At 30.7% G+C, this 72,089-nt stretch overlaps 2 protein-coding genes and 1 pseudogene across 3 annotated transcripts in view; all 3 read right to left on the bottom strand.

Annotated features, from left to right (window-relative positions):
- Nucleotides 1–1,232, bottom strand: part of LOC129289175 (ethylene-responsive transcription factor ERF038-like) — a 7,435-nt gene extending 6,203 nt beyond the window's left edge. Inside the window, exon 1 of the mRNA XM_054925982.1 lies at nt 1,115–1,232. Coding sequence (XP_054781957.1) covers nt 1,115–1,232 — 118 coding nt within the window. The remainder of the gene's footprint in view (nt 1–1,114) is intronic.
- Nucleotides 1,233–15,843: 14,611 nt separating this feature from the next.
- LOC129288471 (chaperone protein dnaJ A6-like) lies at nt 15,844–20,442 on the bottom strand. 2 transcript variants are annotated; one of them, XM_054925065.1, is made up of 9 exons: nt 20,284–20,426; nt 19,564–19,649; nt 19,134–19,304; nt 18,132–18,303; nt 17,899–18,040; nt 17,022–17,155; nt 16,797–16,939; nt 16,487–16,685; nt 15,844–16,389 (listed from the first exon to the last, which is right to left on the bottom strand). In XM_054925065.1, the coding sequence occupies exons 3-9, from the start codon at nt 19,281–19,283 to the stop codon at nt 16,067–16,069; spliced, it is 1,263 nt and encodes a 420-aa protein (XP_054781040.1). In that variant the 5' UTR covers nt 19,284–19,304; nt 19,564–19,649; nt 20,284–20,426; the 3' UTR covers nt 15,844–16,066. The 2 variants fall into 2 exon arrangements, with proteins under 2 accessions (XP_054781040.1, XP_054781039.1); XM_054925064.1 differs by lacking the exon at nt 19,564–19,649 and having other exon boundaries at nt 20,284–20,442.
- Nucleotides 20,354–63,789, bottom strand: LOC129289174 (uncharacterized; annotated as a pseudogene).
- Nucleotides 63,790–72,089: the final 8,300 nt, after the last annotated feature.

Raw genomic sequence — 72,089 nt, 5'->3', positions numbered from 1 at the left:
TAATTTTCAAAATCTTATGGTCAATTGTCCTATCATCCTTTTTTTTTAAAGGATAATCAATTTGACATCATCAACCAGATATCATTCTAATTTCTCTTATTTGGAGGAAGAGAAATGGTTATTTATACAATGGTATTTTTTGCCAACCAACAGCTCATGTGATGATCCAAAAATTTCATCATCTTGAGAATATTTTTGAGTCAGATTGTACATCAAATTTAGATGTTAACAAGATTTGATGAATATCTAGTTTATCTTTAGTTAGTACCTGTTGTCTTCTTCCATCAACAAGATGGGGTATCAAGAGTAAGTAAATGAAGATCTCTAACTACTCAATTTGCTTGATTTTCATTAATTTTGGAGATTTAATCTGACATATAATTAGCTAAAAAAATAGTGTTTTTCCTTATTTCTACAGCTCTTATCTCTACGCATTCATTTTATGGATCCTTATTTACAATCCGACTATCATCTTCCACTTAAAGACTTGCACATCACATGTTATCAAGGATTTCATTTTTAGATTATTGGAGAGCAAATTTTCTTGTGTAAGGCTTTAATGTAATTTTTTCATTTACTTTTTTTACATCTATGTATTTTTCTTTAGGTAAAGGTGTATTTTTGTTTCAAAAATATTTTTCAAAAAGTACCTAATATCTTAATATTTTTATTGAAATAATTTTATCCTTAATATTATCAAAAAAGAGCATTTTTGCTCCTTTCATTAATTTTCTAACATTGACCATTCAAAAAGTTGGTGGAAAGGTAAAATACTTCATTTTAATAATGTTAAAAATAAAATTGTTTCAATAAAAACGTTAAGATATTGAGTGCTTCTCAATAAATACTTTAGGAATAAAAATATACCTTTACTCATTTTTCTTTCCCAATCCCCCCAATTCCAAATGTCTTAATATGGAATTTTAATTTTAATTTTTTATGGCTTTTTTATGTATTTCTTTGTACCTTTTTAATACAATTTCATTTGATGCAAGCAATTTCTTTTTTTTTGCTTTAATTATAAATGTATTTTTTTTATAATTTAGAATTATTTCTGAAGACTTAAAGAGCACACAGAGACAGCGAAACAATCAAAGAAGGACTGTTGTCTCACTGTATGATGCACAAGTATCGAACAGCTTGATTGCCAATTTGCGATGAATTCTCCACTGGCGATTCCCCACGTGGGCTTTGGTCCTGACGAGGAAGACGACAACCGACGCAACACGCATATTTTTTAAATATTAAATATTAAACAAACAAACAAACAAGCATGTTGCGTACATATTTTTTGGTTTGACGGAAAATATTTTTATTTTTACTTTTTTTTTCAAAGAGACATTTGCTTTTTTTTTTTTTAATATTGTACTTATATAATTATTTCATTATTAAAATTTTAGTTGGCATTGTTTAGTTACGAAGCATGATGAACAGATTTTCCTTTTCGTCCTAATTAACAAAATAAAAACTATAATTATATTAAAAAATGATAATAAAATCTCACTAAAAAATATAATTAACAATCATATACCTAGAAACGCTATAATTCTTCTAAAGTTTTTGAATACCATTTTTCTATTAATAATTTTAGATTAATTATTTAAATTTCTATTTATTTAAAATAAAAATAATGGATTTAGTTGCATTTTTTCAATTACAATTTTTGTTTAAGCAATTACAATTTTTGTTTTGTGAATTGTAAAAAAAATTAAATCAAAAATAAAAAATTTTTACATGAAATTTCTTTTATAATTGATAAATAAAATTTAAAAATAATCAATTTCAATCACACCTTTTATTTAAGTAATTATAATTTTAATTATGTAAATCACAAATATTAAACAAAAAATTATAACTTTTCATGTAATTTTTTTATATCATTGAAGTTTAAATTATGAAAATAATCAATAACAATTTCTGTTTAAGTAAACATAACTTTTATTTTATAAATTATAAGAATTGAACAATAAATTTTAATTTTAATTTTAATTTTCATGTGAGCATGTCATTTTTTATTTTAAATAAGGGGTAATTTAATCACTTAATATAAAATGAATAACGTCAGAAAGGTATTTAGGGATTTTAGAGAAATTATGAAATTTTAAAATATATGTTATCATTTATATATTTTGGTGAGGTTTTATTATCATTTTCCCTTATATTTATTATATATATATATATATATTTTTTTTTTTTTTTTCCCCAAACAAAACTTCAATCTATATTCAGTATTGCCCACAAGTCTAAATTTGAAATCTTCTATAATGGACTTTTCTTCAATGAGAGAGGCTTTGGTAAGCAACAAATTACTTCATCTCAAAGAACACGAGGTTCTTGCATGTACGGATCTAGAATCAAATTGGTGTTTTTTTTGGGGGGGGGGGGGGCAATACAAAACTACATTATAGTGGGGCACTAAAATTAATTTTATCATTTTGACAAATAAAGACAAAGTAGTTTTAATAATTTTCTGGTTAGCCCCCTAAATCCGTCTCTGGTTCTTGCACCAAGCAACAATATGGGGTCATTAGGAATTGTGGTCTCCATGTTATATGCTGATTAGTTTAGTGAGCAAGCCAGTCCAAACATGATCTATTTCTTTAATTTATATGAAGATGTAAGGTGACGGTCTACTTCTATTTGCAATGAGGTCCCTAACCTTCTTGATGATGATAACGAGAGGGTGATATTAAGAAAGTTCGTTAGGTGTTAGATTAATTTCATCAAAGAAGTCACAGAAAACATTGATCTTGAAGGTGTTTTTTCTTGTCTCAACATATAGCTTAAGGTGCCTTTAAAAATGTTGACAAGTTCAATAGTAGTGCTTAGTTGAAAGCTAAGATATTTGGTGAAACCATTTCTTCACATTCTTGTACATCTCTCTCTGTTTTTTTTTTAATTTATAAAAGGTCAGATATGTACAATAAAATTATAAAAAAAGAAAAGAAAAGTTAGATAATAACAATATTTAGGGGGAAAAGAAGTAGTGTATATATTTGATGAATACATACAAAGAACTATACTAAAAAATAGACTTCTTGCTGAAAGGGCAAAGAAGATGTGTAATATTACGAGTCCAAGCTTCCGATGAAATACTCAAAACTTCATCCTTTAACTTAATTCTGAACTAGAAAAAGTGAATTCACCCAAGATCATCCAAATTTCAATTTCAACCTTTGTAATATTATTGATAAATCCAATGACGCAAGCTACTAATCCATGTAATAGGAAATCCTTGAAGATTAGGCACTACAAGTTAACTTTATTCAATTTAATTCTCATTATTATGATGATTTCTCTATTCTTCTTGAACTTTTGGCATTTTATCTTCCATGAATGTGTTAGAGTGCTAGATTTGATCAAAATCCCCATAACATTTTGATATACTATTCTCAATCTTAAAAAAGAGCTCTTAACTTTCCTAAAATTCAAGGTTTTTAAAATTTTTGAAAAGTAGAGTCCTGCAACCCATTTTTATGAAAGCAAACTGACCCTTAAATTCTTGTATGCCTTGATTGGGGGCAATTTTGATTCCTCCATACAGAACTATATTGTTTTTATACCAAATTAGATTAATTAAAGTGAAAATACTTTTAAGGAAGTAAAACTCCTTGTCCTTGATCAAGGCATCTATAATACTCCTAAGCCATGAGATGAAACCTCATTCAGTTAAGGAAGAATAAGAGATCGTAAAAGTAGCAAATTAGAAGTGAGACCTCTACAAGATGCAACTTAATTAAGATTAAAAAAACTGTCCATTTCTAATATAATATATCCTAGTTGAGATATTCCATCAAGACTACAATATAAGACATTCTCTAAAAGTCACGCTTAGTCCAAAATATAAGTTATTGGGTAACTTTTATAATTTTTTTCAATTATACCCCTGCTTTATTTATTATTCTTTTTTAAAAAATGATGCATTAAAATTTTAATTATTATTATCAAGCTACTTATATAAAATATTTAGCAAATTTTTTTAAGAAATTAATGTTTCGACTAACATTTTTTGAGAATTGAAAATTAATTATTAATACCTTATATTTTAGTCCGAAGAGAGTAATAATAATCTAGAATGCATATCTCTTTATTTTCTTCGGAGCTTCTTAGAATTCAACCCAATTGTCATTAATATTTATATATTTTGTAAAAATGATGGGATGAACTTTAAAATTTAAAATATAATAATAAATAGATTGTAACTAATTATACTTTATATTAAATATAACAGTAGTCATACTGTTTATAGTGTGTAAATAGAATGATTTCTTTTTTAAGTTTTATATCAGACACAGAATAATAGATTTGATAATCACTCAGTAGATGAACGTGGATATTATAACTGTCAATTAGGATCATTTAACTAATGATTAAAATAACTATGAAAAGAGATAACGATTAAACAAAGTTATAGATTGAAAGAAGGATTTGGGTATAAGACAGAAACATGGGTGACGTATATGTAAAAGGAAGGAGCACATGGTTCTGTGATAAAGAAAGGCTCAACAGTGTAATAATATATGTGTATTTGTGTATATTTTGTTGAAATATTTATTTATACAAATAGTAATAATGTACTAATGTACCCAACTTTGTTTCTTGTCCACATTTCATTGGTACCTTTAACTACAGGATACAAGGACTAGCACTACTGATGCAGGCCATGGGGACCAAACTAGTCAATTTAGGGGTAATAACTTTTGTGCCAATCAACAATGGTTTAGTTGGTAAATATTAAAACGTGCCATATATATCTTATGGTTGTAAATATAAATGGTAGAATAATCAATTTAATTTCTTTTAATTTCTTGTCTTTTCTCTCTTTATTATTATTATTAATGGTATAATTAATTTATATTTACAACAATATGATATGGCATATTTTTATGGATAAATTGGTCCATTGACCCAAAAAAATCTTAAACCCAAAAAATATGGATCGAATATTTAAAAATTTTAAAGTGTGGCAAATTCATATTGATATATAAGGAGTTTATCATTAAAAATTTAAAAATTTATAAGAGGTACATCATTAATATGCAATAATATATCATCGATAAATACAATAAACCGGTTATAATACAAAATATAATAAATGTTAAGTTATTTGCTTGATTTAATCCTATAACATAAGCTATATCTACAAAAGCTTTTATTTTTATTAAATAGATAATAGATGACGGGGTAGACCAAACCCATGCAAGAATTTCTCCTCACAAGAGAATGAATTCAAATCTCATTATTAATATGACAATCTCATTGGTGTGTTGTAATTTGTAGGTTACTACAAGTGAGTTTTTTAAACTTTTTTAGGGTTAATGTCCAAGGATTTTATTAAGGGTTAAAAGGCAATTTGAATTCTAAACTATAGGTTTAGGGGTAATTTAAATTTTAAACTCGTCTTTGATACATTTTGTAAGGTCTCCTTTACTTAATCATGTTTCCTTCCAAAATTAAGGTAATCAGGGGATTAACTCACAAAGAATTACCAAAATTATAAAGTTTCATAAAAGAGATTTCTCAAATTGTTTATAATGGAATCCCAAATTCAACATTTCAAATCTCAATCAATATTCTTAAATTGTTCAAATCAGAGTTTGAAAGTAGTGCGAAAGTTTGGAAAACAAATGAGACCCAAAACAATGAGTTTTAAAACTCAAAAATAGATTTTATGTAGAAAACAACACGTGCATTGTGGCTTGTGACATGTGCGCTGTGGCTTATCCTTCTTTGTGCCATGTATTATAGCGTAAAGCGCCATGAGCCACGACGCATTGCATAAATTTGACAGCATCAGTGCTGTCATTTGACAACACAGGGAGCAAATTTTTGATGCATCCTGAAACTCTATCTGATGTTCGATTGAGGTGGTTTCGGTGTCCACACGAAGCATTCTCCCAACTCTAGCTAATAGTACTAGTTTCATACTCAAATTTTCTTTCTATAATAAGTTAGACACCAAAATCTATTTTGACTAATTTTCACAAAAATCTCACAACTTTGGTGTCCTAACTCAACCACAAGTGTCAAAAGCGTACACCGACCATCCGACCACATTCAATGGACTCTAGTGGACACATGCAATGCACTATACACAATCAAAAATACATATATCTTAAAATCACCACTTAACCCCAAATTTCACCAAAACACAAGGGGGAGAAAACTTATACACAAAATCATCATTTTCATTTCAACTCTTTCAAAATATACATGTTCGTACTTGTATAAGTATTTTGGCCCTACCTATAGGTTTACAACTAAGACTTACTAACTCAGGGTACGAAACACGCAAGTTGCATACTATAATAATGCAAGTACTACAAAAACAATAACATGTGATCTTAGTTGGCAATTATACAACATTAATACATAAGTAAAGTAAAGAGGCATGAAAGTAGGATTTCGTCACAACCCTATGCCTTAAAATGTTCTTTCCTGACTCGAATCGGATGAGCTAGGCCCTGAAATATTAAGAATTGAGGGATGAGTATAACCATTTAGTAATTAAGTTTCACCTAATCTATACATTTGTATATCAATTGTAAATAGATGTAAATAGGAAAAACAAGCACAACGTAAACACAACATGAAGGAATTGGCCATGGTTCACAAAACTAATAACTATATGACCAGGTCCTTAACACATATAACTGTTATTTTGCAATACACAACATGGGGTCACAATAATAACAACAATGTGCCCCTAACACATACCGATCACAATACTAACAACCATATGGTTAGATTTATGTGCATGATCAAACGCTACCTTATAACCCTCCTATTACCTTTGACATGGAATTGATGGCTATCCTGTGGCTACATTCTTCATGAACTAACCCAGCCTATCACTTGTGAGGGGCTACTAGACTAAGGTGAACTTACTCACTTATATAATTCGGTTTCCCCCTAATATTAATAACTATGGGATGTCATACCCCTAATCTAGCTTTTTCATGAATCGGTAGAGATTAGTTAAGTTCAAGTCTTTCATAGAATAAGTGAGACAATCCCAAATCAACTATGGGATAAGGGCTACCTCTTGATTCCAATGGTTGGTGCCAAGGCAAGTTCTCAATTTCAATGGCCACTGCTAGTATCATGTGGATTTAAATCAATCTACTCCTCTCCCTAGGCGAACTCCCGTCAATGATTATGCTATGCACATTTCACATAATATGCATTTTAAAAAATCAATGCATGGCACATAAACTCACATACTCATACTCAATCACTCTACATATAATGATTTTTTATTTTCACAACAATATGCCACAAGTAAATTTATAAATCACAAGTGGGTGGCATAATCAATGTTTTCCTTTTTAAAACCATTTCACAAGTTAAACACATTGCCGATATGCATCATTTATTTAAATCATCAACCACATTTTGCAAACACAATTAACATTCAACTATAAAAATTAAGTTTTCTCCGGTTACCTCAAACTTTTGAGAGATCAAAGGTTCACCCCTCACACAAAACACTTCTAAAGCTTCTCCCAAGCTTGAATGGTGCTAAAATTAAACATCACTACATTCATAACACAAGAATACTATCATGATCTTAATCTTGAGGATTTACCAACACATATCTCCACACACTCTATTCTATCACCCATAAATTACTACCCATTCATACTTAATGGGTTCACTAGGTTCCATTGATGCACATTATTATTTATAACTCTTCAAACCACTATTAATGGACATAAATCTCTCCCAACCACCTCATTAATGATAATTTTTGGATATTTATTACTTTCATAAACCAACTACTTCCACAACCATTAATGCGATATTTCAATACCTTAAATAACTTTCATTATACTTATTTTAATTAATGAAGATGGACCCATACTCTTAGGGACCAAAAATAAATTCTCCAACTTAAACCCTATTATAAATCTCTATAATTAAGGGAGAGAAATGAAGAAGAAGGTATGATAAACTTACCTTGGGTGCTTGGGAGCTTCAATCTATCTACAAAAGTCCAAATGTGTATGCCCTAGTAGAGCCTTAATGTTCTCTTTGTGTTTCTCTCATCTTCCTCTCTGAATTTTACACAAAATGTGAATTGATTTATCAAAATTTTTAGCCGTGTGCCATAGCACATAGTACAAAGAGGTTGTTACATTCAAAACTACCTTTGTGTACCGCGACGCATTGACCATATGTCATGACATACAGCATAGAGGACTAACCTTCACTTTTTCTTTCTCTTTCCTTGCCTAGGTGGCCTGCCATCCATTTAGACCCACTTTTAGGGATAAAATTATAATAGGTTATATCAGTTAGGTCCCTCTAACCATACACCTCATTAATTAGATAATCACACTCATTAGGTTAACTAATCATGATTAGATTTTTCCAGATGTTGCACATTTTAAATCTTAAATAATTAAACTTGAAACAATTTGACCAAACTCTTAAAATGGTACAAACATCCATTACTTTAAGTATGGGCCTAGATAGGTGGAATTGGATTTTTCTCTCTATTATCTATATTTTTGTCTCTTTACATTCCTAGGTGGCATAACCTTTCTCCTCCTCTCTCTATGAGACCATTTTCCATAAATTCCTCCCTTACCCTTGTAAAGAAATTCTTGCCCCACAACAATCTCATGGACAAATCCTTTGACAATGATCTCGATTCATACTCATCTGAACACTTTTGAATGTGCGAGTTTAAGGTTTGCTAGTGTTGTTGTCACTAAAGAAGAAGCTTATACTTTTCTAGTGTAAGCCAAACAGTATTGCTTTGATCATGATCAATTGACCTGGTTCTTTAAACTCATTGCCCAGGTCAATGATGCTTGACCTGTCCCAAGCATTCAAGAGGCTGGACAAGGATGATTCGGTGCGAGTAATCATATTGATTGGCTTAGGGTTAGCATTCTATTTAGGTGTAGACTTGATTGCGGCAGAAGATGTATTTAAGGGTGATGTTAGAGGGTCTGTTGTGACTAATGGATTTGAGATTACATTGGCTTGTGACATTTTGATTGCTTTAAAAAGAGCCAAGTTCATAAATATACATGTGAGGTTCGTTATAGGTGATTTGGATTCATATGTGTTTGGGATGATTTTAATTTAATTTGTTGTGGAGTCCAGTTAATGGTTAAAAATCATATATATATATATATATATATATCCACTTCTAGCCAACCTCACGAATTTCACGATTTGCCGTTGGCTATCAACAAGAAGCGCGGGTTAAAAATAGATAGCAAGGGAAGAAGCAAGACAAAGGCAAAAATGGTATTAGAATAAAGAAGCATGTGCCATTATATTAATTTTAAGCAAATGGATGTTAATTTTGAATTAATGGTGGAGATGAGATTGCTCCAAATTTAATAAAAAAAATATAACTTTGAGTCCTTACACTTTGCTCAAGTTTTACTATTGGTCCTTGTATTTTTTTTTGTTGTGGTTTAGGTCCCCCACATTTTTATTTTATGGTTCCTACATTTTGTTTATAAAGGGACTTAAAACACTAAAAACCAAAGGTATAGGGACGTAAAATACTGAAAAAAAGTTTAGGGATCAATAGCAAAATACGAGCAAAGTGTAAGAATCTAAAGTTATATTTTCTCAAATTTAATTATTGAGAGTTCAAACTGTACCAAATATGTGTTTAGGGTTAAAATCACCCCTTGACCAATAGTTTAACATCTAAATTGCCATTTAACCCTTTTATTAACGGAGTTAGGACCAACTTAACGGTGGGGGCTGGGATGTCCTTAGTTAATTTGAGTGTTCAAGGTCCAAAATATACCATTTATAAGTACAGGGTTTAAATTGCTCTTAGACTTATAGTTTAGAGTTCAAATTGTATATCAACCTAATTTTTTTGTTTCACACATATAAAATTAGTATATGCAAACATACATATATAAATTATACTTGATCCTATTTATAAGAAATAATTTATAGTTAAACTTTAATTATACTCTAATTTTTATAAATTGGTCCGAAGATGGTTGTAATATATGGTCCAAAATCCAAATTGCAGTTTTTCAAAGGATAACTACAGCTACATTATAGCAAATGTCTTACAATTTAATAATTCTAATTACATTCTCAACATCAGGTCTTTCTCTTTATTTCTGAGGTTGTTAGGCATTTAGATGATGATGATGAATGCTTATGTAATATGTTTATTCACTTGGTTGGAGGATTTAGCATTTAGGAAATTATGTGTAATTTTCTAAAGGGAAATGATATATACTAGACGTGATCCTTCGTGGCATTCCAATTAGTTTTCAAGGTAACATCCTAGATGGGGTTCAACATGGTATCCAAGTTGGCATTCCTAGGATATCACTTAGTTTCCAAAAGTTATAAAATTGTTAGTTAAAGAATTCAAAAATTAAAACTAATCTCTCAAGAACAATAAATGAGTTGTTCGTCATTTTTGTCAAAGCTTACACTTTTATTATCGCAAATTATACTATACTCTCTTCGTCTCAAATTATAAGATACTTTTAGAGAAGATTCAATATCTCAAAATATGAGACACTTTAATAAAAATAAAGTTTCATTAATGGTACTTTTTTAGTATTATCCTCCCATATATTCTCTCCCTTCAATATTCTTTCATCAATAGAGTATTAAATGAAGAATATTTTTAAAAGTTTATATATTTGTCTAGAAAAAGTAAGGATATAAAGTTTATTTAATAATTTTATTGATATATAAAATTTTGTCTAAAAATGTCTTATAATTTGGGATGAAAAAAGTGTAATTTTTTATCTTCGCAACTAACCTCATTGAAAGCCTCTTTATTATGAAGACATACTAATGAGAAATTCTTACATAAATTAACTACACCATATTATTTGTAGTCTATCTAATAAGAATGTCTCAAATCATCTAAATAAAATCTTATATGATATTATTTTAATTAATTTTATTCTTATAACAAAATGCATATTTAATTTTTTGCTTTTTCTATCTCTACTATCATTAATGTCAAAATTAATTTATATTTAATATCATCTGAATGTCATATTTTTATTGAATAAATTACAAATAACGTGACATATCCAGTCTGCCTATAAGAATTTTTCCATACTAAGTGGTAACTTTAGGAAGTGCATTTTTTTTTTTAAAAAGTTACATTAATAAGTTACTTTGAGCATTTTTTTTTTGTTAGAGTCCAGGAGAATCTGTTAACAAAAAGTAAAAAAAAAATTTATTAACTCTCTAAAAATTAAATAAGTTTTTTTATTTTGGCCATATTAAATACATCCTCAAAAAAAATTCCTCACTCTCTTACATCAACATTGAATAAGAGTAAAAAAATGAAAATTATAATAAATAATCAATGCGGTGCCTTCTACAAAATTAAAAACCACAAATCCGTCATCCAGAATTTTCTTAAAAATAGAATCAGCGAGAACATAAGGGCGACTTTATTTCCTCATTCTTTCATAATTTTTTTTTTGAAAGTCTCCAAATATGAAGGCAAAAATAAGGAATTAACATTAAAAAATAGTTTTTGACATTAAAAATTCTTAATCTTCAAATCCTTAACTCTAGATGATCTATCGCAATTGACACATTCTAAGAAAGAAAAATACACATTGACTTGATTTATTAAGAGTGTATCATATTCTTAGTAAGATGAAGAAAATAATATCAAAGAAATCATATTTATAAATTAAGACTATGGGTATAAGACTAAGACTAAGACTTATATGTGTGTATATATATATATATATGGGCAAGCATGATGTTGTGATCCCCATATATTGAAGAACACCTTCATGAGTTGTTATTGTTTTTATCAAATTTAAATTATTGACTTTCGTCTTGACTTTGGACAATGAATAATTATATTTATATGTAATTTAGATAAGTATTTTAATAATATAAGTATATATTTATTAATTAAGACTATGGGTATAAGACTTGTGTGTGTGTGTGGACAAGCATGATGTTGTGATTCCCATCCATTGACGAACACCTTCATGACTTGTTATTGTTTTTTTTTAATCAAATTTAAACTATTGATTTTCGTCTTGACTTGGACAATGAATAATATATAATTAATATTTATATGGAATTTATATAAGTATTTGATAATATAAGTGAGTGTGTGTGTAACATCATTATGAATAGCTAAGTCAATGGTTTAATTAAATTTTGTGCTCAAATATGAATTGTTTGAGTCTCTCACTAAAAGCATTGACATTTGTTGCAACTGAATAAAATAATAAAATATTTTGAGGTCTAATTCCTTTAAAGTTGATCATGGAGTGCACATTTTATTCCATACCGTCTAGATCATATTTGAATCGTTTGTATTTTGAAAACAAAATAATGTTTAAATAAAAATAAAAAATAATAGTTCAAGCCCATAAGCCAAGATATTATTTATAAATTATAAATGAAAAATGAATTTTTTTATATAATAAAGTTTAGTGAGCTGAATAAAGGGCTCTCATCAGGATTATATCATGCCTTTAAATCCAAAAAACGTTTAAAAAGGTATTTACAAATTACCTATCAATAAAATTTTTATATTAGTGACAAAATTTAATTTTATAACCTTTTAAGTTATAGATAAAATTTTTATTAATTAGATCAATTTTTATTTTTCCAGGGCTTGCAAGTAGGAAGCTCAGCTACTTTTTTCCCCCCATTATGCCCAATTTTTCGGAGCTCAGCCCGATAAAAAATGCGAGAAAAATTGGTCGGTCTGTATTACCATCACTGTGCAAGGGCTTGAATTTTAAATTTTGAATTGCATTAATTAGGCTTGGTGAGTTGGCGTCGAAACTTTTTTTTCAAAGTACAGCATATTATCATTAGCATCATATGAGAGGCTTAAAAAGACAGAGAGAAATTGTAATGATAATTTAAAAATAATAAAATAATATGATTTTTTTAATTATATATATATATATATATATAAGAAAACAACAATCAAAAGAGAGGTTAATGCTAATGTTTTTATAAAAAGGCGATAAAAACAAAAGCAACTGCTTCCTCTAGTCCCTTGAATATGACATTTTTAACTACCTAATGGAAATCAAGGAGAGGTGATAAGTTATTTATTTTATCTAAAAATATAATAAACTTTTAATTTTACAAAATATTTTTTTTAAATTTTCATTAATTCACTTTCATAGTTAACTAGGAAAACATAATTAATATCGCATCAAGTGTTTTATATGAAGAATCAATTTTTTTTTTAAAAGATGTCTTCAATTTTTTTTTTAAAAGATGTCTTATAATAAAGATTGAAAGAAATACTTAATAAAAAGTACATAGAGTAGAAATCATATTAAATGAAAAAAAAAAAAGTAAAAAGGATTGATAAGAAAATCTTTTTAGTTTCTTAAGCTCATATTTGATTTTGTAGAACATCTTATTTCTCAATTTTTTATACTAGAAAGTTTAAATGAGCTAAGTGTTGATTGCTTATTATGGCCAGAATATATTTTTAGGCTAAAAAAATACTTATAATTCATCCACCAACAATGTCATCACATCGATAGAGGAATTTGATCTCTATATCTTGTAAGTTATAGACCATATCTTTATTAACTTAATCAATATTTATAAATATCTTATTTCTCATTTTAAATAGAATCATGAGTAGGTTTTACTTTCTAGGAACATTAATGTTAAATCACCAAGCAATATATATACATAATAGTTGCTAAATTATATATGATAACACACCATGAAGTATCTTAGCGCGTGTTTTGAATAAAAGGTAATCTAATGGAGGATATTATGTTCCTCTGATTCAATTAATTGCCTATAATATCTAAAGGAGGAATAGTGGATATGCTTTGGACAAACCAATTAGCACAATCTGGTAACCTCTCAATAGATATGAACCAAGACAATATTTCAATCCCTAGCTAGATAGAAAGCCCAAGATTTTCTTTTTGGTCTTGTCCAATTCCATTTGGACCATTTGGTATCACAAGCCCAAGATTTTCTTATGATATTAAAAATTTTTCCCATTAAAGTGGGGCAAGCACATGATACCAATGGTCCAAAAAAAAAAAGGCAGCAAAGATTTGATCAATTTTGGTTCATCAAAGATTGTCCCCATAACATTGTGCCCATTTATCGTATTAATCGCCAAAGTTGAGTGAATAACAATCTTAACATCAGAGATAAAAAAAAAAAATTGAGTCCCTCCAAAATCCCACATCTTGTTTTTTTTTTTTTAATGTATTGCTTGATATATTAAAAAATCTAAGAATATTATCACTAACTATCCAAATTAATCTGAACCAATATGAACCCCACTGTGTGGGATCATTATTGCCTCCAAAATAAGCTAATTCAACTCCTTTAACAAGATGAACCAAGCATACCATGGTCACGCATATCTTGTTTTAATTTGTATAGTATCACATGTGAGGAGCTTTCCCTATACCTCTTTATATATAGTTGTTTAAAATTCTCTCAAGTCTTGCGCAGCTCATTTAGGAATGGGGAAATATTGCTCGGACTTTGTCACACGCGCACACAAATGTACATAAACCATTTTCCATTTTTAAAAATAAAATTTTAAATGTTTAACTACATATACATATACATAATATATATATATATATATCTATACACATATCAAGACTTATGGGCTTGTCCTGAGTCTAAATAAAGAAGGCCTGGTTTCACAATGTGGATCTCAAAAGAGAAACAAAGCTTACAAAGAAAATGAAATGTACATGAAGAAAAACACTTCAAGAAATTGAACAGCCACTAACCTCAAGATCAAATAAACAGGAGCTCACTGAGAGACACGTGTCCCACCCAGGGTAAAGACATATACAAAATAGTGAAGCTAAAAAATATATCCTAGCTATATCTTAACCCGTAAACCAGTCTTAACTCATAAGATATCAGTAATTTATTAATTATAAATCATGCAATTTTAAGGTTACAATATAATAATCTTTTGAAAAAATTAATTATTTAATCTTTATAATTTTAACATAATTATAACTTAATTTATAAAATTTTTAACTCGATTGTAAATCAATTCTTAAATTTTACATTTTATAATTTAATTCTTAAAGTTTCAATCTCTTAAATATTAATCTCTATATCTTCAAAAAAAAATTATAAAGATTAAAAATATTTTAAAATTTATCATTAATATTTTTAAATTATTAAATCCTTTTAATCTTTATAAACATTACACATATTAAAACTTTTTAAAATATTTTTAATCTTTATAATTTTATTTTTTAAAATATAAAAATTAATATTTAAAGAAGTTAAAATGTTAAAGACTAAATTATAAGAGACAGCTCAAAAACTGATTTATAACTAAATCAAGACTTTAAAAACTAAATTATAACATGTCAAAGCGAGTTGTGATTGGATAAAAACTGCAAGGTCTAGATGATTAATTTTCTTTAATCTTTTCGACATTACAAAATGCTAGTCACATTGCAAACCATCAAAACGATGAATTATGGCTTTTAATTGTTTTCAAAGTAGAAGCAAAACATGCTCAACGATATTTTTGTTAGAGTAACAACCACCCCAATAAATCATATTAACATTTAAAGAAGAACCAGCACTTAAAAAAAAAAAAAAACCAACAGAAAATCTTTAGAGATTTTAATTATAAAAATTACTGACTGTAAAATTTCTAGACTTTAGATTCTTAGGTGTCAGTTTCACAATTAAGATGAGGTGGAAAAAACTAACAGAAACTCACCAAAATGGAAGCATCAGAGTAAACCATCGCATGAAACACTGACCTCAGTGAATTTTCACTAGTTCTTTGCCTGGAAGTTGGAAGCTCAATCCAAAGCAAACTCGAGCAGCAAGGATATGGGATCTCCAAAGCACCACTTGCAACACAAAGAATTTATAACCTTTTTCTGATATGCTAAACATTACAATCAAAATTTAGATAAACTGGGAAACGCTTGAAGAACAATAAACCAAATATCATCAGTTCAACACCAACAGATCCCTAAGATACGAAAGACAAAGGTGATATCTGCAACATGCAAACAGGATATAACGCATAATATTCTAACTGGATAAGGGTAAACATTAACATAAATTCCTATTACTGCTGAGCACACTGCACTCGGGGCATTGATGGCTCATCATCATCTTCGTCGTATGCCTCCTGATATTGTTGCTTCTTTCGATTCATCTCTTCCTCAATGTTAACATCATGCAGAGTGGTTTCCTCACAATCATCCAGTTCCGTATCTGTCAACTGCTTGCTTGGCTTCCGAGGTAACACAGTTTCCAATAATTTGCATTGGTCAGGGGTGAGGAACCCTGAGTCTGGGAAATCAACGTTAAATTGGATGTATAGACGGCCCCTCATGAACGGCCTGTTATGATGCGGCATGCCCTCGTCATTTATCGCTTTATATTGACCTGCCAAGAAAAGTCAACATTGACCAGGAAGGAATATATTTCATGAATGATATTACAGAAAAGTGTATTCATAAGATTGATTGATTACTATTAGTACCTGGCTTGATGACTTCCCCGGGGTTTGATTTGATTAGGAGTTGCCTCCCATCCATATGGGTAATGACAAACTGGAAACCACAAAGTGCTTCAGTTAAACTGAGGTTATGCTCAACATAGAGGTCATCATGCTTCCTCTTGAACTTGGGGTGCTCCTTTACTTGTACGATGAAAACAATGTCTCCTGCGATTGTGTCAGGCTGTAGCAGGAAAACATACGCAATTAAAAATGATGTCTGCATGCTCAGGCCAACTAAATCTAAATCTACAAAATACATTGCCATGCCCAAATAATTGCAAATCCTACTTACAGCTTCATCAGCTTGCCCTTCAAACACAATCTTCTGGCCTTGTTGCATCCCTTTCTCAACATGCACCTCTAGCACTTTCTTTTCCTGGGTGACTTTGTTTCCCTTGCACGGAGGGCATTTATCCCTCTCACTAATAACCTCACCTACGACAATGAAGATGAGTTGAAGGAGCTGAAATACCAGAAAGCAACTTAAGAAAAAGGTGAGATTTTAAGTTTCAATTACCAGTTCCTCTGCAATCAGGACAGACATGTTGCATTTGTTGAATCATACCCAGTCCAATCTGTCTTCTTGTAACCTTCATACCTGTGCCTTGACATCCATAGCATCTCCCTGCTGTTCCACTTTTAGTACCTTTCCTAATTCATAAAAAGTGAAAAGTTAAAGCCTAAATGATGGCTACCAGCCAAAAACTAAAACATAAAATTAAAAGACAGTTAATCAACTATTTGAAGGTTTTTTTTTTTTTTGTAAAAAAAGCCCCTAGAGTTATACCACTTCCTAGTTCAATTAATATGCAACCATGTGACACCACAAGCACCAAGTGACAGGCGCCTTGACTCGGTGTTATATCAACAGCAACGTTTCAACCCAAATCCTTAGTATACTACTGGTGTCTCACATACTTTCAGGCTCCCCATATGGGGCTTGCAAATATAACAGTATATATTTAATGAAGAATATCACTAGAAACAAATGACTCACATAGACATCATTGATTAGACAGAAGACTCTTTAACATGTATAAAATGAAAGATTGAAACTATCGTCAAAGTAGATAATTATCACCCATTTGTATAACTGCATTAATTATTAGCATCATTGTAGGGAGTAATTTAAGCATAACAATTTCATTCACAGGTAAAACAAGAAAAAAATCATTCGCAATCAACTAAAATATATATTTGATATGCACCTTCATTATATGTTGATATGGGAATGTGACACATAATTTATACATGCACATTTGTGCATTACCAATATTGTCCCTGTCAAATTGGGGACGTCATTGAACCATAGCAGGACAAGGAATACAAACATAGAATAAATTAAATTTCAACAAGAATTTGAGATGCGAAATATCCTCAAGGCAAGTCCTTACCCTTTACATTTTGCGCAAAGTACATTTCTAGAAAGAGATAATTTCTTTGTGGTGCCATTGTATAGATCCTCCAAAGAAACCTTCAAAGTATGCACCACCTCTTCACCATGTTTCTGCCTTCTTCCACGTGAACTACTGCTGCCTAAAAGGTCATTGTAATAGTGAGCTTATCAATGTTGATACATCTGTTAAAAGAAAATGAAATAGCCTGAGCATTAAAGTAAAATTCTCACCGCCAAAGGTTGAGCCCCCAAAGAATGACTCAAATATATCAAATGGATTGTGAAAAGGACCACCTCCTCCTCCTCCCATTCCATCCTTAAGGGCACCTTCACCATACTGGTCATACACTTCTCTCTTTTCAGGATCACTGAGCACCTCATATGCTTGAGCTAACTCCTTGAACTGATACAACATGCAGATGTTTAGCATCAATCCAGGATGGGCAACAACAAATTTTACCGAATGAAGAAACTTAAAAATAAGATATAGCTGACCCCATGGTTTGAATGATAAACCCTTTAAATATCGTGATTAACATAGCGTAACTTGCATCAATAGATCTTAGCAGGTATCCAGGGAAATCCTTATAAAGGACACTGATTACACGTTTGGTTTTTCCCTCAAACAGACTTAACAATAAATTCAGAGAGCATTAACATGATAAACACAGGCCTTGTTTCGTCAATAAGGTGATAAAGGATGCAGAATAATGATCCATAAACCGTTAAGTCAAATTCAAGAGCAACAAAATTACAAACAAAATGGGACTGAGCATTAATTATTTTGTAACATTTGTATCCCAAAGTCTATTAAGATTAGTTAGAGAAGTGTAATTAACTGTTCCTTATATTGCTACCTCATTTGTGCTGAACCAAAGTTCTAACTCTTTTTGTGGAGGGAACAAGTTTTTTAAATTGAAGGTAAAGCACATTGCTTTATGTGCGTGTGTGTGTGTAACAAAACAAAAGAAATTGCAGATCTGCAAAGCCTGCAATGACAAGAATCATGGTAATTTTAACAAAGCAACAACAACTAAAACCATGGAGTCCAGTTTAAGACACTAATAGTAATTTTTTAAAATCAAGTATTTAGTCAAGTTGACTTTGAATCTGTTAAAAGAACCTCAAGAATAAACCAAAGTTGATACTGAGAATGAAAAAGAAATTGGCAAGGGAGTTACTAACGTTATAGCAGTATAGAGAAAATGCAGTGAAAAAGACCATAACACTCACCTTTTCAGGATCTCCACCTTTATCTGGATGATTCTTGATTGCAGCCCTTTTATAGGCCTTTTTGAGTTCATCCTGACTAGCATTTTTTGAAACACCAAGAATTTCATAATATTTGGTGTTATCACTCCTTGCTGGTGCACGCCCAAACATGACTTTTACACTTTTCTAACACTAAGCCAACATTCCCAGAAAAGGATGAGTGAGAGGGGTTAGTGAAATAAAAAACTTCAACAACTGAAATCTATAGCACGTTTTTTTTTTTTTTCAAAAAAATCTATTTCCCATCAACAATATCTACAGGAATATTGACTGTGCCATAAGGCTGACAAATATATAGCCGCATGCCATAAATTAAATTATCTTTGGTGCAGCGTGCTCTTATGTACAGGTTACAATACACTGCATAAGGTGCTCCATACTACTTTCATACAGCAAACCCCACCTCCCGGGGAAAAAATTAGAGAGATTGACCGCTGCACTATACAATGTTAGTGATGAGGTACGCTTACACCTGACCTACACCATAATCAACCTAAAGGAATCAATAATTCAATATCAATATATATATTAAGCAACAAAATTTCAAACTGGCGGTGCATATACGAGCACACAAATGCACAGGGCACTCTAGTTTTATTTAAAATCCTGATAATCCTTCCCTCAAAATAGAGCTAATGATGATTTGTCTTTTGAATTCCCTCACCAATTAACCAAGCTAAAACGGGAACGCAAAAATTGCAACAACAAAAAAAAAATATCTTAAGTGAACTGGAGACTCATGCTGGAAAACTACGACGCAGCCATAAAAAGGGGAAAAAAAGCGATCAAGATTGATCAAAAACCTAAGTCCGTAATTTGTTGAAACTAGCACCCAAAACTCCTAATTTGCAGTGTCGATTGTAAGAAATAGAAAACTATGCACTGAGAAACTGTACATAAAGATCACAGCACGGCACCTGAAACAGGTCAACAACTCTTGATTGAACATATGAACAGATCCAAAATCACACAAAGAAAAATGTTCCAACCATCATAATAAAAATCCAAACGATCGGATATTCAACAACAGCAAAAAAAAAGCCAAAAAAAAAAGATAAAAGGAAGGCAAAGGAATGAAACCGAAGAGAAGAAAGCAGCGAAAAGAGAATACCTAAAAGTAGTTGTTCTTTGTTGCAAGCGAGAAACACTCGGAGAGAGGGATAGGTAGAGCGAAGGAGAGGTCAAGGAACTTCTCTCAGAACGCAGAGCGAGAGAGAAAGGATAACCCTTTGGTGCGGGGAAGAGGAAGAACCAGTTGGAGAATAGGTTGGTTTTGTAGCGATGGAATTGCTTTTTCCACTCCACGTAGTCCTCCAATCACCAGTCAGCACCTGGAACTGAAGTGGAAATACTATTCCTGTACAGAAAGTATTCCTCCCCCCTAGCCAGCCGCGTGAAGAAAGCAATTTTTATTTAAATTAAAATCCAGGTATTACCAATAACATATAGAGATAATATAAATGAGAAGAAAGGAGAGGAGGAGGAAAATGGAAGTAATGAGCATGAGGATGATTACTCTTATATTCTCTTGTCATACATCTAAAAATATAAATGAGATATCATATATATATATATATATATATTTCTAGGAAAACATTTATTATTTAAAGGTCTCAACTTGATTGTAAAATATTATATCATGAAAAGGACATCAATTTTATGTAAAAAATGAGGTTCAAGAATCTCATGAATTATAAATTTTGAATAATGTGGATAATATGAGGAAAGAACATTCATATATTTTGTAGAGATAGACTAAAGATTAGAGATTTTATTTTAAAAAAATACATAAATTTTAGATAGATTAGAGATTTTATTTAAAAAAATTTATATTTTGTGGAGATTTTATAAAAAGAAGATATTATTTTATGTTTATCTATAATAACAAAAAGTGATTATCATTTATTTATTTTTAAATTTTGTTATATCTTCATGGATCTTTATTTATGAAAAATAATTTATTATTTGGTTATTTTTAATAATTTTAAGATTTTCTTGTATCTCTATATTTTGATGGCAATCTCCATTATTTATCATATCAGATTATTTTTAAAAGTTATTCAAGCTAGTTTTTTAAAATAATAAAAAATTTGTCTTTTTTTTTTATTCTAATTAGTTTCAAAAGTTTAAAGAAACATAATAAAATTTTGCAAAATATATATTTTACAAAAATTAACTGATTTTTTTATTAAAAAACTTAAACAAATGAGTCCTGAATATTAATTAATATTTAAATTAAAGTATATTTTTAATCATTTAACTTTACATAAAATTTCATTTCAATTCTTTAATTTTATAAAGTGTCTTTTAAATCTTTTAATTCTAATATTGATAGATTTTTTTACAGAAAATTTTTATATTAAACTTTTAAATAATAATAAAATATTTTTAAATGTTAATATATTAAGTTTAATTTTTTTAAAATTACAATGGTTGTCATAAAAAATAAATATTTAAAAATAATTGTATTAGAGTTAAATGATTAAAAAAATATATTATAAAATTAAGTAATTAAATTAAAATTTTATATAAAATTAAATTAAAATTACGTTAACCTAATATTTTTATTATACATTGACTTATAAATAATGTAAAATTATACAATTAACAATTTACATTTATATTTTTTATAAAAAGTGTAGCTGTCATTTCTTTTAAGTTTAACGCTATAATATAATATATTTTTTTCAACTTTTTCCCGATGCACTAGACAGATTCTTAATTGACAAATAGTTAATTTTTCCGCTACATTTTCTTAAGGTATTTTTAAATTTTACTTGTGTGTCTTTACTATATATATTTTTATTCAAGATTTTATTATTAGGCTATGCAACTTTGTTTTATTTATTCAATATCTTTATTTCTGTATAAATTTAATTTAAATATGATTCAAATGTTCAGAAAATAAGTATAATATATTCATTAAAGTTTAACAGTATTATTTTATACTGCTCATTCTACGTAAAAAATTAAAAATTATCTCATATTTATACAGAATATTATTTTTTTTTGGCAACATTACGTGAGAGAGCATAATCAAAATAAAACAAAAATCATTTTAAAAAGCTGCTTTGTATAGCTTCTAAAATTAATCTAATGAAAAATATAAGAGAAAATCCTATACCAATGCAGAAATATACATAGATAACATAAAATTTTAAAATAACTAAATAATAAATTATTTTTATAATAAAATCCAAAAATAAATGAATAATAATTAGTGTTTATTATTACAACAAAACGTAAAATAATATATTTTTTTTATAAAATCTCTCAACTATATAAAAATAACTAATTCTTTAATTTTAAATAAATTGGTTGAATCTTCATATTCTTTTATGCATTATTTGAAGAAATATTCACTACTATAAAAAAGAAAATAAATGACGGTTATTTTAGTTCATAAATGATGGTTAATTCGGCTAACATTGAAAGTCTACTAATCAAATGAAGGTTAAAATAAAATTTTTATAGAAAGACAAGCGAAATAAGAATATAAATGACGGGTAAGTATTACCCATCATTTAAATTGAACTTTAAATGACGGGTAACTTATTTACACATCATTTAAAGTATGGTAACAATTCACACTATACTTTAAATGACGGGTAAATAAGATACCCATATTTAAAGTAAGTATAAATAATGGGTAAGTTCTGCCATTTATATTAGTATAAATGATGGTTATTTAAATAACCATCATTTATTATATAGTTTTTTTATACGTGAGATGTTTTTATACCAGCCTCCTGCAAAAAAAAAAATTAAACTAACAGTAGCCAACTATTCCAAATTTAAATATCAATGAAATATATTGTATTCAATTTAAAATTAATCAATAAACAAATATAATTGCATAAAGTAAACTATTTTTAAAAATCAACTATCTATTAAAAAAAACTTCCTAGCTACTTCTTCAAGGTAGTTCTATTGATTTTTTTTGTATGAGGTCCACACTTAGAATATGTATTGATACCATTATTCAATTACCTCATTTATTTCTACATCTCCAAATTCGTTAACATAAGAATCATCATAGTACTGCAATATATAAATGATTCACCATATATTAATTTAATTTTAATACATTAAATATTTTTATAATTTAAAAGTTAATATTTTTGGCATACCATCTCGGGAATTATGCTCTCGTTATGGATAATGATGTCCTTCATGAACCTCATGATATAATAACCACAATCCAAGCTTCTTTTTTTTTTTTTGTCTTGGACACTAAAAATTAAAGAATTGATGAATATGTATTAATGTATTAAATTTTAATTTAATAAATAATTTCAATTACCTTAATTATATTCCAAGTGTAGGCCGCATCAAAATTTGTAAAGGACTTTAGAATTGATTGTTTTGTGTTAGTGTAGTATAACATAATCGCCATAATGAAACAGTAAAAAATATGTTTGTATGGAATTAAATAATTAAATAAATATGTAAAATACTTTATGCACTTACGTATTAATCAACTCCAATAAAACTTGTTTCCTCCCTAGTTCCCCTCCAAGAGAATCGAGATAATATATCTTTGAAGTGTTGCCAAATGGTTCGGTGGTGATCAACATCCAATGGTCCCTAATAGTATTAACAAGTGTTGCAAAATTATAATTAATTTATTAAATTTAAAATAAAAAATTATTAAGATAATTAAGAATTTCATTACCCTTGACAATATAATATTATGAATAATGTTTCCTTTCGAGCCCTTGCTTTGAAATTTTCACTTAATGCCTTTGCTTGTTCTAAAATTTTGTTGCTTTTAATTAAGGTATGTGCACTCACTTCATAAGGAGTAACGAAGATGAACTTTGTTTGTAGATCGAAAGGGACAACAAGTTTATCATACAAGCACCTATTATAAATATAAGAAATGGATTAGTTTATATTTAAAATATTAACTATTCATATATGAAAAAAAATTACTGTATGTAGAAGTTGAGAACAGTGAGATTGGTCATATCATGTTAAAGCACTTCATTAACAACATCAAGAGAAAGCATATCATATCAGTCTTCACTATATATACCAGCCTCGAACGGGATTTGCAGGACTGAAGGATTAGATCTATGAACTGTTGCATATGCCTGGAGCAAATTTTTGTGTTGGCTTGGTAATTGAGGCTCTTATTTAGGCATAGCTTTACAGGAGACTGCCTTTTTAGAAAAGAGCCTAGATCGGGGTATCATCTTTTTTTTTAATTGTGCATCTTTGCTAGTTTTTTTTGGACTTGACATCCTAACTTGACTAGCTTGCCATCCAACAAAATTATCCATCACCTCTTCAATAATCCCTGCATCCTCGGTGGGAATAGGTAGCGGATAGTTTAAATCCTTCAGCACATTAATAGCAACACATACATAGGACGCAGGGAGTGGCATATTATGTAACATGTCTCTCGACAAATTAAACACTTAACCGATAGCAACCACATGATGATTCGGGCTATTTGCCAACAACTCATAGAGGTTCTCACCCTATATTAATAAGTAATATACTAAATTAAAGTTATGGGAAATAAAAATAGTGAAACATAAGTGAAATAAATTAATAATGTTTTACCTCAAGGAGATTTTTAATAGGCTGTATGACACTGTAACTACCTTTCCCACTAGGACTAATATAAAACTCTACCTCCCGCCTCTCCTTGTCCTTTAGCAAAGCTTCAATCATGTCTCGTTGCCTAAATAGGTCCTCTTTTAGGGTGGCAATCTCAGCCCTTGCACCCACATTCTCTGTTGACCTTGCTTTCTTCTGTGACCCAAATATTTATTTTTTCGAGACACCAAAGCCATATCCCTTAACTCGACCAGGATGTTCAAGATTACTCAACGCCTTGCCCAAGACATCATCACAAAGCGTGCCACTTTTCTTGATCTCGACCTGTGCAATATATAGTAAGAAAGTTAAATTAGTTGATTGAGTATAAAAAAAGTGTTAAGTTAAGTTAATGTACTTACACACTTGTTAGCAAGCTCTAAACACGTTCATCAACAATATTTCCTTCTTTATTGGTTCGGCCTTCTATGAAGAGTCTATGACGTGAAACTGAGCTTGCCCCTGAACCCTCTCGCTCGATCTATGAATTTAAGTAAATTTGAATGTGAGTATAGTACATATATTTATGAAATAAGCTAAAATTATATAGTATAAATATTAACTTACCATTTGTTGCTCAATTCATGCATTAACTTACCATTTGTTGCTCAATTCCTGCATATAAGGGTATAGATCTTTCTCATGCAACTCTTTATTTTTGTGGCTTAACTTCTGTGCAAAACACATAGAATCATATCAATAAAATTAAATATATTGACAATAATAAAAAATTAATTCATCTCATTATTTTTACTTGAAATTGTCCCTTGAAACATTGAGCAATAAATTCATCCCACTGTTCTTGTGAAACTAATGGCCTTATCAAGTTGGGGACCTCAACACTAATGTTTCCTCCTAATTTTTTAATGTATTTCACTACCACGAAATACCGAAATGTCCGCATTGCCTTTCTAGCTTGTTGGATGACAAATTTCATTCGGCTAGCATCAATTGCAAATGCTGACTGTAAACAAAGACAATTAATTAGATTTTCGATCAAGTAATTTTAATTAACTACAACAATGTGAGTAAAGTATTTTACCTTTACTTGCTCCCAAATATAATTTTTGTAGCTGGACTAATATCGTTCCAGTGTCTAATTGTAATCGGCACATATGCTTTTACCACAACTCCTTTATAGCTGATGAATTTATTTCTGTTAGTCTTGATAGGTTGACCTTTGAAATTCTATTCAACTTCATATTTCTGTCCAGCAGCCCTTCTTCTATTCACCTCGGTCATCAATGTCAATCCTCTTGTTATTTGATTTGCTTCTTGCTAAATTTGTTGGTCATTCATCTCAACGCTAAGATCAATACTATTAGGTCCACTGAGATTAGTACTCCTTTGAGAAGCCATTTACTTACAAAAGTAGAAAAACAAAATAAATAATAAATAATAATATAAAAAAATAAAGCACATAATAAGAAATTTACAGGTTTAATGTAACTCACACATTACGAAACAAATATAGCACATAAAAAACAAGTAACCTACAGGTTTAAATTATTCTTTTTTTTTCTTGTACGTTCCTTATCTTTGCTCTCCTTCTTTGTTCGAATGCCTCTACTTCTTTTCTTTGAAATTCAAATACCTTCATTGTGATCATTTCTCATATAAAAGGCTTCATCCTCAATGAAGTAACTTTCAAATGATATCCTCATAAAGGGATCATCTTCAATTGTAGAATCATTCACATCTTCATTTATTTTACTACTCAATAAAATGATAGACCAATTTACTTTAGCCGGATTATGAACAAAGAAAACTTGGTGAGCCTATGAAGCCAAAATAAAAGGCTCATCTTTATAACCTTCTCTATTAAGATCCACCATTAAGAACCCCAAGTCATCAACTTTAAGACCATTTTTTTGATCAACCCACTTACAACCAAAAATTGAAACTTGAAATTTGATGTAGTTTTGGTCACTAAAATGAACTCCAATTATAATGAAAAGTGGTATACTAGTACATTTCAATATGTAGTTTTGAATGATAAAACTACTTTGATCAAAAAATGCATGAAATTTAAATTAAAAATTATTGAAATAAATCAGTCAAAATTTGTAGAAAAATACAATCATCATAAATATCTCATTTTGATCATTAATTTTTATTTTAATAATAATCCTAAGGCTAAGCATATCATCAACTATCATTCTCAAGTCAATAAAACATCAAACATTAATAATTTTTGACACCCCGCAATATTAAAATGGGCAACAAATGAGAAGAAATTTAAACAACAAAAATAAACTAATAAAAAAATCCATAATATTAAATAAATCAATCTCATAATCTAGAAATCTAAGCATATTGGAAGAAAATGAAGAAAAACTATAGAAATCACAAACCCATGTACCTTGGAGAAGAGAGAATGAAACACAAAGAAGAAGCAAATGAGAGAGGCAATGAACGGCGTAGGAGGAGCACTTTCACGTTAGAGAGGGACTAAGGTGGTCGATGGTAACAATGGAGGCAGATTGAGAGATTTCTACCGATTTCATGTAGAAGGGGAGAAGAGAGAAAACAGAGACAACGAACGGGTAGGAATGAAAGTATGAGTCTGAAAATTGAATAAAAATGAGAATAAATGATAGGTATTCTAATACCCGTCATTTATTCATGAATATATGACGGGTGTTTTAAACACCCTGTCATATATGATTGAGGCTTTAAATGACGATTGTTTTAAAATTTTTTATTTAAGAAACTGAGACGTTGGCCTTCAATATATGTCAAGTGTTTAAAAAACCCGTCATATATGAAACACTCGTCATTTAAGGTTTTAAAATTTTTTATTTTTTTAATTTAAGAAACTAAAACGGCGGGCACTAATATATGATGGTTGTTTATATAACTATCATATATTGTTTAAACTTTAAATGATGGGTAGTTCAAATACCCCATTTAAAGTTCAATTTTATTTTTTATTTTTTTCCTTCCAGTAAATGAAACATTGGGCTGAATTAAATGACAGGTTTTTTAATACCCATCATTTAAAGTCTGACAATGTATGACGGGTGTTTGAATACCCGTCATTTATTTTCTTACCATCACCTGTCTCTCTCATATATGATGTATTTTTATTTGACCGTCATTTTTTATGACGTCTTATATTTACGTTTTTGTAGTAGTGATTGTTCATATTTTTGGATCGTTTGAAGAAATTTAGGAATTTTTTTGGACCTAATTAGATGATCTTAGAGTCAAATTCCCTCTTCTAAAGAAATCCTCCATTGTCCCTTGATAGTAGTGATCTGAATAAAAAAAATTATAAAAATTATAAAATTTTTTAATGAATGTGATTATCAGCATAGACATTCTAGATTTAATATAGATGATTTAAATATAATATTAAAATTTTTTGTAAATTGATTATCTAGATATATTATTCATAGTGTAAATTTTAATAAATTTAGACCATCCATGTAAAATTTGGACTATCCAAACTGGTGATCAAATTAAAAAAATTTTAAATTGACTATTAAGATATATTTTGGACAATGCAAATTTAATATTATTTTTACTTTTTTATAAATTTTTAATATTAAATTTGATAATCAATATTAAATTTGTATTATCCAAATCATATTTATTAATTTTTTAATAAATTTTTATTTTTATTTTAATAAATATAAAGTAAAAAAAATTAAAATATTAAATTTGAAATTCATATTTTCACTAACCTCAAGGGTGGATTCCCTTATAGGAGGGAAACCCTCATAGTAGGGAATCCAACTTTGATGATTTCACGCGTCAATTCTAGCCAAAAGAAAAGAAAAGATGTGATACATGTAGGCCAAAGACAAACATGAGATCTATGGGTGAAAGTTGTTTTTGGTAAAGTTTATGAGAATCTTTTTTTATTGTTCAAAGGTAATCTTCTATGAGAGATAATTTTATTTGAGATATGGTCAGATACAAAATATGTGCACCTCTCTCGGTTAGAACTTGAACCCTAATTGTCATATTGTGAAAAACTAGCTTTTTTTTACTAAACCTAACTTTTAATAATCATTCATGAGAATTGTTATAAGTAACAATAATGCTATGGAAGCTCAACATAGCCCATGATTGGACCCAAAATTAAGTGACAACCATAGATGAGGCCTAGATTAATTTAAAAGAAATTGTTTCAAATAGAATTTGGGAGTGCGAAATCAAAACAAAAAATCAAGTTGCAACAAAAAATAAAAACTCGTGAGGGTAAGAACTTCAACCTTATGAGGATAAGAATTTCAAAACCTTAGTTAACCCTGATACATTGAACCTGTGTGGGTCACTTTTGGACCTTGTTGTTTTGAGTGTTTATAACCAAGTTCCCTTATAGAACACAAACTTGTGTTGGCATTAAACCATGGACTTGTGAGTTCGAGTATTTCAAAAGTTCCTTCTCTTCTAGGGCTCTAAAACATGTGTGTTCCACACTAGAGCTTGCATGTTTGAGCATCAAAGAAACAAAGGTGTTTTGGAACTCTTAAACTTGTAAAGGAAAACTCTTAAACTTGCAAGGAAACTCATAGCTCGAAACTCATGAGTATGAGATGCAACAATCAAAGAAAAATCCAAGGCATTTAGCTAAAATTCACATGGCTAAGAGAGTACCTTTCAAGGAAGAGGTTAAGAATATGAAATGCACAAAGATATTTTCTAAGGAAAGTGAATAAAATTCCTCTGAAATTTATAAATAATAATTTAGTCTCTCAAAATGCTATAATTTCCTTTAAGTCCTTTTGGATTTTGTTGTCACTAATGAATTTATATAAATTATCAAATTGCCCTTGTTGAAAATAAATGATTTACAAGTTTTGTTTAAATATTCATAACTTTCCTTCTTATATTCATAGCTATGCAACAAGAAATAAGAAATTTAACATGTGAAGTTGTAATTTGCTATTGCACTATTGCCAATATAAGAAGGAAAGTTGTGAATATTTAAACAAAACTTGTGAATCATTTATTTTTTAACAAGAGTAATTTAATAATTTATATAAATTCATTAATAATAAAAAAGTTCCTAGAGACTTTAGGAAAATTATAGCATTTTGAGGGACCAATTTATTATTTATATATTTAAGAGAGATTTTATTGTCACTTTTCCTATTTTCTAAGTTCAAAATCCATGTGTGTATACTTTAGCCTAATATTTTTATTAGACATTTATTTATAATATAAAATTATACAATTAAAAATTTACATTTACATTTACATTTTATAAAAAAGAGTAATTGTCACTGTTTTTTAAGTTTAATATTATAATATAATTTTTGTATTTTTTTCAATTTTTCCTGATACACTAAACAGATTCTTAATTAATAAATAGTATATTTTTCTGCTAAATTTTCTTAAGGTATGTATTAGATTTTACGTGTGTGTTTCTACAATATACATTTTTATTCAAGATTTTATTATTAGGCTATGAAACTTTATTTAATTTATTCAATATTTATATTTCTGTATAAATTTAATTTAAATATGATTCAAATATTCAGAAAATAAGTATAATATATTCATTAAAGGTTAACAGTATTAATTTTATCCTGTACATTCTACGTAAAAATTAAAAATTATCTCATATTTATACACAATATTAATTTTTTTGTCAACATTATGTGAGAGAGAATAATCAAAATTAAAAAAAAATTAATTATTTTAAGAAGCTACTTTGTATAGCTTTTAAAATGAATCTAATGCAAAATATAAGAGAAAATCCCCTACAAATACAGAAATATACATAGATAATACTGTAAAATTTTAAAATAACTAAATAATAAATTATTTTTATAATAAAATATAAAAATAACTGAATAAAAATTAGTGTTTATTATTACAGCCAAACATAAAATAATATAGGTTTTTTATATAATATCTCAACTACAAAAAAATCTCTTATTTTTTAATTTTAAATAAATTGGTTGAATCTTCATATTCTTTTATTCATCATTTGAAGAAATATTATTCATATTTATGGATCATTTGAAGAAATTTAGGACATTTTCTTAGACCTAATTAGATGATCTTATAGTTAGATCCCCTCTTCTAAGGAAATTCTCCATTGTCCCTTTGCTGAGGGTTGGTCATGATTTGAATAAAAAGGTTATAAAAATTATAAAAAGTGTTAATAAATGTGATCATCCATATAGATATTTTAGATTTAATATAGATGATGTAAATTTAATATTAAAAATTTTTATAAATTGACTATCTAGACATATTATTCACAATGCAAATTTTAATAAGTTTGGACCATCCATGTTAAATTTGGACTCTCCAAACGGGTGATCAAGTATATTAAAAATTTTGTAAATTTTTAAATTGACTATTGTAACATCATGAATTTCAATCCCAGGAACTAGTTGCTAATCAAGGATAAATTAGTAATTAGGGGATTGATTGTAGTTTGGATGTTGAGTTGATGTTTTGTGTTGTTTGGTCATTGCAATGATAGGATTGAAGGGTAGGGAGACAATTCGAGACAGAACGCACGAGCGTAAATGAGAGTTTCCTCACTATGCCATGCGTTGTGATGGAAGCTGCGTGTGCCACGACTTACTGACTAGGAATCACTTAAAGCTAATGTGATCAACTCATGAAATTAGAAAGGAGAAGGCTTGAAACGTATCTAGAGGGGTGGAGGAGTTCATCTCTGTTAGGGCAAGCATTATCTAGAGCTCGAGAGTCTGCTTCGATTATATCGCACAATCCCAAGCTTTAATTCTATCCCTTTTTCATTAAATTTCATCAGTTGAGAAATTGAACCATGAGATTCTGAGGTGTTGTAATCTAAAAGAAGTGTTAAAAATGGGATGTCTAATACAGAACTAAGATTTTGTGACTAGTATGGAGTTGAATGGTTAAGCTTTGAGCAATTAAGCTCAAAAAGACCTAAAGGTGAAAATGGGTGAATGAATGTGTTAGGGAGTTGTTATGGTTGTTTGACTAGCCTATAGGGCTAATGGCTATGAATAATAGATAAGTGAATTAAAAAGGGTTCAATTGAACTATTTTATGCGTTAAGAGATTCAATTTAGCTGAATCAATGCATGTGAAATGTATTAATAGTTGACTGAGGGGGTACTATGTTATGTAGGTTGAGCACCTGTGAAGTTTCTCATGAGAATCTGTGCCCCTGGGAGCTTAGTTTAGTTAGTAACCCTTAGTAGCAAGGGTTAAAGGTAACTGGAGTAACCCTTTTACTTGTTTGTTTGTGAAATTATTTGTAAGTATTTTAATATAACTGTGCATTGTATTGTGAACCAATAGGGTAATAACATTATGAAAGTATATTCATGCAGGTATATGAGTTGTTGATTGAAATGAATTTGAAATGGCACGTGCATTGACATGTATCGCATTCGTGAGATATACCTTGGATCATAGTAGGGGGAGACGCAGCCCTATCGTGAGGAGGTCCAAGAAGTCCTAATGATCCAAAGCATAAAGTTGGGACCCATTAGGACGGACCTAGGAGAAGAAATCATGACGATCTAAAGTGTAGAGTTTAACTTTGCCATAACAGACCTATGGTACTGAATGATCCACGAGATTACCCTAGACTAAGGTAGCGGGTGTGGTCCTACTTTGTATAAAACTAAGAAATCCTGATCGTCCAAAGTGTAAAGCTGGGCTTTACTATGATTGACTTAGGAGACCACCCATATGAAAATGACCTAGTCTGAGCAGTGGTATAGTAGGCCTTATTCCTTGTGACTGGAGGGCCTGGTCAGGTGTAGAGTTTACTCTACTGGGGGGAACTAGGATTGCATTACATGTGCATAATGAGATTGATGAGAATGAATTCCTGTATATACATATGTTACTGTTTTATGACTATACATACTACTTTATTGCTTGGTTATGATTTTGATTACTAACCAGTAATTGGGGTTACCTCTGAGTTATTGGGACGTCTGTCTTACTCCATTAGTTTTAAATGCATGTGAAGAGAGTTTGAGAAGGCTGGGAAAGGAAGCGAGGAAAGAGTAGCCTCGATAAGTAGTGGTATAACTACCTCTGAGTTGAAATGAATGTCTAAAGTTAATTATTGAGTTAAATTGGCAACTAGGATGCTTGTGTGTGTGTGTGTGTGTGTGAACTTGAGAAAGTAAGTTGTGTATATTGTGCTGCATTGTGCTGAGGGTGCCCTTGATAAGGGTACATGGGTAGGCTGAAATGCAAATGAGCAAGTATATGTGTTGTAACTTGTTCCACTAGTGTATATATGTATTGATTGTGTATTGATTGTGAATTGTGTTGATCGTATGAGAATTTGACATAAATGGTGAGAACTTAACACAAATGGTGAGGCAGGGCCTTATTTGGAAGAGTCGAGTACATTTGTAATTTCTAACCATATGGTGAGGCGAAGCCTCATATGTAAGAGTTGGAGGATGGAAAGTGAAACAAGTCTAGTTGTATTTGTGATTTTATGTTGTATATGTATTTTCCTCATATAAGATCACAAGTGTGTAATGTGGCTTTAAGAGGCTAAAATGGACTATTGATATGATATTTGATATGTATGATGTCAATCAGTTGCATGTAATCCTTTTGGACTTAGTTCAAGGCCTGAAGTAGTCTAATAAGATAAGGAATGAGAATTAAGCACTTAGAGTGTAAGTTTTTAAAAGAAAAAGTAACTTTTTCCACCTAGATGCCTAATTCTAGATTAGATCATCAGATCGAGTCCAAATTTATTCTATTAGTTAGTATACGTTATAAGCTTTGTGTAGGTGCTTAAATCACTCTAATTGGATGTCAAATGTGAAAATGGTGTATGTCGAAAGTTCATCATTTTTGTTGTCAAAATGACAGCAAAATTTCGAACAAGTGCACTATAATGCATGATGTGCCTGTCACATCACATGACGTAGTATGAAATAGGGCAGGTGGTTCTGTGTCACATGTCGTGGCGTATGTGTTACACGTCACGATGCATGGCCCATTTTCAAGTTAAGAAATTATGATATTTTGAGTTGTATGATTATGTTCATACTTTCGTTAGCTCTCTTATTTGGATGTATATTTTTGAGAAGTTGGGATCCTGTGATTTTGAAAACAAATAAAGGACTATTACTCTAATTTTGTATTGTTGATTGTGTGGTATGGAATGGTAAAGCACGGGTTGAGACGGGACTTTATAGTCCGAACTCTGGGACTTTACAACTATCAAGATGTATTTTAGACAATACAGATTTAATATTATTTTTTTATTTTTTTATAAATTTTTAATATTAAAATTTGATCATCAATATTAAATTTGTATTATCTAAACTATTGATCAGATTTATTAATATTTTTACAATTTTTGAAATTTTTTATTTTTACTTTGATAAATATAATTTAAAAAATAAATATTAAATTTGAACTATTCAGATTTTCACATTCCTTAATGAAGGATTCTCTCATAAGAGGGAATCTGAATTCAATGATTTCATGTGTCTATTTTAGCCAAAAGAAAAGAAAAGAAAAGATGTGATACATGTGGGCCTAAAATCTTTTTATAAGATTTCAGAGTAATGGAAAGTCTTTCTAAATCACAAATTCTCAAAGGAGTATAATAGAATACAATAAAACTTTTAAACTAGTAAAATAGAGAGCTTTTGATAGCAAATAACAATGCAGTTAGTAAAACAGTGAAAGCAAGTAGTTAAAATCTTACTCACTCACTTAAATGAGGTTCTATATATAGTATGAAGATGATTATAGCAGTTAGAGACTTCAACTAATCATTTAGAGCCACTGCATTGCATGTATAAGAATAGAAATTGAGCAAAAACACTTTTTCTTCAAAATGCAATAAATGCTTGTTAGAGCTAAAAAAATCATGTGGAGTAGGATGTCCCTCTTGAGGATAAGTAGCTTAGAAACATTGCAAGAAAAGCTTAGACTAGAATACGTGTGGGGGCAATCCAAACTCCACAAGGATAAGTTAAGTAGAAGACCAAATTTATTTAGAACTCCAAAAATCATTTAGGTACAATTTGGACCATGTGAGGAATAGGTTTAAGAAATAAAAGACCTTTTGAACACATTGAAAAATGTGTGGATAACATATAAACCTCATAGTATGGCAAAGATAAATTTTTGAACACTTAGAATGGACAACGTAGAACTCACATTGGATAAACTAGCTATCATGAGGATGAGTGGCTTCAAAAGCTTAAATTGCAACAAGAACTGAAAACCCGTAAGGGTAAGAAATTCAACCTCGTGAGGATAAGGATCTCATAACCTTGGTTAACCTTGATATATTGAAACTTGTGTAGGTCAACTTTGCACCTTGCACGTTCTGAGTGTTCATAACCAAGTTCCCTTTTAGAACTTAGAAACTTGTGTTCGTACTAAACCATGCACTTGTGAATTCTAGTACTTTAGAAGTTCCTTCTCTTTTGGGGCTTTAAAACACGTGTGTTCCATACTAGAGCTCATGTGTTTGAGCATTAAAGGACTAAAGGTGTTATTAAACTCTAAAACTCATAAGGGAACTTATAGTTTGAAACTTATGAGTAAGAGATGCAATACTCACACAAATCTAAGGCATTTAGCTAAAACTTGCATGGGCAAGAGAGTCCCTTATAAGGAAGAAGTTAAGAACATGAAATGTACAAATATATTTTCTAAGTTCAAAATCCATAAGTATGTGTGTGAGAGAGCCTAAGACTTGTTTCTTAAAAGGCTTTACTTACCATCTATACAAATGCAATATCTCATATTTCAAGTTTTTTTTAACAATTTATCTAATAGAAACATGAAGAATAAGCCTATTAGACTAAGCTTCTCTTGATCTTGATCCTTTACTCTCTTGAGTTGCTTTTGTCATGAATAATTACATAATCTATATAGGATAAAACCTTACTTGAGTTTTGGTATCAGTAAAACAAAGAATCTAACATTCTCCCCTTTTTAATGATGAAAAACCTAAGATCTTTGTTAGTATTATAAAAGTATAGTTTATTTCCTATTAAATAGTTACTCCCCCTTGAGGATAACTTGAATAAATACTAGAGCATAAATTTAAGAGTTCAGGTGCATTTTTACCCCTAACCTATTCTCCAAAAAGCACTAAGTGTCATAAACTATTTGTTGTAACATTTTCTCACCTAACCTAATCAAGACATAGTATATTTGTCCTTGACATTAAATACCCCAATGTTGTCTATTAAAAATGCTGATAGGGACTTAAGTTTGACAAAATTAAGCTAGTCACCCAAAAGGGAAGGGAATTGGGTGTTCTATAAAATATTTAAAAAAAATTTTCCCCACAAAAAAACCAGAGTTTGATTGAAAATGAAGTTTGACACAAAGAGCTTTTAAAGCAAAAGAAGCTTAGAGAAGAAGTTTGACATAAGAGATTTATACTAGTTTGATCCAATCAGTTGGCTTATGTCTAGTCCTCATGATTACACTTGAGAATTTTTACTATAAACATAAGTTTCAAAGGGTCCTTGCAACCTTAATACAAACACAAGACTTCACAAGTCTTAATTTCACTTAACAACCACTTATAACACCTACAAGCTAACAAACACATAGAGAAAAACCTTCTCTAAGATTTCAAAGTAATGAAAAACCCTCCTAAATCACTAACTCTCAAAAGAGTTTAATAGAATACATTGAAAGCTTATAAATCAGTAAAACAGAGAGCTTTTGATAGCAAATAATCAATGCAGTTTGTAAAACAATTAATGCAAGTAGTTAATCTCTTACCCACTCACTTAAATGAGGTTTTATATAGAGTTTGAGGATGATTATAGTTGTTAGAGACCTCACCTAATCATTTGAAGTCATTGCATTCTGTGTATAAGAATAGAAACTGAGCATGAGAACTTTTTTTGCAAAAACTACAATGGATTAGGATGTCTCTCAAGAGGATTAGTAGCTTAGAAACTGTAATGGCCTTAAATTGTAAATTAGTTTTATAGTAAGTAGAGAGTAGTAAACTATTGAAACTTATACTAGTAATTTTCTTGAAGGTCTAGAGTTTGAATTCTACTAAGAAAAAGTTTAGTTTTATTTTGTTTTAAATTATAGGAAAATTGTGGGCCCTTTCTTGTAATTTTCCTTGTGCTCTTTATTGTAACTTTTCCAATTTTTCCTAGATCAAATTTTTGTCTTCCTCTTTCTCGTCATATCTCATGCTTTAGGCATTAGTTGATACAGCAAGAGAGTTCATCTAAAACCTTCACCATCACCTTTCAACCTATGATCTCTTCTCCATTCATACTAGTCGCCGTCGTTGGAGTAGAGGTAGGTTGGTGCTATTTTGCTAAACTTACAATTTCTTCTTCCTTCTTTTCTTAAAACTATTGAGATCTTCTCCCTCCTCTGTCCATATAACCATGCAAATGTTCAGGATTTCTTTCCCCTTCTCCTTTATCCTTGGCTGTTCGCCACTAGTGACCATATAAGTGTCAAAATCTTCCTCCTCCAATAGCATGGCATCGTGTATGTAATAGGTTTCCTCTCTTCTGTTCTATTGTAGTTTCATTGCCTTCTTCCTGCTTGTGTGTCATGACTAATTTGATTAAAGTTGAGAGGAGAAATTTGAATTCTGAAAATTTTGAGTAAGTGAATAGCATTCCAACTAATTGTTCAATGAAAGTTTCCTTTACAAAAATATTATATTTTAATGCAAATCAATGTAATAGCAATGATGTGATTATTGGATAAATTATTGATTAAACTTATTTATTTTGTCAAATTATCTTTATTAGTTTTGAAATGTTAGTTAATTAATAAATACAAGTTTGGACTTTAAAGATGAGATTTCATTCTATCAAATATTGAAATAATACAGAAATGATTCATATGAGTTCAACATTAAAAATAAAAATTTTATTTAATAATGATTATTTTCTCGCATGTTTAAAATTGGGTTTGAAAATAACTTTATACAAAACACTAATTGCCAACGGCAATTCTGTTAGCCCTTGGTGCCTTAGTTAATGACTAGCTAGTTTGAATTTTATGAATCATGTTCTCACGTTTGTTGTTCGTGGGTCTAATACCCATGTTTGATTCATGACTCCAAGTCATGTTTAGTTAGTATTACTCTCGTAGATTGTATATTCATGTTTGTTTCATAGCTTAGGCTGCTTTTAGTTATTTATCCTTGTGGACTGTGCGTTCAAATTTGTTTTTGTGGCATAAGCTGCATTTGGTTATTTACCCTTTTAGACTGTATGTCCATGTTTGTCACTTGTTCTGATAAGTTTATATAATTATGGGTTTTTAATTATTTGATGAATATGTTTTTCATTGGTTTTGATTACTGTCATATTTGTAATTATTTAATGCAGTTATTTGCTTTATTAAAAATAAATGATAATGAAGTTTGATATGATACTTTAATGAATGAAGATTTTATTTAATGTTACATAGAACCTTTTTATGCTAAAGTTTATTAAATATCTATTTGCAAAAATTATCATATTTATCACACATAATTATTTTAAACTTTCCTTTCATACATATTTAATTATTTATTGTTGGGATGCTATTCATTAGAAATTTATTTTGGTCTTAGATTTATTAGTTGACGCTAATCCTACTGTTGACCTCTAAATGGCATATAACTATTTTGGGTGAAATTTTGCTTAGCATTATCTCCTTTTAATGTAAATATTTGAATTCATATATTTTATTTTGGAAGTAAAGTTACGTGTTCTATATAGCCTATAGCTAGATTTCTATTTTGACATATGTTCTTTACTGGCTGGAAGGAGTTGAGCTCCTAATTAATATTATATTTTGTGTAAAATAGTGTGTTGTAGAATTTTCGAGAGTTCATATTTATAAGGGAGGTTCTGCCGAAATTTCTACAAAAATATTGAAACTTTTATTATAATAATTTTTATTAAGTATGTCATAATTTAAAAATGAAAAGATTTCTTAATTTAGGATTTAAGGGATATGTGATAGGGTTCATATCTCGTGCCGGTCACCCTCTATTTTTAGGTTGTGGCAAAAACATTTCAAGAAAGGCTTAGACTATAACACATGTGGGAAAAATCCAAACATCATGAGGATGAGTCAAGTAGAAACACAAGCTTCTCTATAAATCTAAAATTTATGTGGTATAATTTAGACCATGTGAGGAATAAGTTCAAGAGAAAAAAGACCTCTTGAACACATTGAAAAATGCATAGGTAATATATAGACTTTTAAAAGCAAAGAAATTGGAGTTCTATGGTTCAAGATATGGATTTTTAAATTTAAGGCACAAAATATATCCAGTAAACAGAGAAAGTTTAGAACAATAATAAACTGTATCAATTGGAAAAACTAAAGTCCTATTTCTTATTTTTCTCTCATAAAGGACTTGGAGAGATTTTAAGAGAATTTTATAGCATCCTCATGCAAATTTTCTAGATTTAGTTATGATTTTTTAAGGTTTAGTAAAAATTATGGGCTAATCAAATGAGTAGTAACTTAATGATTCATTTGCGAATTTTAATTCATGGGCTTCAACATTTATTTTGCCTAAACCTCATAAAGTGTTAAAAGTAAGTATGTAACATTTTGATATCACTATCAAAATTCTTTTGAAGTCATTTATATGATAAAATTACATTTTAAACCCTTTTTCATTTCAAATGGCATAGCTTATTCATTTTTTCAAAGTTGCTCTATTTCTCTTGCAAAATCTGTGCTATAACCTGAAAAATTCATAACTTAAGGCCCAAATAGCTTGATTTAGGACTTGTTGCAAAGTGTTGTGTGTCTAGTTTTCTCATAAAAATTTTCATGACCAATGAACTTGGTTTACTATATATTGTATAATGAAACAATAACATTACTTTGTAAAGAGCCTAATCTAGACGGCTCTATTCATGCATATTAAAATCATGATTTTGGTATTAGGGCTAGGTTCAGTCAAAGCCCAAACACGAATAGAGATGGAGGAAATGTGATTCTAGAAAGTTATGAGTATAAGATTGTTGCTCTAAATTATGTAGTCATGTTAGGCTTAGGAATAATTGATCATGAGTTAGATGCCTAACTATACATTTTCAGTAAAAATGTTTAAATGTTTGAGTTGAATGATTTATGTATACTAAGTATTATGTTTAGAAACTATAATAATAGACATGTGACCATATGAATAGGAAATGGTCCAAGGTATCATTGGTTAAAAAGAATAGAAGTTAGTAAACTCTAATGAATTTCTTGCAAAAGAAAATAAAGATAAATAGATAAAGATGTTAAAGAGACCAATATACCGATAAATGGTATAATATAGAATGATTATGTTTTCCCATATATTTAGATACTCAATAAAGTTTGGGGTTATATAAAGTACCTGTGATGTATTGAAGTACATGAATAAAGTACTTGGTCAAGTAATGAATTTTAAGATGTGATTCCTTGATATAATGCTTCAGTGGTAAAATATTAGTTGAAACTTATTGTGAGCAGTAAGAGTCTTTTGGGAAACCAAGAAGTAGTTGACGTCTCGACTTAGTAAGAGAAAGTCTTGGCCATAGAATTTTCCTAAGAGAGTGGGAATTGGTCTTTTGAAAGAAAAACAAAGTACATCTCATGCAAGGCAAAGTGGAATTAACCTTACTTCAACAAAAGCATAAACTAAAAGGTGGTTAAGGACAATGTAGGATTAGATATCCTTTGAGTCTGACAGGATATTAAAGAAGGTTTAAAGGGAAATTCTCTTATATTGCAAGTAAAATGATTTTAGGACTTGTTTACAACTCCAAATTAGTGATCACACATCACCACATGTATGGTCATATCATAAATTATGGAGGTTTGTCTTAAAGTAAGAAGTTGACCTAATAGTTGGCTCCTATAATGGTTCGGCGTATACTTTTCCTTCAACTTCATCTTCATCTCAACCTATATAGTTATTGACGGTTGACCTTAGTGATCTAGGCTTCTTTGAATATTCCACCATTATTTTGTGTAGATCCAATAGATTTCATTTTAGTGAAACGTATTCATTGCATGTCATTCATATCATACCACTTAAAGTAATCCTCTATATTGGCTAACTAAGCTAAAAAAGTAGTTGGATTTAGTGTACCATCAAATTCAAGAGCATCTACCTTGACTTTATTAGTAATGTCTTCTATATGACCACATCTAGGGACATCTTGATGACCATACCTAGGGATTAACTATCATTCCTAAAATGATCTCCTATGACTTCATCTTCATTCCAAAAATCATTTATACCTTTGAATTGGTGTGTATTAAGTTTACATGGGGATGTCTTATGGTTGCTACTACTAAAATTTATAGAGAAATGGCAAGTACCGACGTAAGGTACTCTCTATTGATAAGGTGTAAAGATAGGTTAGTTTGATATCTTACTACTGTTAGGGTTTAGTAGAAATCCTTTTTTATGGTTTAAATGTAGGTCCTCTTTATCTTTGCTTGTGTTGCAGTGGCTTAAAAAGTGAATTGCATCTAGGGTTTCTCCAACTATAGCTCTAAGTTCATCAATCTTAGCATCATTCTTAAAAGTTGACTCTCTAATAAAATAGTCCACATACTCTTTAATAGCCTTTTTAAAGTTATGAAAGTTAGTAAGGTGCTTACATTGTTTTGGGTCATTGTGGATTTTAAGGTTGTAAGTTCTTATTCAAATAGGTCTTGTTTATCAAGAATGTCTCGAATGGTTATGTAAAGTCAATAGGGGTTATATTAATGTTCAAGATTTAGGATGAGTCTAATATACTATTAGATATAAGGTCTTCAAATTGTTTCCATCAAAAGGTGAAGACCCTATTTAACAAATTTAGTAAAGTCTTTAGTGAAGTAACAACTTTAATGAAGTCTTCATGGTGACCTTTGGGGGCCTGGAAACCCCTTAAGGAAACCGATAGAAACTTTGACTAACTAAGGGTAAAATTTGACCCAAGTGTAGGGCCAAACTTATGTGAGGCAGTTGTCTTAGGTTTATATATATAAATAATATTGAATAATAAAGCAACAAATTAAAATTAATAATAATGGATATAATTCAAAACAGCTCAATAGTAAAGGAAATAGAACTCAAAATTTTATGAAAAGTTACTTTTTTCACTCTGATTTTTTTGGCCTTTTGTTTTTACATTCTTCTTCTTTTTTTCTTTGACTTTTTATTATTTTTCCCTCTTTTTTTTCCCTCTTTTGTATGAGTGTAGATCAAAAGAAGAATTAAATGAGTGAAGGAAGGTAAGGAAAATATAAAACATAATTAAATAAGAAAATGAAGGGGACAAAACAAGATAATAGCAAAAAGAAGGAAATATGGTAGAATGGCTTGAGACAAAGGAAAATGGAAATAATCAATAATAATGGAAAAAGAAATTAGGAAACAAAACAAATAGTAACAGAACCAAAATAATACCTTTGTAATATGCAAAAGACCCAGAAATTAAAGTTTAAAATCGAAGAACCTTATCGAGTAACTTAAAAGGAGTCTTAAGTTATAAATATATCTCCTAAAGAATTTTCATATGATGATTCTTGGTACTAGTAAGGTATTTTAGAGTAAGTTTGATTATAGAAACGGGATAGGAACCTTGGCTTTGATGCTAATTGATGCAAAGTAGGGAAGGAGAAAGGGAAGAGAATATAGAAAAGAGATAAAGGGATCAGTAGATAGAATAGAGAAAAGAGAAAAACCTAATAAAGAGGCAATATAATGATTATTTTTATTTAATCAAATGTGCACACAAATCAAATAAGTTGAGGTGCTATTTATAGGCCTCAACCTAACTCTATAAATAAATGCATGAAAATCCTAGAAATTCTAAAATTAAATAAAAAGATAATAATAAATGAAAAGATAATAATAAATGCTAAAAGATAACAATAATTCAAATTAAAACAAAATTGTGTAATTAATATGAGAGTAAAATATTTTCGATCTTCAAATTTGTAATATCTTTGTAATATCTTTACTTATTTTTTTTAAATTTTCTTTACATCAATCAACCCAAAAAAAATATGATTGGGCTATCCAATTTTGCTTGTTATAGGCCATTAACTCAAAACTTGCGACGTTGCATTGGCAAGCCTACTCCTAGGTGTCAACCCATTTTGCCTAATATGCTAATAGTGGGTTGAACCAGGTTTATCATTTTCTTTTTTTGGTAATCAACTAGATTTGTCACTTTATTGTTTCATTTAAGTTTAAGCCTAGTCATATTTTATCTTACAATACTTAAATTTTTACAACTTTTGTAAATTGAATTTGTTAGTATTTCATTGAGCACAGTACACATACAACTTTTTAATCATGGGTCCCACATTCACACTTTTTATTATATAAATTTTTAGGGAAAAATAAATTATGTGATTCTTATAATTTTAATTCCATTAAAACTATAGGGTTGAGTATAGAGTTAAAGTTCAGGATCTAAATTTTAATTGAGTTAAAATTATAGAAACTTATTTATATTGGGTTAAAATTTAGATATTGAATTATAATTGAATAAAAACTACATAAATCAAATGATTAATTTTTTTTAAAAGAACTATTTATAAAATCTTGGGTTAATACAATTATTGATTCCTATATTTTTATTGGTTTTGCTTTTGGTCCCTCTGGTTTTTATTATTCAAAAAATACATATAGTTTAATGAATATATTGAGAATATATTGATATTGAAGCTTATTGATTGATTTTGATAATTGATAATGCATTCCTTATTATTCCCAAAATATAATCAAAGTTTGTGCCCAGTCCTATTTTTCTTCCCAAATCTTTATAAGGAGTCTTCCCAAGATAGAAAAAAAATTCCTTGAATCAATTCAAAAGATAAAAAGTTTTTCTTTTTAATAAAAAAATAGAAATAAAAAAAATTCCTTGAATCAATTCAAAAGATAAAAAGTTTTTCTTTTTAATAAAAAATAGAAATAATTACAAAATATAATAATATTTTTTTATTGCTCACATGTATCCTCTTATTATAAGCTTGGTGAAAAAAAGAAATTCTCTTATTGTTGACAATCCTATTTGAGTCACGATTGAGTACTAAATATAAGTATCTTTTTTAAAGGAGAATTGAACCTTGGTTTAATATATTGTGAAGGATTAGCTCATTTTGATAAAACCAATACTGTTAGTTAATATAAATATCACTATTCAATCATGATGTGACAATTAATACTGAATTTGAATGTATTGGCAAAAAAGTACCCCAAAATTCTACAAAAAAAAAAGAAGAATAAAATAATAAGGAAACTTAAATTTAAAACAAATAAACAAGAGCAACTTGCATGACTATGAGTTACCACAAATATTACTGCACATGTCAATATGAAACTTAGTAATTCAAACTAAAGAATCAACTCTTATAAGGAAGCTTGAAACTTAAACTAAACATATGAAATTTGAATCAAGGTAAACTTGATAAATTTACAATCTAGAAGGTGGTTAAAGGAAATGGTTATGAATGAGACTAGTACGTCCAATACAATACCATAGTTACCTGAGAGACCTCATTTTGAGGTTGTATGTTAGGATGGATATGATATAAATGGTTATTCCTTCTACACAAAAGTCTAAGATGATAAAAGTACCATGCAAAATAATGGGATAATGGTAGAAGTATAAGCGATGCATTTTCTAGTTTAAAAGATAATAATCTACTATTAGCTTCTATAGACTATTATAGAGTGATTGAAGAGATATGAGACATAAACTATACCAAATTCAAAGTATCTATTTTCAAATATAAGTGGGTTCACTTTAATGCTATTGAAATAGATAAGAAATTTGGATTTATTTTAGTTAATCTCAATATCATTGGTTCCAAAGATGACCCTTCATTTTAGCAAGTCAAGTAAAACAAGTGTTTTTTGTCATTACTCTGGTAAATAAATAGCACTCCATTATACTGTAAGTTAAAAGACAGATTATTGATGTGGAGGATGATGGCTCAAGTTTTAATCTTGATGAAACATTATCTTTTACTACAATTCCACTTTGATCAACTGAAGTAGATTTGGTTGATGATAAATGTATAGTTAAAGATGATCACTGTGAAGGAATTTGAGAAAATGAATAAAGTATAACCTCAATTAATAAAACAATCATTTTGTTTTATTTTAATAGTTCATTTATTTATTTATTTTTATATATTTAATTTAAGTACAAATTACTTGCCTGTATCATTTTGTTTTCTTAATAGGAACATGGAGGGTTCTAATGGGAATGTTGGTGACACATCTAATGCATCTAAAAAGAGAAGGGGTAGAGGTAGTACAAAGTTAAAAGAGTTAGCTTTACGTCAAGATACAGGGTAAATTTAGATTTTCATGATGATTAAAGACTAGTTGGTCTAGAAAGGGATGAGTTTATAAGTTGTATAAGCCTTATGGCCCAATTCAGAGTTGGCATCTTGTACATTAAAGGAAAGGAAGTACCACAAGCTATAAAGAACATAATTTGGAAGGACATTTTAGTGTATAAATTTTTATTTTTATCCTATTGTTTTACTTATATTAGATGTTATTAACTTACTTTATAAATATTATACCTTGTAGCTCACTTATGATGTCCCTCCGACCCTTAAGATGAAGAAATATTAGCTTCAATAAGTATGTGATTGATGGAAATATTTCAAGTCAACACTTAGAAGGGAATATATTCAAGGAGAAAAGAAGAATGAGGATCCATGTTTGGAATATAGTTTTATTGATCAAGAAACTTGGACACAATTTTTGAGGTCATGGGAAGATCCTGAATTTCAAGTAAATTTTGATAAAATCAATCACTAACTTAGTTTATTTTTTTAAAATTTATATTTAACTTTGTATTGATTTAATCATAGAAATTAAGTGTACTAAACAAAAAGAGATAGTTTAAGAATATATATCAACATTACTTTGCCGAAAGGGTATTAGAAGTTGGACAAGAAGCTTATGAAAGTTGATTTGGAGGAATTGAAGGAAGCTACATGATTAAACCCTAGCATTGTTGTTAATCCCCCCTCCTCCAACTTGTTAAAGACAATGGAATGAGGCAAGGATCAAGAAAGGCCAATATATTATTGAAAATTGTGCCCCAAGGCCAATTATTATACTGTAAACATTGTTATTTAATAAATTTCTCTTTTGTTATTATTAATTACATGTTCATTATGATAATTGTATCCTTAGATAAACTATAATTATTGTCTTAAATGTCCCTAGTCAGTTATCTATGAGGGATCTCATAGATGAAGCAAGACTAGTATGACTTTAATTAATTATAGATATAAATTGAAGTTGTATGCAATTGAAATGGTACAAGGTGCTAGACTGACCCGTTATGAGAAAGCTATATGATACAAGTCATAAGCTTATCTCATATATAACCATGTCACTAAACCCTTTGACATGAGATCATCATGGATTCTTACGTGATCATCACTAAACTTTAACCTAATCAAAAGTCACCTTTGACCAGGTACTCATAAAGGCTATGATTAAGTTTAGTGATATTCATGTAGAGAAACACAAGTGGTCAAGATAGAACTTGTCCCTTTCATTAATTGAGAAATACTACTTGGTCTCTCGATAAGTAAGACTAAGAAAATGTATGACCATATTACAATAGAAAGAGTTTTTTTATTACAATAGTTAGTCCACTCAGAGATTGAGAAAGTAATGGTTAGGTAAAGTAGAATGACAATTTTATATCTCACACTTGATCGAAATATCAAGTGACAAAAGTGATGTGATACGATTATATGATAAGTTACATCGGATCATTGATCCTTATATGAATTAGGTAGTCATAATGTCTTGTTAGAGGCTACTTATGACTTGTGGGCGAGTAATATTATTGGTCTACCGCTTACTTCATATGAGCCTCTAGGTAGCATACAAAAACAGCCCAACTAGAGTTATAATGTCCAAATTCATTGAATCTGGAATGTATCTAGATTCAATAAATATAATTCTTTATCTATGGTAAATGAATTATATATATATATACATGCGTGTGTGTGTATTTGAATATTTATATGATAAATATTTATAAATATATATATTTATGTATATGTATATGAAATATAATATATATATATATATATTCGAAATACATATATTTGTGTGTGTGTGTGTATGATATATAAATATATACTATATTATATTATATTATATTATAATATCGTGTTAGTTTTAAATTTAGTTTTATATGATAAATTAAATTTAATAACTAACATGATATAAGAGGATATCATATCAATTCCATAATTTAAATTTATGAGATAAATTCAAATAAGATACAATATCATATATTTAATTTAAGAGATAAATTAAATTTTATTTTATGGGTTCTTTGTTTAGATTAAAATAAATAGTTTGAATTGAACTGATAGACATATTCAATATTAAAATAAATTTATTTTAATATGAATTAATTAATAATTAGTTGATAAGATATAATATTTGAAATAATTCTGATTATTTTTGAAAATTCATAAGGGGAGACAAAAACTTTATATAGTAAGAGAGGGATAGACTTCCTAAGAGAGATAGACTCTTGATGACAAAATATTTTTTTAGAGCTATGAACATACCCTAGAGAAAAGAAAAGGAACATATGACCGAGGCCACAAGATTAGATCTTCTAAGGCTTCTGCATAGATGAATGGACAGACGAATGTTATGTAATGTCTGCCTTGACATTACCAGGACAACACTCTTACACGCCATTGTGATAACGAAGATTAGATAAAATTCTAAGTAAAAGTTGTCACAACCCAAAGGTTTAAAAGATAATTAGTTTAAAATAATGGGATCCTAATAAAACCCTTTTAAAAATATTATTTGAGTTCAAACTAAAGTTCAAAATCAATCAAATATGATAATAGAATTATGAAAATCAAACAACACTTAAAAACAAGTTGAAACAATATGGAAAATTTTCAGAAACTGGCTCATCTACCATGGTACAGCCCATACCCACCATGGTAGATGACATAAAGGTTCAAGTGTTTGCTGAAGCTTTTTGAGTCCTCTAGCTAATGGCACCAGTCTCATACTCAAATAATCATCTATTAAAAAGATGGACACCTGAATCCAAAATGGTTCATTTTCACCTTAAAACACTTTCAAAGGTGTCCAAAATACATTACCAAATGTCATTAGCTATGAAATCACTTTAACCACCTCAAATGGACTACACACAACATGAAAAGTTAATCATATCACTCAAATGAGCATTCATACTCAAAATGACTACCAAACTTTCAATTTACCACAACACAAAGGGGTGGATAAAACTTAACACAAATATTGTTTTGGTTATTTTGACATATGAATCATTATAATTATATCACTTATACTAGTATCTTGGTCGAGCACACTCATTCAATCACAATCACTATAGACTTAGGCCAAGATGCACACACATTCCACAAACCCTCATACAAGTGATAACCAAAACAAATGAAATGCTCCTAAGTTGGCATTATAATATAGCATAATATTTATAAACCTAAAAAGAGGAAATGGAAGGGCCACACAACAATGCTTTTTACTTTTTAGTCACCCCTTCCTTCCCCTTACCCCTATCAAAGCCCTTACCTGGAAAATATAACTACGAGGTAAGATAAACATCTTAGTAACATAATAATTCACTATAATTAATTAACATGTACAACCATATAGGAGTAAAGCTATTAAGCATTAAAACCCACTTTTAACATATTATAACATAACATTTTCTATAGTAGCAAATATTCAATAATTACTTTCCATATATATAAGTCTTTTATCATTAGCATGATTATTCTACCATCTGAGTTATCATATTAACCCAATTGAAACCATAAGCTCTTAAACCAAATACAGATTCACAATGGTTCAAGCTCACCTTTTATGGTAGGATCACCAGGCCAAAGGTGTCCTATCCTATGTTTGGATTGTGGTCTCCCCCTATCTCACACAAATTAGGGTGTCGTTACTCCAATACCGTATCACTAATGCTAAGGAGTGTCACTCTTTAACACTGTACCTTGCATGGATAATAATGAGACTTTCTCTAATGCCATACCTCATTAGGCACTAAGGAGATACATGTCATATGGACTTCCACTATTCCTTCCTACGGGTGAACTCCTACCCACTAACATGATAATGCTTATACTATTCATACATTTCACACACTTGTGAAAAATTACTATCTTTTTCACATAAGGACTCAAAAATCTTTATTAGTTCAAAAGTAGTTTCTAATGCATAAGGAAAATTATCTTTCACAACATGCTAAGCTTTTGAAACACATATAAACAAATATACTTATCTACTCATAAATAGTTAAGCAATATAATCAATTAGTATAAATTATTTTGTTACCTCAATCCTTTGTCACACAAAAGGGTTACCGTGGCTTAATGTTAGCTCCACACATTCCTATTCACACAATAACACAAGAACAACTCTTAATCTATACAACTAAGTGACAACTATCAATCATCACTTTGGATGAACCTCAAATTCACTAGGTTTTAAGTATCTATAACACTCAAATTCCTTATCTAACAACATCAACCATTTTCAAATACTCTAACCATCCTATTAAACATCCCAACATACCAAAATTACTAACAAATTATTCACATTGTCTAAAAACTCTCAAATTATGCCTAGGTTTAGTCTAAATCCTCAACAAAAATTTTAAATCACCATAAAACTCATAAACCTAGGGTTAAAGGTTTATTTAACTCTCTAAGACCTTAAATAAGCTAATGGATTCGGTCTGAACCCAATGAAGTCGAGATTAAAGCCCCCATTGCCTTAAAAGTTAGAATTTTTGCATAAAATAGAGAGGGGAGGGAAAAGGAAGCTTACCCAATAATGATCCAAGCTCATATGCTTCAATGTGGTTTAAGGATCATGCCTTAGTAATACATGAGCTCCCTTCATTACTTCCTTTTGATATCTCTCTTTCTTTCTCTAATTTCGAGTTTGATTTTGCAATCTGATAAGTATAGATCTTGCACATGCACTATGGCGCATTGACATGTCTGCCATAGCATATGGAACAAAGAGTCTCTTATTAATTTAAACCTTCCTCCACGCCATGGCCTACTCCAACTTCAAACCTAGCCTTCTTCTAAGACTGTTTAAGGATCCAAAAACTATATTAGTCTCCTTAAAACATCACTAATCCATAATTTATCTAATTTGATCAAAATACCTTTAGAAACACTAATAATTCCTAGTTTGAAAACTTAAGATGTTACACGTTAGTTATTGAGAGCGCTAGCATGCTGTTCATGTGAATATCGATAGAGGAAGCCGATTTAGGTTGTCAGCTTTTGAGGTCCAAATGCTTGAGGGAATCTTGAGAAGTTTGACATACAAAAGGTACTTCTTTTGTCTACCTTGACTTAAATGAATTCAATCGATCTGTGATTATTATTGGGGTTTTTGGATTTTGATTTTAATTTTTCTATTATGCCCCTAATCTAACATATATCACTCTAAAGACTGTTGAAGTTGCTGCAAGGATTGTAATTAATTATACTAAAAAATTTAAATTAAATTTTAGATTTTGCCCTTTTCATTAATTGTATATTGTAGGATTTACATGAGGAACAAACTTCCCAAGTTCCATTTCAATCTAGTAGAAGAATGGACATATTGGTGATAATAATTGGAAAACTAAATTATCCTAGTTATATTAAAGGGGTGGGAAAAGGAGTCAGTTTCAAGTAGCACTTTAGACTAACACCATGAAACTCAAGAGTTGTATATAGAGTTAAGCTTGATGAGGTTTTAGAAAAGCTTAAAGAGGAAGTTCCTCAAAAGTACAAATAGGATCGTGTGTTTTTCCATGAGTAACTTCTTGAAGAGTTTAGATCCATGGTCTCTAATATGGGAACTGCAAAAGGAACTGAATAAGGAACTAAGCAGCAAGAACCTTAGGTTTTTAACTATTTTTATTTAGTTAAATGTTTAGTCTTATCTTTTTTCCTTCATTATGTTTAACTTTTTCATTTCTTTCTCTAAACTTCTCTCGTGCTTCAAAGTATAAAAGATAGCCATAATCCGTTGGAGATAGCAGCATATGCCTCTAGTCCCTTAATGGATGGTGAAACTCCTTGCTTTTTTATTTAGATAAACCCAAGAAGTAGGTCATTAGTATAGCTCATGTATACATGCTCGAGGAAATAATTAATCATATGAATATTCCATACGACCAAGTCAAGGTGACATTTGAAGTTATTCTTGAGCCGAATATGACTATGCCATTTCCCATTGATGAGGTTGTAAAATTAAGCAAAGTATAACATCCTCAATTTTTAGGTTAGAAATTTGAGTATTTGAAAAGGGTAGTTTTAGTTAAAATAAGAGATTTATGAAATTACTAATGTTTGAGGGACACTAATAAAATTATTAGACCTTTGATTACCCTTAGAAGTGAGCTAAGATAGTGCATTGATTAATCAAGCTTGAGCGGGAGATCAAAACAGCAGATGGTACTTGCTGTGCCATGTGTCGTGTCACATCGCCAAATTCTAGCTTAAACCAAACATTAAATGATGAAATGCACCTGATTTCAAAAGGACAAAAGAAATAATTGAGAGAGAGGCGATGGAGGAAGGCTTGAGGGCTGTTAGGGCATGCTTCTAATGTCACTTTAGGAGTATATTGAGCTTAGAATCCACATTGGTAAGCTTCCTATTCTTATCCCTTCTCTTTTTAGTAGATTTGGATGTGATTGAGGCTTGATTCATGTTTCCTTAGGTATTGACTGAATCTATTAGCTTAGTTAAGGTCTTAAGGAGTTAAATCAAGATTCTAAACCTAAGTTTATGAATTTTTTAATGATTTTAAATTTTTGGTTAGGGTTTGGATAAACCCTAAGTAAAATTTAAGAGTTTTGGAACAATGTGGGTAAATGATTTGAGTTATTAATATGTGTGTCGAGTGCAATAAATGGAGTATGTTAGAGGTATTGATGGCATTAAAATAAGATTTTAGATATAATGAGTACCAAAGATTTAGTAATTTGGGGGTTTAATTTGAGTGATAATTGATGATTATTGTTAAAACCTGTAGTTTATATATTGTTCAAGTGTCGTTGCATGTGTGGACCTTGTAGAGCACATTTTCAGATTACGGTAACCTTTTTTGTGACAAAAGCATTAAGGGAAGGGAATAATTTACTTTATTTGATTAAGTGCTTAATCGTTTATGAGTAAATGTGTAATTTTACATATCTATGTTTATAAGTATTGCATATTGTGAAATGAGGATTTTATGCATAGAAAAAGACTTTTAAAAACAAGAAATTTATGAAAGTATTGTTGTATGTGTAATTGATTGTTTGTGTGCAAATATGTGAATTTCATAAAAGAGTGAGCATGATCATGATAGGGGGTAGGAGTTTACCTATAAGAAGGAGTAGTAGAAGTCCACATGGCATTTATCTTCCTAGTACCTTGTAAGGGATGGCATTAGAAATTTTATCTTTAGTGCCCATGTGGGATATGGTGTTGGAGATTTACACTCCTTAACATTAGTGTTATATGGTATTAGAGTAATGATGCCTCAAATCATGTGTGATAGGGGGAAACTATAATATAAAAGTGAGATAGAATACCTTTGGCCGAGTGATTCTACCACTGAAGGTAAGCTTGAGCCATTGTGCATGTATGCTTGGTCCACTAGACCCTTTAGTTTCATTTGGGGTGATATGAAGGCTCGGATAGCAGAATGATCATGCTAGAATGAAAATGACCTATGATTGTGGAAATGTTTATGTTTGAATATACTAAACGGATGTTTTTATATATGACCTTTACTTGTTTATAGTTGTGCATGTTAATTGATATTGTGAATTATTCTGTTATTGATATGTTTATCTCACCTCGTGGTTACATTTCTCAAGTGAGGGCTGCACTACGAGCAAAAGGAAGGAATGGACTATTAAGGATTGAAGAGCTTTGTTTATATAGCTCTTCCCTTTTATGTTTTGGTATTATAACGAAAAGCTTATGAATTCTATGCTAACTTAGGATCACTCATTATTTTGTATTCACTTGCATGAGAATTTGGTGTATGGGCATCTATCTCAACCTAGAATGATTTATTTGTATTGAAAATTATTGTGAGAGGTCAAGATATTAGTGCAGGTGACATCTTTGTGTTGTTTATACGTTGGATTGGCCAAAATGATAATTGTGGCAAATTATAGACACCCCTTGAGTTCATTATGGAATTAGGGTTTTCGTAGTCAATTTGTGCTTTGATTGTTGTTAGTGTGCTTTAATTAGTCTATTAGGTGAATTATGGTCTATTTGAGTTAGTTCAAGTGTCTCCAAGAATATTAGCATTAGGTTGTGCATTTTGGAAACCTTTATGTGTGTTTTGATTTAAAAAGGAATCAATTTAGGTTTAGATGTTTGATTTTCAAATGGTTAAGTGTTTAGGTGTGAAACCAGTGTTAGTAGCTAGAGGATCTGAAGAGTGATGCTTGGACACTTGAATCGCTTGAATTAGACATCAAATGGTGAAATGGTATACTTCAAAAGTTAATCTCAAAGTGCTATCATGATGATTGTCAGCTATCATGAAAGCAAGGGTACGCCAAAATGCAAGGCAAGTATGCCGTGGTGAGGGGAACGAGGTTTCTTTGTGTTATTTGCCATGATGGGTAACACCTGAGCTGCAGTAGATAGGCTTTTCTAGAAATTTTTCAAATTGTACCTTGTTGCAACTAAGTAATGATTTTGGTTTCTATGCTTCCACTACCTTATTTAATTTGTTTTAAACCATAGTTTAAGCTCAAACATTCTTTTGAAAAGGATTTTCTTCGGATCCCAATCTTTTAAACTACTTTTTTTAAACCATTGTGTTGTGATAAACTTATTTAAAAAATTTTATTATTATTGGTTATTACAATAGTGTGTTTAGATTGTTGTTCTGATAGTGTCAAGGCAAACATTATACCAAGCCTTAGGTTACTTAATTCTATAGCCTAAAAGACTTGTTGACATGGAGAGTTTTAACAGTAAAGAAAATGCCTATTATTCTTTATTTTTTTTCAATTAACTTATATAAATTTTATTCATTTGATATGTCATTAGGATCCTGAGGACTATCCTTATCTGCCACAATTATATAAATTTTTCAAAGCAATGACAAAGCCAATCAAGTTGACAATGCCTAAAGGAATTATAGGTGTAGATGGGTCATATCCTTTTGCAATTGATAAGAAAGACATCCTGGAATTCCTATTGATGAGGGAGCTAGATATATCCTAGGCCATGTTATCAATCTTGTAATTTTATTATTGATATTTTGTCCCATTTTCATTCATTTTAATTTGTATGCATTAACTTTTATCTCCTTTTACTAATAGGTTTCTTAGTAATCTTTGCACTGGACTCATTAATTTGGATTTTGTGTCCAGCTTTTTTGCATTGACTCAATGATATCCATGACAAAATGAGACATGTAGGCAAACTATTTAAAAAAAAATTATGATGTTATTTGGCCTTAGCACTTGAAGGGCAAGTTGTTTATATTTATGTATATATATTCAGTTTGGTAATATCTTTCTTATTTTCATATATTGATTATATTTCTTATATGTTGTAGTTACTATTAGTCCCTTTATGTTGTCTGCTTATATTTGCACGAGATTTATTGTTTTTGTTCTATGGGCAATCAACTGATTGCTAAAATTAAATATATATTTAACACATAAGATAATATTATTTTTATAAATGTTAGTTTTTAGATATTTAAATTATTTTAATATCTTTTTTTCTTTAAACTTCATTATAGTTCATTAAAGATATATCAAATAATACGGGAAATAGCCGCCCATTAAAAAATGAAACAAAAAAGGAAGAATTGTCGAGAAATACCTCACCAGTGATTTATTTGTTAATAAAGACTTGGGACAATTTCTGAAACTTAGCCCTTATTTGGCATTAAATCCCACGCGTGTTGTAACATCCCGAATTTATTCCTAATTTAGTTCATGGTAATCAAGTCTACTTAAGTGAAATCTATGAAGATAATGGTTAAAGAGGATTAAGGGACCTTTTGGGCTTATATGTAGCATTAGGAAGGGATGCAGGACTGAATTCGGGCTATATAGGTTGAGAAAGAGAGGTGGAGCTTCTCTATGTCATTTACCACGGTATAGGTCACAGAGTTTTGTGGTTGAGGCCCTTTATGCCATATGCTACGACACATGCAGTGCACGATGAAAATTATGCCAAAAAGGGGAGCATCGGTTCATCAAATTAGAATAGGAAGTGTGAAAAAAAAATGAAGGAGCTTACCTTTACTATGCTAGGGCTTTGATTTTAAGAAGGTGGGAGGCATTTTGAAGCTAGCAAACCCTAAGAGTAAGTCTTGTAACCTCTTCTTCTCCCTCCCCAATTTATTTTCTTAAGTTTATGGTTAGGGTTTGTTCAAGATGGATGATTTTCAGTCCATATAGGTTATGGATCTGAACCCATTGACTTACATGGAGTTAATAAGAGTTTGAGATATTTAAACAAATGATTAAGGGTTTTACATATTTTTGGTAGGTGAACTTCATTAATATTAGAAAATAGGGCATTAAATTAGAGTTATGAGTGTTGTTGAAGCATTAATAACCCTATGTGAAATTCATGATTGTTAGCGAGGAGCTAAAGAAGGTTAATATACCTAATAGCTGAGCCTAAATATAAGAAATAAATGCTTTGGGCATTTTATGAATGAAAAATAAGAGTTAGAAATGTGTATGTGTAATTTTGATGAGTTTGGACTTGATTAATTATACATTAATTGTTCAGGCATCATGTTTAGCTTGAAGAGCAAGCTTAAAAGCAAAAGTCATTAAAGCATAGACTTTTCACCTCAAAGGTTTGAGGTAAGCGAGGAAAACCTATTTTGGATAGTTATTTGTTAATTGAGTTATAATGTGAAAATGGATTAATTTACATGTATAATTGAAATTGTGATTTTAAATACATGACATAAATCATATGATAGTTATTAATCTTACTTTGACTAAATGTGGAGTTGAAATTGAAAAGTTTGTAAACTATAAATACATGTGGAATGAGAAGTATTTGATATGTGATGTGATGATTTTGTGTTGTAAAAGGAATTGGTGCTTGAGTAAATTGGAGATTGTATGTGATAAGTGATAATTTTTTGTGTTCACATGTGTTAATTGATTAAATAGTTTAAAAACAATAAGCTTGCTATAGTGAATTATGTAACACCACAATAAGGTTCACCTGACATTACCCAAATTTCCACACAAATCTCACAAAATCAATAACAAAGGTCCCTCAAAACTCATTTATGTTAAACCAATAATTATTCAACAAGGTAAATAAATATTTAAGAGTTTGGGATCCCAAAACTCTCTTTTAAAACCATTGAAAATCGCTTAAATATTAAATATAATGCACATTAGAAGCCAATAAGTTGAGTAATTGTCACTTAGTATAAGAAACAAAGCAACACAGATATAATGCATAATGGAAGCTAATAAGTTGAATATAAATGCATTGCGGCATGTGGTACAAAGCCATGGACTCCCTCTTTATGTCATGCACCGTAGTACTTTGAACATTTTTTGCTATTATGATAGTTCACATATGTGAACTTTTGATGTACACTATTTTCACATCCTACATTCGATAAGTATGATTCAAGAGTCCACACAAAGCTTATCACCTAATGAAAAAAGTTTGGACATGATCCATCTGTTCAATCTAAATTTAGTACTCTAGGTGCAAAAAGTCACTTTTAATAAAAATTTAAGCAACCCATATGTTCAAACTTCACACATTGTCACATAATATCACATTGGGCCTTGAACCAAGTCTAAAAAGGCCAATTACACCTAATTGAGCAATAATATCATCATACTTACACATACACTCACATATCACCATTAAACTGCCCTTTTCACACAATAGGGCCTATGTTTTCTAACTTCATAAATCTATATAATTCTTGGCCAAACTCCACATATTCATTACTTTTAGATACACATATTCACCTATAACATAATCTTAGCCCACAATTTCCATTTCATCATTTATCACATTATATCGCACATACTGGGCTAAGATTCACAAAAACATCACACATTATATCAAGACATGTATATGCATTCTATGACAACTTAATCCTTTTAAGTTTACACCAGTCCTAAGTCTTTCCCTTTGCCTTACTTAGATCAAAACCTATAAAAATATTATCCATAGGGTAAGATAACAATCTTAGTAATAGAATAACTCACTACCATTAATTATCATGCATAACATCAATAAGTAAAGCTTATATACACATAGTTGTATCCATATAAACATATGAACTTTTCATAAATGCCATTTTCAAACAAAATCATCTCCACTAGTATGAATAGCTACCATCCGATCCTCCATATCATCTTGACTGAAACCCTAGACTCTATTAGGCCAATTGTACTCTCATTAACTCGAGTACACCTTTAGTAGTAGAATCACCTGATTAAAGGTGTTTGCCCTACTTTTGGACTATGGTTTTCCCTTATTACACATGAATGGGGCATCATTGCTTTAACACTATATTGCATAGATGCGAAGGAGTATAAATCTCCAATGCTATACCTCATATGGGCACTAAGGAGATAATTTTCAAAACTGTACCCCATTACTAAGGAGATGAAATTCTCTAACACTAAACCTCGTCAGCCAATAAGGAGAATAAATTCCATATAGAGTTTTACTACTTCTTTCTATGGGCAAACTTCTAGCCCTATCTTAATCATTCAACTCTTCTATCACTTCTACAAGTTTCGATACACTTTATCCCGACATTCACCCCCTTTTTCTCACCAATTTAGGTTAATTTAAGTTATATCCTCAAAGCTTAATCATTAATCCCAAACTAGTCACAAAACCTTAGTTTGATTCCTACTAATCTTTTTATTACTGAAGGGTAAGAAATAAAACCCTTAAAACTTCTTGATTCAATTTCATTATCACTTAAACTAAGAGAAATTAGGGTAAAATCAAAGCTAAAAGCGGTATGAAACTTACTCGATGAGTGACTAGTTGAAAGTGTCTCCCAAGCTCCTAAAATCTCTTGCCTTAGTAGAGACTTAACCTTCTTTTCCTCTCTTTCTCGTGTTTTCCTCTCCTTTCTTATTGATTTATGAGCTAGTCTATGTACTTGTTGGCTAACTTTTTGTGCCATACTTTGTGATGTATGTTGTATATGTTGCAGTGTGTGGCATAGTGAGGAAAATTCTCACTATGCTCACATGCTTTGCTCCACAATGCCATTCTTCCACTCAATGCTATTCTTTCAACATCTCAAAAAGTTAAAACATCAATTTATCAACCAAAATCCTAATCACACACTAATTTACTATTTTATCCCTAATTAGTAATTAGTTTCAAAATTAAGAATTCAAGATGTTGTAAATTACAAGCATATGTAAATGTGTGTGTAAACATAAGATATGGCATGATCATTTAGCTAGAGTTTGCTTAGGAAGAGGAGTAGATAAATTAATATAGTACTTATGGCCATCTTTTAGTACCTGAAGGCTAGCCTTGTCCTACTATTTATTGAGGGATTGTCCTATAGTTTGTCGAGGGACTATACCATAGTTTGTTGAAGGACTCGAACCTAACTATCTCCATATGTTTGTCAAGGAGACTAGCTTAGGTTATATGACATCTTAGTAATTCAGAAATGGGAGAAACCATGGTCCTAGAGTAAGTGACTTTGGTCGAGTCACTCCTTACAATTGGTTACCTTAGGTAGTCCAGTCATATAAATGAAATCCTAATTGATGTTATAGCCCATAATTTTAGTTAAAGAAAATGAGGGTATAAGAGGGAATTGATCATGCATATTTTTATTCAACATATCACATGGTTGTTAACTACAACAAGTCATGATGTTTGATTGTGTCATTATTACATGGTTGTTTATATTGTGGCAATGTGTCTTGTGTTGTAAATTTGTGGAAAATGAAATTAAAAATAAGATAATGGTATAGTTGATAGGGGACACGGAAGCAGAATCATGCTAGTTTAGGGATATAACCCTGAAACAACAAAAACACAAGAACAAAAAGAAAGGGATGAAATTTATGACGGAAATAAAAAAAGGTATGAAGTAAACAATAGGATAATAATCAAGGTGAAGATCCTCTAGAGCACCTGCCTCTAGAAACCTCAACCTTCAAAGACACCACAAGAGTTGATCACGCTCTTAATCACATCTGTTTCTCACACGGGATGCCACCACAAAGCACTAAGGCTCACAAGAGTTATAAACTCTAAAATGAATAATTTCATTCAACTTTTGTGTTGTTTACAATAGGAAGCATGCCTAATTTATATAGGCTCATAGAAAAGAATATTTCCTAAAATTAAAACCCAAATTTCCTAATACTAAAAGGAGAAATAATATAAAATAATGATAAAATATTCAGCCACATAATTTAGGAGATGTGATCCTAAAATTATGGGATTACAAAATTTAGAAATTAATACTATAATTAATTTTAACCTTTGACTAGATTCAAAATAGAAAATCAAATTAAAGGACCATTAAAATAGGAAATAATTTAGGAGACAATCAAGGGATCATAAAGGATTTAAAATCACGCCACCCTTGACTTCTTCACTAGGGTTTCATGCCTCCTTGCTTGCAAGAGGCTCAACTTGTAGTCTTCCTTGCATTGGGCTAATGTCTGCATCTCTTGGGCTTGACTCTTCATGAGTTTGGATCTTAAATACATTATACACGTATAGATGCTCTCCTTTGGGCTTGAGAGGAGTACCCCAATGCTCTCCAAGCTCTTGAACTTCTTGCACAAGACTGAACAAGTCTTGCTTTATGGCTTTAGTTCGGGCTCTTGTCATTGGACCTCCAATATGTTGTAATGGGTCTTTAGGTACATTAGATTGGAAGTATTGGGCTCCTTCTATGTCACCATGCTCATGATTACCATCCTTAAGCTTCGTTGCCATTAATGCTAGTCACCCGTGCCATAGGGTCGATCATTCCTTCCCAGTTGGAAAGTATTCGTCCTCGAATCTGCAGAATCATATAAAGATAAATCAAAAATATTAAATGTGGCACTAATATTGCCATAAGAGCTAGGCAAATCAATCTTGTAAGCATTATCATTAATTCTTTCTAAAACTTAGAAAGGTCCATCTCCTCGAGCTTGAAGTTTGGACTTCCTTTGATTAGGAAATCTCTCTTTCTTTAAATGTAACCAAACCCAATCTCCAGGCTCAAAGATCACATGTCTCCTGCCTTTATTAGCTTGTTTGGCATATTGCTCATTCTTTCGCTCTATGTTTGCTTTAACCTTAGCATGTAAGTCCTGCACAAACTTAGCTTTTTTCTTGCCATCAGTGTTAGCATGCTCAGAGAAAGGCAAAGGTAAAATATCAATAGGAGATAATGGATTGAAACCATAAACAATTTCAAATGGAGAATAAGAAGTAGAAGAATGAATAGCCCTGTTGTAAGCAAATTCAATATAAGGTAAACAATTCACCTAATTCTTTAAATTCTTCTGAATTATTGCTCTTAATAGTGTAGTCATAGTTTTGTTAACTACTTCAGTTTGATCATCAGTTTGTGGATGGGCAGTAGTGGAAAAAAGTAACTTAGTCCCTAATTTATGCCATAGGGTACGCCAGAAATGACTAAGAAACTTCACATCTCTGTCACTCACAATAATCTTAGGTAAATCATGCAAATGAACAATCTCTTTAAAGAATAAGTCAGCAATGTTAACAGTATCACTAGTCTTAGCACAAGCAATAAAGTGTGCCATCTTAGAGAACCTATCAACAACAACAAATATGGAATCTTTTTCTGCAGAAGATTTAGGCAATCCAATTACAAAATCCATAGAGATATGTTCCCAAGGGTGAGAGGGGACGGGTATAGGAGAGTAAAGTCCATGAGGTCGGACCTTAGATTTTGCTTGTCTACATTTAATGCATTTATCACAAACAGATATGACATCTTTTCGTATGTAAGGCTAAAAGAAATGATCAGACAAAATAGCCAAAGTTTTCTCTACACCAAAGTGTCCCATCAGACCACCACTATGTGCTTCCTTAGTAAGCAACTCACGCATAGAACAAATAGGAATGCATAATTTATTTTTCTTAAAAAGAAATCCATTAAATCTAAAGAAATTACTAGATCCATGATTTTCACAAGATTTCTAAATATTTTCAAAATCAGGATTAGTTTTATAAAGATCTTTTAGACTCTCAAAACCAAGTAATTGAGCATGCAAATAGGAAAGTAATGTATACCTTCGAGATAAGGCATCAGCAACGATATTTTCTTTACCTTGCTTATGCTTAATCACATAAGGAAAGGTTTTAATTAATTCCATCCAGTGAGCATGTCTCTTGTTTAACTTACCTTGAGACTTGAGAAACTTTAAACTTTCATGATCAGAATGAATGATGAATTCCTTAGGCCACAAATAATGTCGCCATGTTTCTAAGGCCCTCTTTAGAGTATAAAGCTCTTTGTCATAGGTGAAATAATTCAAAATTGCGCCGTGAAGCTTTTCACTAAAGTAAGCTATGGGCTTAGAATCCTGCATTAAAATAGAACCTATACCAATACCAGAAGCATCACATTGAATTTCAAATGCTTTAGAGAAATTAGGCAAAACAAGTAAAAGGGCATTAGTCAATTTATCCTTTAGGGTTTGGAAAGCCCTTTCTTGTGTTTCACCCCATTTAAAGGTCGCATTCTTCTTAACAAGTTCATTAAGAGGGGCAGCAATGCTAGAGAAATCCCTAACAAATCTCCTATAGAAGCTTGCTAAGCCATGGAAGCTTCTCACTTCACTTGCATTCTTAAGGGTTGGCCATTCATGAATAGCCTTAACTTTCTCCTCATCTACACGAATTCCCTGTGATCCAACAACAAATCCCAAAAAGATAACAGAGTCCATGCAAAAGAAACACTTTTGAAAAATAGCATATAGCTTATATTCCCTCAAGATGTCAAACACATTTTTAAGATGATTCATATGATCAGTCAAAGATTTACTATAAATCAGAATATCATCAAAGTAAACCACAACAAACTTGTCTATAGACTTTCTAAAAACATGATTTATTAATGCCATAAAAGTGCTAGAAGTATTAGTCAAACCAAAAGGCATAACTAACCATTCATATAATCCAAATTTAGTTTTAAAGGCAGTTTTCCATTCATCACCCTCTTTTATACGAATTTGATGATAACCACTTCTAAGATCAATTTTAGAAAAGATAGAAGCACCATGTAATTCATCAAGCATATCATCAAGTCTAGGGATAGGGTAATGATACTTTACAGTGATTTTGTTGATTGCTCTACAATCAACACACATCCTTCAAGATCTGTCTTTTCTTGGCACCAAGATAATAGGGACAGCACAAGGGCTAAGGCTCTCACACACAAAGCCTTTCATCATTAATTCCTCTACTTGGCGCTGGATCTCCTTAGTCTCTTCAAGGTTAGCCCTATAAGCAGGCTTATTTGGAATAGCAGCTCTAGGCGAGAAATCTAACCTATGTTCAATTCCTCTTAAGGGAGGAAGTCCATCAGGAATTTCATCAAGGAATAGATCTCCATAATCCTCCAATAAAGGGACAACACTAGAAGGCAAAGTGGGGTCAAAAGTGTTAGTAGAAAAATAAATATTCTTAGGAATTACAATAAGGGCTTGCTCACTCATCGAAGCCTCTTGAATCTTACTTTGTCCACACAATAATATTTTCTTTTCATTATTTTCCTTCACTCCCACCATTCTATTTTTTTCTTTTCTCACCTTCTCACCACTCTTTTTCCTCTCTTTTGATTGATTTTTAAGTAAAGTAATACTTTCTTTCTTTTCTCTCTCACTCATGCCACAATCAAGGAGATCTCTCCTTTGCTTGTAATCTTGAGTAATCTTTAGTTAATCTTCATAGGCTTGGATGGGCCTAAGAGGATTTAATACAACAGTCTTGCCTTTAAAAGGCACCTTGTAACAATTTCTAAAACTATCATGAGTAGCCTTACTATCAAACTACCAAGGCCTACCTAATAACAAGTGTCCAGCAAGTATAGGGGCTACATCACATAATACATCACAAGTATAAACTCTAACAGAGAAAGTAATCAACACTTGCTTAGAAACCCTAATTTTAGTAGAATCATTCAACCATTACAATTTGTAGGGCTTAGGGTGTGGAATTAAAGGTAAAGATAATTTATCTACAAGTAAAATGCTAGCGACATTAGTACAACCACCACCATCAATTACCATGCTACACACTTTCTCTTTGATGAAGCATCTAGTGTGAAAAATATGCTCGCGTTGCTCATGTTCATCATCCTCCTTTGGTTGAATATTGAGAGCTCTTCTTGCCACCAAGATAGAGTCAACTACACCATTGCATTCAAGCTCATCATTTAATTCATGGGAGGTAGAATCATCATCAACATTATCAGCATCATCTTTATCACTTTCATGCACACTATTATAGCCACCATCATCTCTCAAGATCATAACCCTTTTATTGCTACAATCTCTCGCCATGTGGCCCATACCATGACATTTGAAACACTTAATAGGAGAAGTGTTAGATGAATAAGAAGAAGGTTTAGGGTTAGAAGTTTTACCCTCATACTTGGTCTATATTTCTTCCTTAGCCTGGGATGTAGCTTTGGCTTTGGAATCCTTCCATTTGGAAGTTGTTTTAGAGTCTTTCCAAGAGGACTTGGAACGTTTGTTCTTATTTCTCTGCTCTAACTTTATAGCGTTGTGTATGAGCTCTTCCTTGTCTACAAAAGTGTACAAGTCAAGCTTATCTCTCAACTCTGGCATCAAGCCATCCATAATTCTTGACATTGCTTCACGTTCATTTTCTTGAATGTTTGTACGAAACTTTAAGATATTCAATTCGTGCACATACTCCTCCACTGTCATAGATCCTTGAAAAAATTTCTCAATTTTCTATTCAGCTCTGTGTAGTAGTAGCTAGGGACATAAGCCTTTCTCAAGTACCTTTTAAGCTTCTCCCACATTTTAATGGGCTTTTTCCCAAGTTGGCTTCTTTTGTATTGTAAATCTTGCTACCAATAAACAGTATAGTCAGTGAAATTCAAAGAAGCAGTTTTTACCTTCCTTGACTCAGACAAATCAAGAGTCATGAAGATTTGGTCCATCTTCATTTTCCAATCAAGGTATTTTTCTAGATTATTGCTACCCTTGAATGAAGGATACTTTACTTTTTGGTCCGGTAAGTCAACACCATGCTTTGAGGATTTCTTTCCCTTAGGAGAAGGGGGTTCTTCATACTCCTCATCATCGCTGGGGATCTTATGCTTCTTTCCTTTAGAAGAGGAAGTCTCCGGCTCATCTTTATCCTCTTTATGGAACCTATGATCAAGTTCCAATCGAAACTGCTGCAACTGTGTTTTGATAAGTTCTAAAACAGAGTTCATATCAATACTAGGGGATTCATCCTTGTTACTCATGTTCACAGAAGCACTAGAAATCATATAAGATAAAAATAGGTCCTCACACACACAAACTCATGTGTTTACTCTCAAGATAAAGTCACTCATGTTTCACAAAAAAAAAATTAATGGCTTTTTTTTAATGATGAAAAACACACTTGCCTTTTACCACTCACTAAGCTTGTGGATAGAATCCAATGGTGAAACCAACACAAATCAAGAAACTAAGGAACAATCAAGTGAATATCTTCTAAATTAAGGAAACTAGAAAACAAGCATAAGATGAAAAGATGATTTTTTTTTTGCAATTTTGAAACGAATAGGAAAGCAAAATTTTCAAATAAAATTAAGCTTGTTAAAGGAAAAACCACACGTGACAACAAAAATAAGAAAGAAAGAAATAAAAGTCAAAGAGTCAAATACTCAAAGATAAAAATAGAAAACTAAATAAAATAAGAGAGTAGCACAAATAGCAAATAAGAGAGTAGAGAATTTGAAAAGTGCTACTAAAAATTAAAAATAAGAAAGTGATCAACCTATAAGACTTTCTTATCACCTAAGTTGACTTTTCTCTTTAGGCAACCTCTTGGTGACTTGGAGTTCAAGAATAGCCTTTTTCTACAGTCATAACTCACAGCAATATATTTTTTTTGTATTTTTTTTTTGAATTTTTGGACTTTTTCTCTCTCTCTTTTTTTTTCAACACACTAACACCTTTTTTGCCTTTTTTTGCACGAATTTCTAGGTATTTTTTTATCTTTTTTTGAGAAGGCTAATAAAATGAAAACTCACATAAGATAAAAAGTCACAAAGATGAAGAAGAGAAAAACCAAAAGATAGGGTAGATAAGAGATGATCACAAAAAGAAATAACTCAAGATGAAAAAGAAGAAGGAAGGACAAGAATTTAAACTAAAACTAGCAACTAAAGCTCTGATGCCAATTTGATAGGGGACGCGGAAGCAGAATCGTGCTAGTTTAGGGACAAAACCCTGAAACAACAAAAACACAAGAACAAAAAGAAAGGGACGAAATTTATAACGGAAATAAAAAAGGTATGAAGTAAACAATAGGATAATGATCAAGGTGAAGATCCTCTAAAGCATTTGCCTCTAGGAACCTCAACTTTTAAAGACACCACAAGAGTTGATCACGCTCTTGATCACGTCTGTTTCTCACACGGGATGCCACCACAAAGTACTAAGGCTCACAAGAGTTATAAACTCTAAAATGAATAATTTCATTCAACTTCTGTGTTGTTTACAATAGGGAGCATGCCTAATTTATATAGGCTTATAGAAAAGAATATTTCCTAAAATTAAAACCCAAATTTCCTAATACTAAAAGGAGAAATAATATAAAATAATGATAAAATATTCAGCCACATAATTTAGGAGATGTGATCCTAAAATTATGGGATTACAAAATTTAGAAATTAATACTATAATTAATTCTAACATTTGACTAGACTCAAAATAGAAAATTAAATCAAAGGACCATTAAAATAAGAAATAATTTAGGAGACAATTAAGGGATCATAAAGGATTTAAAATCACGCCACCCTTGACTTCTTCACTAGGGTTTCATGCCTCCTTGCTTGCAAGAGGCTCAACTTGTAGTCTTCCTTGCATTGGGCTAAGGTCTGCATCTCTTGGGCTTGACTCTTCATGAGTTTGGATCTTAAATACATTATACACGTATAGATGCTCTCCTTTGGGCTTGAGAGGAGTGCCCCAATGCTCTCCAAGCTCTTAAACTTCTTGCACAAGACTGAACAAGGCTTGCTTTATGGCTTTAGTTCGGGCTCTTGTCATTGGACCTCCAATATGTTGTAATGGGTCTTTAGGTACGTTGGATTGGAAGTATTGGGCTCCTTCTATGTCACCATGCTCATGATTACCATCCTCAAGCTTCATTGTCGTTAATGCTATGTCACCCGTGCCATGGGGTCCATCAATAGTTGTAATATGTATGTATATGATATGTGTAATTGGATATTTCAACTCCCACTTATATATGTTTGTTAATTGATATGCAACTGTATAGCATAGATGTACCCTGGTTATTGAATAGTTGTACTCACCCTTCTTTTTTAATGTTTACAAGTGCTAGATCTGGTGCAAAAAAGTGAAAGACTCTAAAGGCATAGGAATCTATGTACTCCTAATGTAAAGCCTCCCAACTTCACTTATTTTGTGTAATAGTTATTACATTGCCAACTAGGATGTATTTTGTTTATACTTATACTATGTTATTGTTTATAATCTTGAGATGTATTTAGGGCCCTAGGATGTTGTATGTAAATTGTTAAAGTGTTAATAGGGCTAAATACTAATGCAAATGTAGGGAATATCATTATGTTTTTGAGAATCAAAATTAAATTATTTACGTAATGTCAAAAACCTCCCCTTTCTATTTTTGGTATTAAAGATGTTAAGGAGTGAAAATGTGCTATTGTTCAAATTATGTGCATGTAGTGTTTTGTACAGATAGTTCTAAGTCTATTGAGTGTGTTTTAGGTATTAATAGTAGCTTTTGGCATTTGTGTGGGGTTTTAGACACCTTAAAGTTCCAAAAAGTGTGAAAAGTTTTGAAATTATTTTTAGGTGTCTAACTTTCTTGTGTGACAAAATTTAAAAGTAACTTATATGCCATTAACTAATTTGTTAAAGAAACTTTTTATAGACATCTTATTCGGACATGAAATGAAGAAATGGAGTGAGTTAGAAGTTACCCCAGTTGCTGTCATTTGACAGCAAAATGTTGTTTGATAACATGTAACATGCCACAGTGCATAGCACTTATACTGTAGTGTGTAGCATAGAGAGGGATAGTTATGGCGCATGTGCACATGCTCTAGTATATCACCCTATTTTTCCACCTCTCAATATTTTTCAATTGATTTTGAGTCTTTTCACTCCTATAAAGTATCTCATGCTTTTGAAATAATATTTTACTCTAATTTAAGGTTTATTAAATGATTTTTAAGTAAATTTTGAACAAAGAAAACTTGAGATCCTATATCTATAAATTATAAACTTAGTAATCTAAATAGATTAGTACAATGATTGCCGATTAGTACAATGATTTCCTTAGCTTTTAAGATAATCAAGATTTAGTAAGAGGGAGATTACACACATAATGACCATTTTGCCATTATATCATTTGAAAAAAAACCACACATGAAGAACCATATAAGGAGTTGTACAGAAGAAAGTATAGGTCACCTCTGTGTTGGACAAAGTTGAGCGAGAAGAGTATATTGGGATTAGAAATTGTGGATTAGATGACTTAAAAGATTGAATTGATAAGGCAAAAATTGTTAATAGCTTAAAATAGACAAAAAAGTTATGCAGATAGGTATAAAAGACCGTTAGAGTTCCTGGTGGTAGACAACGTGTTTCTGAGGGTTACATTAGTGATAAGAATCAAGAGGTCAATTAAAGCTATGAAATTAACTCCTAAATTCATTGGTCCTTTTGAAATTTTGAAAAGGATTAAACTGATTACTTATAGAACTACCTTACCGCCACAATTATCGGGGTACGCATGAGGTGTTCCATATATTGTAACTCAAGAAGTACCAACCAGACCCTTCTCACATTATAGAACCAAAAGAGATTGAGCTTTAAGAGATTTGACTTATAAGGCTAAGCCAAAATGAATAGTAGATGTGAAAGAGAAACAACTGAGGAACATGACTATTCACTTAGTGAAAGTATCATGGTGAGGCATGGCTCCTCGTGACATTACCTAGGAGATAGATGATAAGATGAGGCAACAATATATGTACCTTTTTCCTTAGGTATGTATTTGTATGGTGTTTGAAATTTAGGGGAAAAATTCTTAAAAGAAGGGAAGCATAGTAACATCCTGATCTTCTTAATTCTAAAACTAACTATTAATTAAGGGTAAATTAGTAATTACTGAATGATTAGGATTTTAGATGACAATGTGCTATTTTGTTTCTTTGGGATGTTGAATGAGTAAATACAGGTGAAAGGATTAAGTTGTAAAGTGAAGCGGATGTGCATGGTGAGGATTTTCCTTATTATGCCACGCGTCATGGCTAGTGATGCCTACACCGTGGCGCATAACACAAAAAATTGGTTAATAGGAATGTGTCCAGCTTGTGAAAATAAAGAGGAGAAAGAGCTTTACTTTACTAAGGCATTGATTCATTGGAGCTTAGGAGACATTTTTGACTAGTAGCTTACCAGGTAATTTTCATACCACTCTTAGCTTTAATTCTAAACTAATTTCTCTTAGTATAAGTTGTAGAAAATTGAAATGGGAAAATTTAAAGGGTTTGTTTCTTAATCTTTGGTAATTAAAAGATTCTAAGGAATCAAATTAAGATTTTACGAATGGTTTGAAGTTGAATGATAGAGCTTTGAAGCTGTGAGCTTAAATTAACCTTAGACGAGAAGAAAAGAAATAAAAATATAAGTGAACAAGAGAGGTAATTAAGGTGTAGTGAATTTAAATTGACTAAGTAAAAGGAAAGGAATAGTTAACTGTGGTTTTTTAGTAATAATTAGTGATGGTGGTCAATTCAATTAATTGACTAGATAGTGCTAATTTCGTGTAGACTATCGTGATGTAAGTGTGCTTTGAGAAAAGGAGACTTGTGGGGACATTAATAATTGAGAGAAATCTATGGCTAAGCTTTTATTATGATAAAAAGGTTGAGATAATTGAATAAATTTCTCTATGTCACTATATATTGTAACTATTTATGTGTATTATAGCTATTGCATGACATTATTTTGAATTGTGCATGTTTTAAGGAACAAATGGTTATGCATGAAAATGGTTTGAAAGAAATGGTTTTGTGAAAATTATATAATTGTATAATTGGTTATATGGATGTGAATGCACATAAGCGATTTATATATGAGCATGATCCTAAGAGGGTGGGAGTTCACTCTAGGAAGAAGTAGTAAAAGTTCATATGGCATATTCTCCTTAGTGGCTATGGGATGCAGTGTTGGAGAATCTCATATCCTTAGTACCTATTGAGGTGTGGTGTTGGAGATTATCTCCTTAGTGCTTAGGTGGGGTACGGTGTTGGAATTTGTGTGAGCTTCTTGAAATTTGTGTGATGCGATGTTGAAGTAACAACAGCTTGATTATTGTGAGTGATAGGGGAAGCTATAGTTTGAAAATCAGACAGAACACTTTTAGCTTGGTGATTCTACCACTGAAGGTGCACTCAAGTTTATGAGTATGTATTGGTTTAATAAAAGCCTATAGGTTCAATCAGGCATTACGGAGCTTCAGATGGTAATTGACCATGTTAGTGGTGGTGATTGGTTGTGAAAATAGTTATATAAAATAGAATTTGTTATATGCTTATTTTGATTATGTATATGCAACACCTACTTATTGTTACCTGTCATAATTAGTAGAAGTGAGTTATTCTATTATTGAAATTATTATCTCACCCCGTATTTATATTTTTTTAGGTCAAAGCAATGAGCCAGGTAAAAGAAAAGACATAGGACTTGCATAGTAGCACTATTACTGCATGATTTCAGAGCTTGTGTAATGAATTTAACCCTTGTATATTTGTCTCCCAGTCTTTTTATTGTGAAATGGGCGATTAAATGGCTAAATCTTGATATATGTATATATATGTTATAATTGTTGGTCAATCAGGTGTATATGGTCTTTTTAGACTTATTTCTAGGTCCAAAATGGCCTAATGAGACAAAGTGTATGATTTGAACATTTAGTGCTTTAGCTTTTCAACAAAAGTAGTTTTTACACTTGAGTGTCCAAATTTGGATTGGGCCATTGGATCGTGCCTAAATTTGTCTCATTCGTTAGTTTGTGAAATATATGAAATATTCGTTAGTTTTGGATTGGACATTGTATGCAAAAATGACGTGTGCCATAAATTCACCTCAATGAACTATCATCTAATAGTAAATTTTTGTCATGTGCACCACAGTGCATGGTGCCACATGCCATGACACATAGCATAGAATGGGAACCTATGACTCTGTGCCACATACTACGGCACATATGTGACTAAGGTTGTCGCTACCCTAGTAAAATAATAATACTAACCTATACTAATGTAGTATTTGTATGAACTTAAGTCAATCTCTGCGAGGAGGCTTAGTTAGAAATTTAGGTTTGAAGTGTGCTACAAGTTAAAAGGTGTATGGGACAGATTTAAACTTAAAAATAATTAAGCTAATCAACCTAATTTTAAAGTGAATAAAATGGGTGTTTACAAACCTATTAGAAGTAAGAACTCCTATGTGAATTTGGTCACTTATCCTTATTTGATTACAACCTAGCTAGTATGGTTTCTTCTCTCTTCTCTTTAGTTTTAGTGACTTAGTTACATTACCAAGACTTAGCTAATGCCTTGACCAACCCAATCCAAGATTATGGTCTTAGAGCAAGCTAAAGCAAAGGTAGCACTAAGCCTAACCAAGGTGTCACAAACAAGCGTCAATTAGGTAAAGCATATATAATGGAATCAACATGCTTAAGATTATGATTCATGAAGATTTCACATGCATTCAAGTTGGAAAGATTATGACAAGCAAGAAAACATGTCAAACTCATCAAACTAATCAAGATTATGAATTAACTTGAAGAGGCCAAAATCTAGAGCTTGAAGTAACAAAACTCAGGTGACAACAAGTATCTCTTAATCATATGAATCATCACTTGAAATTACAAGATCAAAGAGTTATACAAATTTGTACTTCTAGAGAGAGAAAAGTAGAGAGAATAAATTTAAATCCAACTAGAAAATAATACAAACTTAAGGTTTCTTCCTCCACATAGTAGCTACTTTAAGAATCTAGCATTGTATCTTCAAGCAATTTTCAAGTTGAAGCTCCAAAATCATGGCTAAATCTCCCATGAATTTTGCCCCAAACATACAAGCTAATGAAAGGTATTAAGTTTTTTAGAGGAAGAAGAGAGGAAGAGAATGGTGTGGTTTGGTGAAATTTGAATGGTTAGATTGAGAGATATGTGAGAGAGACGGAGTGGAAGAGTAGAGAGAGAATTGTGAGAAAATGAAGAACATGAAAATGAAATCTGAAAATATGAGTAAATGATCTCCAAAAATGATCCTAATCCTCTCTAAATTTGCTATTAGATGAAAATATAGTGGTCACCTATTAAACAAGTTGCCATAAAACTAATTACAAGTCATTGGGTCAAGTGAGGTTAAAGGTTGTCTAGATTGCAAGTCACTTAGGTGATAATTTCAATGCTTGTTCTTATAATCCCATATTTGCATGTATATGATAAGCTCTTATTCTCTCTTAATTTCCTTGGAATTAATGCCTAATGCACCTTAAATTCAGATATGAAATTTACCTCCAATCTTCTCAAAACATATTGTAATTAACTTGAGCTTTGACAAATCAACTTTCCCTTGCGTGCAAGTGCATTGAAACCTCTTGTGTGCCCTATTAGACCATGAAAATCATGCCCAAATGGTCTCATTCCAGGTTTGAATCATGTCCATAATGCTCCTTGGAAGCTCTCTTCAATTGCCCTTGAGTTATGTCTTCATTTGTCACACTAATTCACCTAAGTCACAATCAAATCAAATAATTAAATAACCATAGTGTGACATTTATTTAACTAGACTAAGATATAAAATATTTAACTCATCCAAAGTATTAAAATGACTAAAGAAAAATGAATATGAAAGCCTTATAAAACTCAAGTGTAGATAAGCACACACTTGAACTAAAATTAAAGGTTAATTAGAAACTCTTAAGGAGATAACCTTAAAATGTTGTCTTTTTCTAATAAATATCAATCTAGGATAAATCAATGAAAATTAATTTAACCAATCATATTAGG

This window comes from Prosopis cineraria, unplaced genomic scaffold (genome assembly GCF_029017545.1).
Source record: "Prosopis cineraria cultivar Desert tree isolate PC_DT_omini unplaced genomic scaffold, ASM2901754v1 PC12, whole genome shotgun sequence".
NCBI lineage: Eukaryota > Viridiplantae > Streptophyta > Magnoliopsida > Fabales > Fabaceae > Prosopis > Prosopis cineraria.
The sequence above is the reverse complement of the archived record's forward strand: the minus strand, read 5'-3'. Positions and strand labels throughout refer to the sequence as shown.

Bases quoted from the DNA above. Each gene is read 5' to 3' on its own strand.
- LOC129288471 (XM_054925064.1), bottom strand. From the start codon at position 19,283: ATGTTTGGGCGTGCACCAGCAAGGAGTGATAACACCAAATATTATGAA. The intron at 18,041-18,131 runs GTGAGAATTTTA...ATGACCTTTTAG, and splicing joins TGGGGGCTCAACCTTTGGCG to GCAGCAGTAGTTCACGTGGA. The intron at 16,686-16,796 runs GTAAGTAGGATT...TTCCTGCTACAG, and splicing joins AAGGGCAAGCTGATGAAGCT to CCTGACACAATCGCAGGAGA.